At 42.0% G+C, this 72089-nt stretch overlaps 1 protein-coding gene across 3 annotated transcripts; it reads left to right on the top strand.

Moving 5' to 3' along the window:
- The first annotated feature begins 25265 nt into the window (after window positions 1–25265).
- Window positions 25266–54769, top strand: LOC142424799 (uncharacterized). 3 transcript variants are annotated; one of them, XM_075530133.1, is made up of 5 exons: window positions 25266–25330; window positions 25779–25956; window positions 40510–40704; window positions 48408–48534; window positions 49871–54769. In XM_075530133.1, the coding sequence occupies exons 3-5, from the start codon at window positions 40690–40692 to the stop codon at window positions 51829–51831; spliced, it is 2103 nt and encodes a 700-aa protein (XP_075386248.1). In that variant the 5' UTR covers window positions 25266–25330; window positions 25779–25956; window positions 40510–40689; the 3' UTR covers window positions 51832–54769. The 3 variants fall into 3 exon arrangements, with proteins under 3 accessions (XP_075386248.1, XP_075386250.1, XP_075386249.1); XM_075530135.1 differs by lacking the exon at window positions 25779–25956 and having other exon boundaries at window positions 25276–25330; XM_075530134.1 differs by lacking the exon at window positions 25266–25330 and having other exon boundaries at window positions 25421–25956.
- Window positions 54770–72089: the final 17320 nt, after the last annotated feature.

The following is a 72089-nucleotide window of genomic DNA, read 5'->3' as shown; positions in this document are numbered from 1 at the left end:
CCCATTTATGCATAGTAGAGTGTGGTAACTACAGAAACTTTCTATAGAGGTGGGCAACGAGACAGAGGGACACCAATAGGACATCCGAAATGTACCTTGGCCAAGACAGAGATATCCTAAATAAGAAAACAAGCCAGGAGAATCCTTATTTGCTCCTCTCTTAAGCTCTTGGATTTACAGTTGTCCAATTTTAAAGCCTTTGTGGAAGACTGCAGCCTATAGTCAAGGAATGACAAGGGGTAGGTAGGTGGGTGATGCCAAGAGCGAAGGTGAGGGCAGAAGCTTAAAAGTACAAGATGCATCCAGGAAAGAGATGAGTTATCAATGAGTTTGTCATCTTGGCCTAGATTCTGGATTCCAAGCTTTCTAGGTAATGCTGACAGATTGCAAACACCACAAACTGTAGGAGATGGGTTATTGGCTTGGGTTCAAGGATATCCAATACCAAGTTTTGGTCTGCTAGGGAGAAGGGCAAAAGCTAGTGCCTAGGGTTGAGCTTGTGAAACATGCTCTGCCAGGAACCTAATTTGGCAGGAAAACAAAATGAACGTGGTGGGAAGAGGCTGTGCTGTGATAAAGTAGGAGGCAGTAGTCTGAGTGGCTAGTTGGATATCATTGGCACTGCCCTTTTGCAACCCCCAGGGTGTCTCTGAAGGCAGGGGTGTGTGAGGTTGCAGTTGTAGGATCAAGGGTGCAGATTAGTGCTCCTCTAAAACTAATCAGCAAGTCAGGCTACTAGAGAAAAGCACAATTTGTTTAATGCCCAGTCATCAAGCATACTTTAAGGCTCACCATACCACCAAGTCTTAAGGACAGGCTTCAACTCAGGGGTCTTATATTGGTTGGTTGCAGAGAAAGGTTGCCTTCCAGGCCCCTCCGTGAGCAACATTCTTAATGTAAGCTTGACTAAGTTCTAACTCCTTCCAGAAAACTGAGAAGAAGAAGAAAAAAAGTAGAGGTGCAGTGAAACATAGGATTCACTCAACTAAATGGACTGACACAGTGATGGCAACAATGGCTTTATCCTAAAGTGTGCGTCTGGCAAAGGAGAAGGCAGTGTTTCCTTCTGTTGTGTACTGGGTCCCTATGATGTGGAATCAACTCAATGCCACCTAACAACGACAACCTCAGAAACCACTAATCAATACACAAGACAGGCACAAAATACCAGTATGTTAGTTATGTTTACAAAAGTTATTTCCATGGTACCGAATGCCAAACCTTTCATGTGACCTTTGCTGGAACATAAGCTCTCTTATTGAAAAGAAGGAATGGTCTTCCTTTGTTTAAAAAGAAAAATAGAACTAAGTGATGATAAAATCAAGAGGAATTCCTGTTCCTCATTGATTTACACCATTCTCCTGGAGGTGGGCTGAAGGACATTCTCTACAATCCACCCAGCATGTCTTATGACAGAGTATTTTCAAGTATGAGGGCAGCACTCAGTCACTCAGGTGTGAGCGACTATTTGTCTGTCAAAAGTAGTGTAAATCATTTATCCCTCTATTCCAGCCGTTCTCAACCTGTGGGTCGCAACCCCTTTGGGGGTCCAATGACCCTTTCACAGGGGTCACCTAAGACCATTGGAAAACACATATTTCTGATGGTTTTAGGAACCGAGACACTCTATCCATCTCCAGGCAGGTTTTCCAACATGCAGATATACCCACATATGAATATCTGATGCTACACCATGCTTCAAGATGAAAATTCATTTATTTGTACTTAGAAATAAAATATTTCACAATATATAATTACATATTGTTTTTGTGATTAATCACTATGCTTTAATTATGTTCAATTTGTAACAATGGAAAAACATCCTGCATATCAGATATTTACATTAAAATTCATAAGAGTAGCAAAATTACAGTTATGAAGTAGCAACAAAAATAATTTTATGGTTGGGCACCACCACAACATGAGGAACTGTATTAAAGGGTCACAGCATTAGGAAGGTTGAGAAACACTGCTCTACACTGAGTGGTCAGCTGCAAGACCTGAGGATCCAGCTAGAGCAAGTCATCTATGAGCTGAGTGGATTTCAGGATGCTCAGAAGGTCTACAATCAACTGAATCACAATTAAATTCCATGAGAAACTTCAAGGCTAACTGTATAACACATTAAAGATGAAAGGATTCACACAGTATGAATAAACATTTGCTTTTCTTGTTTAAGTTCAAGTTATTGGGTGAAAACATAACAATGGTTATGAGAATACACTTACTAATATTTTCTACAAGACCAGTAATAACTTGTTAACAAGGTCAGATAATGATACTTCAAGAAAATTGTAGACCAATATTTATAATGTATCTACATGAAAAAGTTCTTGAAAATATTGGGAACTGAGTCAGACAACACATTGAAATAATTATATACCATAATTAATTGAAATCTGTCCCAGAGTTGATTTAACATAAGAAAAGAAGCACCGTAATATAGCAATCAATGCAAAAGAGAATTAATTATCTAAATAGACAAATAAAACATACTAAACAAAGTCAAAGGTTTTTCATGTTAAAAAGATACCTCTACAAATCTAACATGAAATAATATTGTTCAATATGTGAATATGCTAATATACATTCCTATTTGTAAAAAGTCAAAATGTCATACTTTGAGGAAAGAGAAAAAAAACATCACCCCACCTTAGAAAAAGGACAACCATAAATGTCCACGTTCACTACTGATATTAAAAAATGACTGTATCTTCTAACTAGAGCAATCAAAATAAGATTTTTTAAGGAAAAAAAAGGCTTCCAAAAAGAAATAAAATTTCCTGTAATCATAAATTAATGATCATATCCATAAAATATTCAAAATATGGCACAAATAGCTAATAAATATAAAAACATTGTAGGCTACATTTCAACATGCAAAAATAACTTTTGATACTTAACCCACTAACTATTGATTGCTAATCAACAACTGCCAAACCATTAACCCTTACACCTTAACACACTGAGCATCCTTACAATACACTGATAATCTCCTAAAATGCTGAACCCCTAACTACCTGAAAAGCTCCTTACCATCCACAATGTCTATTAACACCCTGAGCACTCCCTGATACCCACAGTCAATTGAAGGAAAAAATGAGGACTTCTGTAACAAATCCTAATACCATACACACTCAAACTAGTCTAACTCATTTATCCCAATTTTTTGAATCAGGAACACAACTTTGACTATATTCTATAACCTTAATCCTAACTTTATGACACAATATCTCAAAATCAGAAACTATACTGTTTAAACCATAGCTCTACATCTTCTATACAATAACACATAAGCCCCTAAGCAACTCCAAACATAAGCTGGTAGGCAGGACACATTCTAAACATAAAGCCCTTTCATCTGTCCACCAACATCTGACTCTTAACTCCTGACACTTATGTTCTATCTCTATCCACTGACTCTTCTTCTTGAATGGGGAACATTAATCCCAGGACCTAGATTCCAATCATAAGTACAGACTCTGACTCTAGCACCCTACAACCCAAAACTGAACCCAAATCTAACCCATCAAGGAACTCATTGCTAATTATGTATGTGGAGCTGTCGTCTCTCGCAGACTTTACCTAAATGTAAGGAACTACAGTAGGTAGACAGCCACAACCAGGAATCACAAGCACATTTTCAGTAAAATTTTAAGGCATTTGCATCTGATTCATGGCAGGCGGTAAAATAAAGTGATTTAAAAATGTTTATAAATGATAAACAACAACAAATGAAAAACTCATTAGCAACAAGTATACATGGAAATTCCCACACTGGAAAAATAAATGGATCATGAAGAAGCACTAGCAAAACAGTAAAACAAAAGAGGCAATAGTTAGAAGAAATGCAAATGAGGACTCTCAAGTTTACGACCAATATGTGAAGAGCCCAAGTCACCATTCCAGTGCCCAAGGAAAAAGGTGACCAGATTGAACTCAGAACACACAGGTTTTGTTCTGTTGCATATTAGAAATTTAAAAAAAAATCACTGTCATTGAGTCAATTCTCACAGCATCCCTATAGGGCAGGGTACAACAGGCCCTGTTTGTTTCTGAAACTGCAACTCTTTAAGGAACTAGAAAGCATCACCAGTTAATGGTTTTGAATTGCTGAACGTGTGGTTAGCAATCCAACACATAACCCACTACATCCCCATGGGTGCATCGTGTCGTTCTAAAGTGGGGAAACTAGATGGCAGCTCACAACTAGAAAGCTATTCTTTTCACTGCCTCTAATGAATTCATCTAACTAGGACCCTGAGAAAACATCTGTCCTCAAAACCCTGAGAGTGACGCATAGGTACACACTCAGTTGATTTCTACTGTGAAATCATTCTATGAACTTGCCTATGGGACTGTTTTGTTTAGTGGTGGTTTTCATTCTATGCCCTTAGTAGTCTAAGTAATTGAATTCATTGAAAACAGTGATTTGAAGGATGTGATGGAATTAACTAAGAGACAGACCCAAAGAGTTTGTTCCAGGAGAAAATACCTTCTGAAGTTAGCCATTAAAAATCTTACGGAGTAAAGATTTACTCTGAAAACACATATGGTCACTGTACAGAATCAAATGGTGGGCCAAATGATCGCTATTTATCAAATTATTATCTAATTAAGATACAAGGAGCTCATTGGTAGCCAATCCTTCATGCCATGAATGCACAAGGGGGTTTCAAAAGTTCATGGAAAAATGGAATAAAAACAATGGAATTTATCCATGATCCTTTTGAAGCCCCTGCATATCTGTTCCTAATAGCTAATGCTAAACAGTGTAGTAGTCTTATGCTAAACAGAATAAAGTAAAAATCTTTTATAATTCCTCAAATATTATACTTCTTAAAAAATTTTAGGAAACCTGTCCATCTTCCATGGAAATTCAGAAATAATATTAAGAAATTTACATAGAGTACCTCTCTTGAAGATCTATTAAATTTGATATTAATTTTATTCTCTAGCTTTGGTAAAGAGACCAGTTATGTTACAGTATAGCTACACAATTCACAATAGAAACTTGTGAGAGCTGAAAATTAACAGAATGACTTTATTTTTCAGGGTCCTGCAAATTTTACATATTCAAAAAGGTTACAGTTAAAAATTCAACCTCATCGTATAGTTTTGAGTTTTCCTTCTTTGAAAGATTGCTAAGTTACATAGGTTCTGGCATGTGTGTACATGCATGCATGTGTACCTTGATTAGGTTGTGCTGTCCCTGAGCATTATAATGGTTAACAGGGATAGGTGTTCATGGAAAGTCTGGAAGTTTATGTCTATTCAGGATCTACAGGGAAGAAAGCCTGGGTGATACATTTTGAGAAACCAGTCACAGCAACCCCTCTGCAACATCACTGTGCTCTGACACACATGGAGTCTCCAGGCGTCGGTGTGGGTTTGATGGCATCTGTTTGACCTGGTTCATTTCTAGGGGGAAAAAGAGAATCCTGGCTTGATTTGCTACCCTCAAGCCTGGCAGCTCAACTGCACCAGCAGATCTGTAAAAGAAAAATGAAGCTGGTTGCTCCTGTATAGATTTTGAATCTCACACACCTATATAGGAACACTATGAGTCAGAACCGACTTTGTGGCAGTGAGTTTGCTCTTTAGGGTTAAGGACAATGAGGGTTTGCAGGTGGCACAAACAGTTTGAACTAGACTGTTCCACTGAGGGTTGACGGATTAAATTCAGCCAGCATTACTGTGGAAGACAGGACTGGAGATGTTTCCACAAATGATACTCCAGAAACGCTATGGAACTGTTCTGCTCTACAACACATGAAGTTGCCATGAGATGGAATTAACATGACATGGCACCTAACCAAAGGGAAAATTAAACATGATGAAAACATATGCATGTCTATGGATGCAAATTGGTTTTATGTTGAAAATATGACTAAATCATAAACACAAAAATAATTTTCATTAAGAATCATCATGCCCATAATGAAAAACATGTAAGCCTACTGGCATATCTAAATTACTTAGTGAGGAAGCCCTTCTGCTCCAGTAAGTGATTGGCAGCTCCATGAAATAAAAGCAGTTGTGTCCCATGATGTGGCAATTTGTTCACATATTGATTATAGCCTAGAAACCACAAGGAAGAGTTTAAGGTCCTATGGCATCACTAATGGAATGTACCTGAGAACAATAAACCAGTGAATAAGACAAGCCTTTTACCAACAATACTTGGATAAAAGCTTAGAACACTTTAGTATTACCATGCAGTGGGAGATAGAAAATGGTGACTTTATTTTAAATAAGACGATACCTTACTATATATATCTGGATGTTACCTTGTATTAGGAATAATTATGACCCAATTTTCTTAAATGAGGAGCTTACAAAAGTAGGAAAAAGTTCTCACACAGTAAAATCAAACAAATGGAAGAACAGTTAACTAATATAATAAATAAATCAAAAGGATTAAATGAATTTACACAATTAGAATTGGGTTCCATGAAATATCTTCTGTATCCCCAGGATAACTGATAAGTGAATGCTTTAAATACTATGTCACTGTGGAAATAACTAAAAACAACCCAAAAATGCTTACCTTGAAGGCATGTGTCACTAAAAGATAATATTAAAGCACAAAACCAAAACTCACTGCCATCGAGTCAATTCTGACTCATCGTGACGTTATAGGGCAATGTAGAACTGCCCTCTGGATTTCAAAAACTGAAACTCTTTAGTTAAAGAAAAGCTATTCTTTCTCCAGATTAATACACAAAAGGACCTGAAAACAAATAAAATAATTGCTGGATTCTGCAAATCAAAAGGATAATAAAGGAAACCAAAACTCCCTATTCAAAAAATGAGTGGGCATTAAATCTGGGCCAGCAATGATGAGGGGGTGGTGGCAGGGGTGGAAGAGCGCAGTGTTAAAGAGAGATGAGCCATTAACACAACCAATCTCTGAGCTGAGGTGCTCTTCACACTCCAAGTGGAAAGGTCAGCATCAGCAGAGACAAAACCCAGGAGCTGTATTAGAGCTTAAAGTCTTAGTGACCCAGTTACTAAAGGGCTGTGGATGGCAGTGCATGCTTAAAGTCCACTTGAACGTTATCCCCATAGATTAAATACGACACTGAATTCTTTCTGATCATTAATAAAGGTTCTCCTTCAATTTTATTCGAGATTGGAGTCCCTTTTGCAGTCTAAAACAGAGCGCAAGCTAGTTTCTGGTGGGCAGCAATGATTGAGGAAGCAGACTCAGTCAAGATCTGTTTTAGAGTAAAAAGGAGACCCCATTTTAAATATAGTTTAATGAGAACATTTGTTAAATCTTAAGAGACAAAGCAAAGACACAAACAAATCACCTATCTGGATGAGAGAAGCCACCAACAGGAGGTGGAAATGGCTTCCCAGGTTCATAATTGAGATGTAAATTAAAGAGGGCGTGGGGGAGGGGCAGGGCAAAGGAAACTGCCACAAAAGCATGATTGGTGGTCAGTACATCACAATGGCAGACACTTCCATCCTCAGATAGAGGGCTTAGGAGATGGGTCCAGGGCCTCCAGACCAATGCAGTCAGGGCAAGGCTGATGGCTAATGCCTCAGGTCTAGGAGACCCCCTGTACTGTCTCCAGCTTGGTGACCTTCATCAAGGACACACACGTAGGCAAACCTCCAAGAGAGACTGTTCTCCCTGGGCTGCCTGGAGAGGTGAATCTAATCCACACTCCAAAGTCCTCAGCCAGGGCAGAAAGCATTCAACAGAGGCTTATTCACTGCAATCCCAGTCAGGACCTAATCCGTGCGAGGATTTGGGGCTGTCACTGCTATTGTGCCCTCTTGCAAAGCACAGTGCTGAGAAGTTAAGCTCTAATGCAGACCTGGGTCATCAGTGGGGTGGCCTGATGACTGCAAGGCTGGCCTCTCCTTTCAGTAAAGGCCACCCTGGGGTCTCCTGCTCTCATGCTCGGGGGCCCCAGGCAAGAACCCACCCCCAATCGAGCCTTTCTGGCTTGAGGGGGTTAGGGTGCATGAGGGACTCTGGGCAGCATAAAGGAGGCAGAGTATCCCCATCCCTGAATGCACTGAGGCCTGTACCCAGCTCAGAAAGGATTTAAATGGAAATGTCTCAGAGGATCTTGGCGTCCTGGAACCGGGCGGACAGGGGGAGGGAACTGTAACATCCTCAAGAACCAAGACACAGCTGGGAAGTCACCCTGCAGGGGAATCTGCACATGGGATCGACATACAAACATAGAGACTCACCTGTCCTTGTGGGAAACTCAAGCTGAACCTTCTCAGGCGGAGGAAGTAGGTTCAACAAGAAATTGCATCATCTAGGTAGGGGGTGGGGAAGTGACTGTCCCAAGGGGTGTGGCCTGGAAGAGTTGAGGTTGTTCTGGAGGGAGGGGCAGGGAGGTGAGGTTCAGCAACTGGAGTGGCAACTGATTCATTCTTAGTTTCTTAGTCTGGAAGCCCTGCTGAAACCTGTTCATTTTGGGTGACCCTGCCTGCATTTGAAACACAACAACACACAAAGACAAACTGACAGAAAATGGTGGGTGGAGCTCATGCTTCCCAACTGGGAATTTTCCCAAGAGACACTCCAGTTGCATGGACTACAGAGTCACACTTGACAGCACTGAATGCCATCTGTTCCACTTGACTACGCCTCTGCTGCCCCATATGGCTTTCACATGAACTCCTCCAACCACGCACGTAAAAGAAGAGGCCTAAGCCTTGTAGAATCAAGAGCCACAATTGGAAGACCCTTCACAAAACTTCTTCACCCTCAAACACTGATTTCAGGCTCTGCTTCTTATGCTACACCACCCAGATTCCAGCCTCCTTTTTCCTGGTGCATGCTCAGGTGAGCGTCTAGATTAGAAATTCCTGAAAATGCCACAGTTGTCTTCTGCTCCTCCTCTTCTCCTTCCCGTCTCCATCTCCTCACTGTGATAGTTTATTGTCTCATTAGAGAACCCTGTCTAACACAGTTAAAGATTTATTCCCCCCATCTGTAGGTTCTGTATTACTCTTTTGATGAGACCTTTCTGTGTGCATAAGTGTCTTATTTTCAGCAAGTTCCAGTCAAATAATTGTCCTTCACTGACTGTTTCCTTTAATACATTTGTTGTGTTGAGGTCTCTCCCTTCCATTTCTATATTATTGAGTGTTTGTATCAGGTATGGTGTTGGATATTGTCATGTGTCTTTTCTGTATCTATTAATATGATCACAGGGTTCTTATTCCTTGTCCTGTTTATGTGGTTGGTTACATTAAGAGTTTTTCTAATGTTGAAACATCCTTGCATCCCTGGTAATAATCCCACTCAGTCAAGGTGAAATATGAACTCAAAGGCAGGGACAGGTGCACTGTAACTCAATCCATCCATTTCCACAAATCTGTTGATAAACTATGAGGGTGTTTGATGTAATCCTCCTTCTCAACTAATTAGTCATGAAATCATCAAATTTGTTACTGTGTTGTTAAAACACCACTATAATATATCCCGTTGTAGAGTGTATTTTATAAATACTTTTACCCCACATTCTCTGTAGTCTTAAAATTGTGTATTAAAGTTTCTCATGCATTAAGATTAAAAAATCATAAAGTCCCCATGCAAATCTACAGTTGTTCAATTTTGTCCTTGACTATTGATTCATCTTGCAGTTATATAATTTAAATCATAATTGCATGTTTTCAACAACTATTCTGGAATGATTATTACTTTACTGCTTATTAAAAAAACACTCTAACATTTTACTACTTATTGTACATAGAGTCAGTGTACAAGGGAGGTTGTTATTGTTCGGTTTCATTAAGTGAGTTCCAAATCATAGTGACCCTGTGTACCACAGGGAGAAACACTGGCCTGTCCTACAACATCCTCATAATTGTTCTTATATTTGAGCCCATTGTTTCAGTCTTTGTCAATCTAAAAAACTTTCCTCTTGTTGGGTGCCTCTCTACTTTACCAAGCACCACGGCTGAAATGATATATCTCTTTTATTTGCCTCCGGTTTGCAAATACACACTCTAAGGTTTTACTTATATGGAATAAGAAAATGCATTTAAAAGAAGATCAATAAAGTCAGAGGTGTCATGTGATTATGACTCATAGAACTATAGAGAGTAAAAGCTCCTTAGGCTTTTGTTTATTTCCATTTTATAGAACATAATATTTCATCTTTACCACAGCAGGTGGTGTCCTTATAAACAATAATCCAAAACTAGACAGGTGATGTAGTGGTTTATTTTCAGAGTTTCAGACATGGATTAGCACCACATGGAAGTTAAAGTATACTTGAGTATCCAAGTGATGAATAAAATATTGTTTGTTTTGTATAAAATTAAAATTGTGTTGATATGGGTGAAGTATATTGTTAATTATTTTATGTGGCCCTGAGGTCAGCTGTGAGATTCTGTTGTAAGAGAATGCTATCATGGGGCAAAGGGACACTTTCCAAACCACCTAGAAGATTCTCAGACTACTGAGGTGTCCCAACCTCCACTAATGCCCTGCTGCACTTATTTGGGTCAGATCTGAACTACGCAGGCCCCGTTTGGAGTAAGCTGAAGCAGGTCCAGGCCCTGCACGAGCTGCCTTGCACATCCCCAAGGTTAGCAGCGGCTGGCGCCAGATAAAATAACCAGTGAAACCAGATGTTAGGGGTTCAAAGAAAGCAGCAAGGAGTCGACCAGCAATTCTCCTGGTTTCCACGCCCCATATTCTAATTATCCTGCATTCCTCACCACCCCTTTATAGCCCTCGCCCCCAGCTGCTGAGCACGACTTCCCTGACCTGTTGGCCTAGGTCATAGAACTCGCCCGGGAGTTCCCCTCACTGAGTAAAGCTATTTCTGTTTCTGCTCTCTCTTGTCCTGTCATGTCCGTCTTCCTCCCTGTTCCTGAGTTTCTCTTTTACAGCACTAACATATACTCTCACGGACACTCAACCATTTACTGACTGTGGTGGGCTGGAAGGAATGACACACAGAGCTTGTTCTGAAAACCTTCCCAGGTAGTTCTCCTACTCCGTTTCTCAAAGTGACAATGAATTAATGATGCTTGTTTGATGATAATCAACAAAATTATTCTCTGTGAAAGATAAAAAAGAGAGAATGATATCCTGACCCACTATCAAAGTGATTCAGGCGTCACCGTTTATGATGTGGATATTCAGTGTCACATAGGTAGGTTGATGCCTTTAGCTCAGTCCTTGCTGTTTATAAGGTGTGACTTTGATCATGCATCTGCTAATAATCTAACCGTTTGTCAGGATAAGAATCTTTTTCCACTAAGACCTATACATTGTATTATTTCCAATTCATCAGAATTCCTTCCTGGATGGTCAGTGTTATGAAGAACAAACTTTCCAATATGTTGGTGGGAATTTAGGCACCAGGAACCCTGTTTATGACGTTATATTAATCTCTTCCACATCATGTAAGATCCATGTTTTCCTGAACGCCTATGCTTAATGAAGTCTTATCTCCGGATTGATTTTTCACCTACGTGTTTCCGGATCACACCCAGGACTATGCTCCTCCATTCTGAGTCTTGGTGAGATGGGGGCGGAAGTGGCGGTGTCCTAGCCAGAAGTGAGGATCAGAGCGCGAGTCTTACTTGCAGTGTTGGGGCGTGGTGCCAGAGAAGCGCCAGCAGCCTGAGCCGTGTGTCGTGGGTGCGCCCAGGTGGGGGTCGCTCCGGACCATTTGGGGTGACCCTGGTGCACACAGCAGCCTGGCTGGGGTGCAAGCGCCCTTCTCCTCCCTCCCCCTCCCCGAGCAGCGCCCCTGGCGTGTTGGGATGTGGGAGGGTGTCCCAGAGGCTAGTCCCTTTCCCCCCCACCCCCCACGCCCCTCTCGCCTCCCCCTTTTGGGAATTGGTTGGGGTTCGCAGGGAGAATCCCTGTTGGACAAAGGGGAATCCCAGACTGGGGCTTTGGTCGTACAGGTTCCTTATTCTTCGCTTTGCGGGTCTCCTAGCCCCCTCCCTTGTTTCCTTTCACACAGCGGTGCCTCCTCCCCGAGACTCTTTGGAACTTCTTTAGCTCAAAGGTGAGCCCCGGGGTCTGTTATTTCTCTCACCACGAGGAAATGGCTGCAGCTGGTGCACAAAACCTTAGAGCTTCCTCCGGAGGTTTGCCCAGTCTTGTCACCTGTGCGGTACCCTCTCCCTAGAGCGGGCGGAGATGAACCCAGTCCGGAAAGTCCCTGTGCGATAACTTCCCCCAGGAGCTGGGTGAACCTAAGTTACAGGTCTGGAAACGCCCTGGCTCCTTCATGCCGGCCGGTAGGGCGGCTGTGGGGAGCGCGCTCAGCCTTATGGTTGTTGAAGGGATATTCCAGGCACCCACCGCGCACTGAGACATGATAGGCATTCCCAGGTTGCTGGGGGTAAGTCTTTCAAGGACTAGGGGCCTCAAGAGAGGTGACCCAGTTTGGTGACTATCAACACTCTGGCAGGTGGAAAGTAAAAGGAGAAAGAGATGGGCCCAGCTGTACAAAGATGGGGTTCAGTGGGCAGGAACGCAGCCAAAGTGAAGGCCAGTCTTTCTCTAGGAAAGCATATAGGTCTCCATAGAAGGGCAAGACCCCTTAAGTAGGAAGATCCCTTTTCCCACATACACAAATCAAACGGAAGATCCCCCTTTCCCACATACTCTTAAAAAATTTTGCATGTTGTTTAATTTTTACAAAACCCAGTTTCTTTTAAACAGGAGAAAGAAGCTGGAGGAAAGCTTTCACAGTGGAGGACAGACAGCTGGAGGGAAGGTTTCTTTAAGAGGGACTGGAGAAAACTGCCCTCAATAGTAATTAATTGTCATGCAGAGAAAGTAGCCAGTAAGACACCCAGGGAATTGAACTGGATCCATTATTTCAGCAAATTTGCTAGTGTGGAAGCTGTGCCTGCTTATTGCCCAAAGGGATATTTCTGTTTTTGTTGCCTCTGAAGTGTCTAGTAGCTTGTCCTATGTTTAGAATTATGCCAACTCTATTTCAACTGTGTATTCCCACCTGGAATTGTTAGGTCTCTCTCTCTCTCTCCTGGCTAGATTTCAGCCTCGGTCCTTGGCTCTGCGCGAGAAAGATTTCACGCGAAGCCATGCTCGTGATCCAAGTGAATTTAATGAGAGTTAAAAAAAGCTTCAGGTTTTACGCGGCACCCATAGGATTCCTTTGACCATGCGGCCTGGCAGAGACTGCTCAGGGTTCCACAAGGATCTCTCTCCCAAGTTTCCTCCCACGAAGACAACCAGATAAGACCCCTCTCCCTTGCAGTCCCTGCCTTTTCAAAGGTTCCCTGGGAGGCGTGGTGAACGACCCCAGGTCGCTCCCATTGGCTGAACTGCAGTCACCTGGCCCAGATGGGCTGCTCCAGGTGTAACGCCCATCCGCGCCCACAGGTGGGAAAATCCAGCTTTGTCCTATGCTGGCTCTCCTGGGCATGCGTAAATGGGCTTCCCATCCCTGATGCTAGCTACCTAACAGAACCATTTTATCCCTTTTCTAATGAAAATTCCCTGAGTGTGTTGCTTGGTTTGGGTGGTTCTTTTCGGTTTGGTTTTGTTTTTGAATAAGAGATTTTAGAAAAAGTTCCAGGTTTAATGAAGCCATGAACCAGGAACTGAAGGAGGCCGTAGAGCTGCTCAAGGATATCATCCAGGTGGGTGTGGCTCTGACATTGAGGGACTGAGCGGCTGGCCTGGTGCTCCACATGATTCTTTGAACACGTGCTTGCATGATAAGTGGTAGTACTCCCCTCCAAACTTACTGCTGGTGATTCTAACCCAGAGACCATATGGACAGGGTCGAACTGACTCTGGGTTTCCCAGACTGTACCCACTCACAGGTGTAGAAAGCCTCATCTGTTTCCAGCCAGTGGTTTCCAGCTGATGGCTTTGTGGTTAGAAACCCAACATACAACCCACCAGACACCAGGACACCTGCTCTCTACTGTAGTCATAATTCTCCAACTCCCAATCTAACGGTTCTAGGAAAGCTCATCCCCACACCACATGGGACTTCCTACAGCCCCTCTGGCCAGAGGGAAGTTCTGCTCCAGTCCCTGCCTGAGTTTGGAGGGTGATTCATATCCAGAGACCTGCTCTTGTTCATTCCATGAAGGTTCACACTGTACTGTCTAGATGTCAGCTCCTGTGTAGAGACCAAAGCCCACAAACATGTCTGTGTAGGCTGAGAGGCCCTACAGTCAGAATTCTACAGACAGATCACATTCTAGTGCTTCTAATCATTAGCTGATTTCCTTGGGAAAGTCAGCCTCACTGGGCCTCTATTGGTTTGTGTCTCAAGTGGGCCAGATGTTTGCACTTGAGGGTTAAGTGACTCAGGGCAGGGTCTGCCAGGCAGTCAGTGGCTTCTGTGATCTGTGCCGCCGAGAGGCGTGCAAACACATCCTAATGATGGGCTGAGTGGAAATGAAGGTTATGGGAGATTTACACCTGAGCATGACGGTGCAGGAAAATTGCTTGAGCCTGTCCTCGGGGGCACGGGCATTTGAAAGGACAAGAAGGAGCTGGGCACAGGCCAGCCAGGACCTGGTGCTAACAAGCCTCAAAGAACTCATATTCGGCTTCTTAGTGAGGACAGGGAACCTTTGGAGGGAGTTGAGCAGAGCAGGGACATGGTCACGGCAGCATTAGGTTTATCACAGGGGCCATCCCTACAATTGTCTTTGAACCTATGTGGCAGCCATTGCCAATCCATGTTATTCAGGATCTTGTTCTTCTTCAGTGACCCTCCATTTTACTTAGTGTGATATCCTTTTCCAGTAACTGGTCTCTCCTGACGACTCGTGAGACTAAGGCTTACCATCGTCATGTCTTAGGAGCATTCTGGCTATTCTTCCTCCAAGACCAATTTGGTTTATGCTTCTGACAGGTCACTTCCAATATTCTCTCCAAGTAGAGTTGACCTTAATCTGGATGAAGCAAGTTTTCGGGACCTTCATTGGCTAATATGGCATAACTCAAACGGAGAAGAAACTGTTGAAACCGTGCATTAATCAGGATGTGGAATGTACAAAATATGCGTCTTGGAAAATTTGAAAGCATCAAAAATATTTACTATGCTGGGAATTAACAATTGAAGAGGAATGGGATTGCATTTATCTTCTCCCTGAACACTGCTGAAATTGTGTTGCAAATTATCATTTTAAATTTCTAAAAGTGCAGACACCACTTTGAAGACTAAGGTGCTCCTTACCCGAGCTGTTGTATATCCAGTGACCTCACCTAGATTTTTAAAATGAACAATCAATAAGGGATGCCTGAGAAGAAATGATGCTTCCGAACTAGGTGTTGGTAAGGATTATTGAAATTTCAATTGAGTGCCAGATGAATTAACATGCGTTTTGGAGTAAGTACAGCTGAATGGATGCCAAGACTTCTCTCATACTTTGAACACGTTATCAGAAGGATATGTTATAAGGCCTTGGAGAAGGACATTGTGCTTGGTAGAAGGATAACAAAGAAGACCCCCTACAGGATGAATTGATTCAGTGGCTGTAACAATGGGCTCTAACATAATAGTAATTGTGAGAATGGTGCAGGACCATGTACTCTATTATATATAGGGTCGCTATGAGTCTGAACTGATTGGATGGCATCTAACATCAACCACCTGGTGGTATGTTTACTATTTTGAGGAACTTCAAGAGTGTTTCCCAAAGAGGCTGTACCATCTTTCAGTCCATAAGGACACTGATTTTTCAACATCCTAGACAATTTTTGTTATCTGTTTCATTATAGCCTTCTTTTGTGTGTAAGTGGCATTTCATTTGCATTTGCCAAATGATGAATTCTTTTAATACTTTGTCTTCCTGAGCTGCCTTTTGAGATTTTCTGTTCAGTTCTTTGACTTCTTCATTTTTTCCATTTGTCTTAGCTACCCTACAATTTTGAACAATTTCAAAGTCTCTTCTGACATCCACTTTGATTTTTTTCTTGATTTCCTGTCTGTAATGATCTTTTGCTTCCTTCACATATAATGTTCTTGCTATCTCTCTCTCACACACACACCGCCCCATTTCATCAGGTCATTAAGTCTTTTCTTGAAATGTTCCCTTAAATCAGATCGGATAGCGTCAAAATATTATTTTGGCTGTCATGGACTTATTTTAATATTCTTCAGTTTCAAACTATTTACAGAAATTGTAGACTAAATCTATACTAGAGTTGTATAGTTTATGTTTAAAATACTTATAGCTTTAGAGTAGTAACTAACTTCTTGACTAATTTTTAATTTGTTGTCTTTTAGTTGTTGACTTGTAGCAGTTCTTCGTATTATCTGAATACTAGATTATTAGATATCGCACTTAGAAATAGTTACTAATGTAGGTTGCCTTTTTCAAATTCTTAAATGTGTCTTTCTAATTAGAAGGAATTTAAAGTTTGATGAAGTTCAAGTCATATACATTTTCCTTGGGTTGCTTATGCTTAAGATGTCATAATTGCTTACAATGGAAGATATCTTTTTTTTTTGAAGAGAATTCTTTTATTGTTTAATTAGGGGATCATACAATTCTTATCACAATCCATACATACATCAGTTGTTTAAAGCACATTTGTACACTCATTGCTCTCATTCTCAAACATTTGCTCTCCATGAATCCTTGGTAATTTACAAATTATTTGTAAATTCTCCCTCATGAATCCTTGGTAATTTGCAAATTATTTGTCATACCTTGACCTGTCCGACGTCTCCCTTCACCCACTTTTTTGTTGTCGGTTCCTCGGGGAGAAGGTCACTTGTAGATTCTTGTAGTCGGTTACCCCTTTGCAACCCACCCTCCCTCTACTCTCCCAGCATCACTATTCACAACACTGGCCCTGAAGGGATCATCCGCCCTGTATTCCCTGTTTCTAGTTCCTATCTTTCCCAGTATACATCCTCTAGTCTAGCCATATTTGTAAGGTAGAATTAGGATCATGATAGTGGTAGGGGAGGAAGCATTTAGGAACTATAGGAAAGTTGTATTTTTTTCATAGTTAAATCGCTTTTTACTTTTTTTATGCTTTTTTAAAAAAAACATTTTATTAGGGACTCATACAACTCATCACAATCCATACATACATCAATTGTGTAAAGCACATTGTTCATTCTTTGCCCTTCATTTTCAAAGCATTTGCTCCACTTAAGCCCTTTGAATCAGGTCCTTTTTTCCCCTTCGCTCCCCACTCCCCCCTCCCTCATGAGCCCTTGATAATTTATAAATTATTATTTTTTCATATCTTGCCTTGTGCAAAATCTCCCTTCACCCCATTTTCTGTTGTCCGTCCCCCAGGGAGGAGATCTCATGTAGATCCTTGTAATTGGTTCCCTCTTTCCAACCCACTAACCCTCTACCCTCCCAGTATCGTCCCTCACACCCCTGGTCCAGAAGGTATCATCGCCCTGGATTCCCTGTGCCTCCAGCTCCTATCTGCACCAGTGTACCTCTGCTCTATCCAGACTTGCAAGGTAGAATTCGGATCATGGTAGTTGGTGGGGAGGAAGCATTTAGGAACTGCAGGAAAGCTGTATTCTTCATCGGTGCTACATCGCACCCTGACTGAGTCATCCCCTCCCCTAGACCCCTCTGTGAGAGGATCTCCAGTGGCTGACAAATGGGCTTTGGGTCTCCACTCTGCACTTCCCCCTTCATTCACTATGGTAAGTTTTTTTTTTAATTTTTATGATGATGACTTATACTTGAACCCTTTAACACCTCATGATCACACAGGGTGGTATGCTTCTTCCAGGTGGACTTTGTTGCTTCTGAGCTAGATGGCCGCTTGTTTACCTTCGGGCCTTTAAGACCCCAGACACTATCTCTTTTGATAGCTGGGCACTATCAGCTTTCTTTGCCACCTTTGCTCATGCACCCGTTTGTCCTCAGTGATCATATCATGGAGCTGTGCACCCAATGATATGATTTTTTGTTCCTTGATGCCTGATAATGGATCCCTTTGGAACCACGTGATCACACAGGCTGGTGTGTTCTTCCATGTGGGCTTTGTTGCTTCTTAGCTAGATGGCCACTTTTTATCTTCAAGCTTTTAAGACTCCAGACGCTATATCTTTTGATAGCTGGGCACCATCCGCTTTCTTCACCACATTTTAAACAATACTGACATCTTAAGCCCAAGGAAAATGTGCATAAAGTTGAACTTCATCAAAATTAAAGTCCCTTACGATCGGAAAGAAACAATCAAGAATTTCATGAGATATCTAACAATCTAGCATTCAGAATATATAAATAAGTTTTACAAGTCAACAACTAAAAGACAGTAAATTAAAAATTATTCAAGAAGTTAGTCAGTAATCTAAAGATATAAGTATTTTAAACATAAATTATACAACTCTGGTATAGATTTAGCCTATAATTTTTGTACATTGTTTGACACTGAAGAAAATAAAAACAAGTCCACGAGAGCCAAAATAATATTTTGAGGCTATCCGATGTGAGTTTAGGGAACATTTTAAGAACAGACTTAATGCAATGAACACTAATGACCTGATGAGCTGGGGTGGGTAGCGGGGCCGATATCAAGAACATCGTATGTGAAGGAAGCAAAGGCCATTAAAGACAGAAAATGAAGAAAAAAATGAAAGTGGGTATCAGAAGAGACTTTGAAATTGCTCATAATTTCTTAGAGGAGCTAAGGCAAATGGAAGAAATTATGAAGTTAAAGAGCTGAACAGATAATCCGAAGCACAGCTCAGGATGACAAAGTATTTAAGATTTGGCAAATGCAATCAAAATCAAAATGATATGCCTGTGGTAGTATGGGTACTTTAGAGAAACAAATCCACAGAAACGCATGTATAAGAGAGTGTTATACAACCTTTAATATTAAGTGTACTTCAAGAAAACATCCCAACCCAGTGCTGCCTAAGCCCACAAGTCCAACATTAACCCATTAACCAACATGTCCAGCACCAATTCACAAACTCCTCCTCCATCTCGCAAAACTGACACAATGACACCGACTGCAGGAGGAAAGCTGAGTCGGTGAATGTGAAAACATCTAAGCTCTGGCAGCAGTCTCCACATGGGTGCTCTAGCACCCAGGGCTGCATTGGGGTAGGTCCATGTGGCTTCTCAGGGATATCTTGCAGAAAGTGAGCCTGGCCAGCTGAAGCAGGGAACTGGTTAAGGCAGTGGCACCCTGGTCTGACCATCAGAAAGCAAGAGACCCGAGAACTAGAAAGTCGATGCTCACTGAGCCATTTATCCCTCTACCCTCCAATTAACTCCACATGTGTTTATCAGCCAGGTTGGCACAATAAACTACCTCAATGACACAGACACAAGAAGGCTATAATAAAACAAATAACAAAAATTGTCTAGGATGTTGAAAATCAAGTGTCCTCATGCACTGAAAGAAGATAGTCGGTTTGGCAAACAGTCTGGAAGTTCCTCAAAATAGTAAACATCCCACCACGTGGATGTTGTTAGATGCCATCCAATCAGTTCAGACTCATAGCGACCCTATGTATAATAGAAAGAAACACTGCATGATCCTGCCCCGTCCTCACAAGTACATTAGAGCCCATTGTCACAGCCACTGAACCATTTCATCTTGTTGGGGGTATTCTTTGTTATCCTTCTAGAAAGCACGATGTCCTTCTCCAAGGACTAATAACGTATCTTTCTGATAACATCTACAAAGTATGAGAGAAGTGTTCGCATCCTCGCTTCCAAGGGCCATTTAGCTGTACTTACTACAAGACACACGTTAGTTCATCCGACATGCTATTGTAATTCCAATATTCCTCACCAACACTTAGTTCAGATGCAGCATTTCTTCTCCGGTCTCCCTTATACATTGTCCATTTTAAACATCCATGAGGTCACTCTAAATACAACAGCTAGGGTAAGGAGCACCTTAGTCTTCAAAGTGGTGTCTGCACTTTTAACACTTAAAAAGATAATTTGCAACACAATTCCAGGCAGCAGTGTTCAGGCAGAAGATAAATGCAATTTCATTCATCTTCAATATTTAATTCCCAGCATAGTAAACCAGAACCTGGCGTGCTGTGCCCAGCTCCTTCTTCTTGTCCTTTCAAATGCCTGTTCCCTAAGGACAGTCCCAAGCAACTTTTCTGCACCTTCACCCTCAGCTGTAAGTCTCCCATGACCTTCATTTCCACTCAGCACAACATCATTAGGATGTGTTTGCACGCCTCTCGGCGGCATAGATCACAGGAGCAGCCACTGACTGCCTGGTAGACCCTGCACTGAGTCACTTAACCCTCAGTTGGAAACATCTGGCCCACTTGAGAGACAAACCAAAAGAGGCCCAGTGAGGCTCAAAGACTTTCCCAAGGAAATCAGCTAATGAATACAAGCAGTAGAATTTGCTACTTTGATTACTGGAATTTTGTTACCTTCAATAAGTTTTATAGCATTTTGAAAATTAGCTGCTTGATTGTGTACAAACTCTAGCCAAATGTTTGAAGAATCTTCTTCAAAAAACTCTTCTAAACTTCTAGGACATTTATTCTGTGATAGAAAGTAGGATTTCATAGGATCGTATATTTTCAAATTTCTTTCAACAGCTGGCAAAAGAGCTAACCAGCGCGTTTTACTGTATTCAAGTATGTTCTGATATTCGACTTCTGCAGTTTCACAATAGTCTTTAAGCATTTCAACACACAGTGTATATATAGAAATAAGAATGTATTTTAATAACAATATTTTCCACATCTACAGGCAACAAATCAGCAACTGTTTGAATGGCGCTATGTATGGTGTGCGCTGCACAACCAACACAAATAATGTTTTGATTAAGGTTTTTGTTTAACTTATGAAAAATATTATTTGTACCTCTTCTCGCTTTTCCTCCAAAGTTTGCGTTCATGTTGTATGCACAATATGCAATCATGCCATGTTTTAAGATGTTTTTTCCAAAATATTAATAATGGAACTGAAAATTATTTCAGAAGTTTCGGGGGACACAGAAATGAAATCTAAAATTCTAATTTTTATTCCAGTTTCCAAATCAAAAAATCTAATAATGGTTGGAAATAACTTTATATCCTATGATTAGAAGTGTCAGAATATATGGATATAAAATTAATGTTTTCTAGATTTTTGTTAAATTCTAAAAATGCATATAGGAAAAGCATATTACACACAATTGCCTCAGATTTTGTTCTAGCACAGGCAAATTTCTGGTTGATTAACTTTTTGAAAACTTGTGATATACAGTCTATAGATCTGAAGGAATGATTGTGACTAATAGCATGAAAAGACATAAGTCCTTCTGCTAATGCTAATTTCTTTTCTTTGTTTCCATAAGTTGTTTTCCAAAAAATTTCCTATATTTTGGAGGAAGAGGCATTAATATGTTTTATGTTTCTATCTCCAAGTGCTTTGAAATATCATTCTTTCCACCGTGCAAAATAGAAAATTCATCATTACATTTTTCATATTTTACCATGTAATCACTTGTTTCTTTTAATAAAAGGAAATCCACTCGGATCTAATTTACATCTTTTTTTCTTACTCATTATGTTAAAAATCTAAAAAAAAATAACTTAAAATTATATAATTATATACCTATTGCTTAAAAGCACAGCAAGTAGGTACACAATTACATGAACATATTTTATTGTTAGTTTATAAATTACATTAATTGATGGTTATAAAGTAACTACATTTTAAAAATTATTTTAAATTTGATCCTATATTTCTTTCTAAATAAGAATACTCACTTGTATTAGTTTTTCCCTTAATTTGCTGTAACCTAAGTCTTACGTGTCACTTTCAAGGCCGGCGCTAGACATTTTTGTCGCCAGTATAAAATATAAATAATATGAGTACTGTCTGCTAAATTCAAGAAAATTTATGTATTTATGAAATAAATTACTTAGCTAAATTATCTGAATGGCTGATTTGTTGACATCACTTGTTTAGCACGCAGTACGATTGTATCGTCTAAGAAGAGACAGTTACAAAATGTTTTCCTCGTTGCCAACGCCCTAAAATGCCATTGTTCATTAAACCCAAACAATGGTGGCGAATTCCAACAATGCGAACTTTGATAAGCAGTTCTCGATAATCAGTGCTCAACAATTATTTGTTATTATTAAATTTTAACGTTATAAAATTAACAAAAATAATATAAAACTCATATCCTGGCGAAATAGCCACATGGCAGCCGAAAACAGTATATTCCAATTTTCCCGCCTTTCCCTCGTTTGTCTGCATTCTTTCCAAAAATCGGGACTTTTTTAAAACGCTGCGGGGCGCGGGGCGATTTGTTAAAAATCGGGGCTGTCCCGCCAAAAGCAGGGCGTCTGGTCACCTTAGCGTTGGGCTCCAGCTGCAGCCACTCGCTTCCTGACCGCATTCATCCTTCGTGGTGAGAGAAGCACCTGTGAGCTGCAGACGTGCAGAGACTCCGGGAGGGGGCGCCGCTGTGCGAGAGGAAACAAGGAGGGGGGTGAGGGGAGACCTGCAAGGCGATGAGGGAACCCCGACGCCCAAAGCGCCAGTCTGGGATCCCTCTTTCTCCAGCAGGGAGTCTCCCCACAAAGCCCTACCAATCCCAACACTGAGGGATGGGACCAGTCTCTGGGACACCCCACCACATCCCAACACACTGCTGCTCGGGGAGGGGGGGAAGGGCGCTTGCACCCCAGCCAGGCTGCTGTGTGCACCAGGGTCACCCCAAATGGTCCGGAGCGACCCCCACCTGGGCGCGCCCACTACACACGGCTCCAGCTGAGGGCGCTTCTCTGGCACCACGCCCCGAGAATGGCAAGTAAGACTCCCACTCCGACCCTCACTTCCTGCTAGGACACCGCCACTTCCTGCCCATCTCAGCGTGACCCGGAATGGGAGGAGCACAGTCATGAAACCGTGTAAGTGAAAAATCAGTGCGAAGATAAGACTTCATTAAGCATAGGCATTTAGGAAAACACGTATCGTACGTGATGTGGAAGAGATTAATATCACACAAACGGCAGTGCCTAAATTGCCACCACCATATTTGAAAGTTTGTTCTTCATAATACTGACCATCCAGGAAGGGATTCCAATGAATTGTAAATAATACAATGTGTAGGTCTTAGAAAAAACAAACACCCAGATTCTTATCCTGACAAACAGTTAGATTATTATCAGATGTATGATCAAAGTCACATACCCCAGTGACTGAGCTAAAGGCATCAGCCTCCCTATGCGACACTGAATATCCATGTCATAAAAGGTGACACCGGAGTCACTTTGATCATGGATCAGGATATCATTCTCTTACAACCAGAATCTGACAGCTGTGCTCAGGGTCACGCAAAAACAATTGACAATGTACTTCTACCATATCAACACAATTTTAATGTTACACAAAACAAACAGTATTTTCTTCATCTCTGGGATATTCAAGTAAGCTTTAACTTCCATGTGGTGTTTATCCATGTCTGAGAGTGAGAAAATAAACCACTACATCACCTGTCTAGTTCTTGACTATTGCTTAAGGACACTACCTGCTATGCTAAAGATGAAACCGTATGTTCTATAAAATGGAAAAAACAAAAGCCTAAGGAGCTTTTACTCTGCTCTCTATGGTTCTATGAGTCAGAAATCATACAAAAGTTCTGACTTTATTGTTCTTCTTTTAAATATATTTTCTTATTCCATATAAGTAAAACCTTAGAGTGTTTGTGTATTTGCAAACCAGAGGCAAATACAAGAGATACATCGCTTCAACCATGCTGCTTGGTAACAAACAAGAGGAAAACTTTTTAGATGCACAAAGGCTGAAACAATGGGCTCAAATATAAGAACAATTATGAGGATGGTGTAGGACAGGCCAGTGTTTCTCCCTGTGGTAACAGGAAGAAACATGATTTGGAGATAGCTTAGTGACACCTAACAACCACCTCCCTTGTACAGGGACTCTATGTACAATAAGTACTGAAATATTAGAGTTTCTTTTTAAAATAAGCAGTAAAGTAATAATCATTCCAGAATCATTGTCAAAAATATATATTCATGGTTTTAATATATATACCTGCACGATGAATCAATAGTCAAGGACAAAATTGAACAATGGTAGATTTGTATTAGAAACTATATTTATTACGTTAATGCATGAGAAACTTCATAAGAAAATTTTAAGACTACAGGGAATATGGGGTAAAATCATTTATAAAATACACCACAACAGGATATATACTGGTGTTTTAACAGTAAAGTAACATATTTGATGATTACATAACTATTGGTTTAGGAGAGTGATTAGATCATACATCCGAGCAGTTTATCTTTAGATTTGTGGAAATGGATGGATTGAGTTAGAGAGCACCTATCTCCACCTTTGAGTTCATACTTTAACTTGACTAAGAAGGATTATTACCAGGGATGCAAGTATCTTTCATTAGAAAAACCAACCACATAAATAGGACAAAGAATAAGAACCATATGATCATATTCATAGATGCAGAAGAGGCATTTGATAATATCTAACACCCATTCCTGATTAAAAAAATACTCAATTACATAGAAACAGAAAGGAGAGACGTCAACACGTGAAATGTATTAAAGGAAACACAGTCTGCAAAGGACAATTAGTTGACTGGAACTTGCTGAAAAGACAGTTATTCTCATAGAAAGGTTTCATCAAAATAGCAATACAGAACCCACAGATTGGGAGGAAATAAATCTTTAGCTGTGAGGAGAGAGGGCGAGAGCAGGGGAGGAGAGGAGGAGATGGCAACTGAAGGACGGTGGCGTTTTCAGGAATTCCCCATCTCCATGCTCACCTGCGCATGCACAAGGGAAAGGAGCCTTGAGTCTGGGTGCTGAGGCACAGGGAGCAGAGCCTGAAATCCGTGTCTGAGGATGAAGCAGGTTGTGAAGGGTCTTCCTATTGTGGCTCTTGAATCTACAAGGCTCGGGCCTCTTCGAGTTGGGTGGTTGAGGAGCGTTCAGGGGGAACCCAGGAAAGACATGGTCAAGGGGAGCAGATGGCATCAGACGCCTTTAGTGTGGGTCTGTGGTCCTAGCAGCTGGAGTTGTCTCTTGCGGAAGTTCTCACTTGGGAAGCATGCCTTCCACCCCCCCCCGCTGTCTGGGCTTGTGTGTTGTTGTGATTCAAATGTTAACGCATTTCAAATGCAAGCAGACCCACCCAAAGAGCACAGGTTTCAGCAGGGTTTCCAGACTAACAATGAAGGAATCCATTGCCACCCAGGGCCCTGAGCCTCACCTCCAGGCCCCGCCCTCCCCAACTCTCCCATTATCTCCAGGCCCCGCCCCTTCGCACAGGCACCGCCCCTCTATTCCCACGTGATGCAATTTCCTGCGGACCCCACTTCCTCCGCCTGAGAAGATCCGAGTGAGCGTCCCACGTGTTTCTACGGGTGAGTGGGTTTCGTGTTTCTGTGCTGGGCCCAGGTGCGGAGTCCCCGCAGGCCTGGCTCCCCAGCTGTGTCCGGGTTCCTGCGGACGTTACGCTTCCCGCACCCCGTCCGCCAGTGTTCCAGGTCGCCGCCAGCCCCTGGGACATTTCCAGTGAAATCCTTTCGGAGCTGGCTACAGGCCTCTGCCCTGGGCCCGGGAGTCCTCTGGCCGCTTTTCTTGCTCAGAGCTCCGCCTGCACCCTCACCCCTCCCTCCCGAAAGGCGTGGGTTCTTCCTGGGGCCGGTCCTTTCCGTGTCAGGTCACGGGCCTGAGAGCATGGGGACCCCAGAGTGGCCTTACTAAGAGTTTAACTTCTCAGCACCTTGCTTTGCAAAATGGTACCATCGCAGCACGGTCCCAAATCCCCGCATAGTTTAAGTCCTCACAGAGATTGCAATCTCCCCACAGAGTAAACCTCCATTGAGTGCTTTGTGCCCGGGAAGCAAGATCGTAGCTAATATGACCGCCAGGCAGAGGGGGCTTTGGAGTGCGGCCAGCTCCAGGAAAGGTTTTCATTTGGACCTTTTCGGTGTGGACCTGAGTAATCTTGAGACCTGCATAGAAGTTTCTTGGAACCAAATTCTAAGTATGTAAATTCTTTTTTCCCTTTTGAATTATTTTTTTCATATGTTAACTGTTTCTCCAATTTGTTTCAATTTACTGGGTAAGAACTGTGTCCTAATACTAGCTCCTCATTTTAAATATGTGTCATAATTATTTCTAATACAAGATAACTTCCAGATATATAACTCTTACATATCGTAAGAGAGGATCTTATTAAAATAAGCTACCATTTTCTCTATGCCCCCACTGCATGGTAATGCTGGAATGCGCTAGCCTTTTATCAAAGTGTTCTTGATAGAGGCTTGTGTGACCCTCTGCACTGCAGTGGATTCTGGGAGTGATGCCATAGCACCTTAAACTCCTCCTTATTGTTTCTAGAATATAATCCACGTGGTACCAGATGGCCACCTCATGGGACACAACTGCTTTCATTTCAAGGAGCTGCCAGTCCTGTAACCACTGGAGCAGTAGGGCTTCTTCACAGACTAATTTAGATAGGCCACGCTGACATGTTTTTCATTATGGACATGGTGATTCTTTATGGGAATTGTTTTTGTTATTTTGATTTGGTCATATTTTCAACATGACATCCATGTGCATACTTAGACATGCATATGTGATCATGTTCAATTTCCCCTTTGGTTAGGTGTCATGGAGGTAAATCCATCTTGTGGCTACGTCATGTGTTACAGAGTAGAACAGTTCCATTGTGTTCTGGAGCATCATATTGGTGGAAGCAGATCTCCTGTTCTTCCACAGTAATGCAGGCTGTTTACCCCTTGAAGCCTCAGGGGGGCAGTCTAGTGCAAGCTGTTTGTGCCACCTGGAAAAGTTCATTGTCCCTGACCCACCAAAACAAACTCACTGCCACAAAGTCAATTCTGACTCATAGTGTTCCTCTGTAGGTGTCTGAGATCAAAATCTACACAGGAGCAACCAGCCTCGTTTTCCTCTTGCAGATGTGCTGGTGGGGTTGAACTGCCAGCCTTGAGGGTAGCAAATGATGCCAGAATCCATTTCTTTCCCCTTAGAAATGAACCAAATCAAGCAGATGCCATCAAATCCGCACCAACTCCTGCAGACTCCATGTGTGTCAGAGCGCAGCACTGTTGCAGAGGGGTTTCAGTGACTGGTTTCTCAAAGTGCATCACCCAGACTTTCTTCCCTGGAGACTCTGAGTAGACACAAACTTCCAATCGCTCCATGAACACTTATCCATGGTAACCATCTGTAATGCTCAGGGACATCAAAAACAAAGCAAGATACCCATGTGTGCGCATACACACAATTAGAAAAGCCAGAACCTGTATCAGTTGGAAATATTTCAGAGAAGGAAAACTCAAAACTAAAGTGAAGTTGAGTTTCGAACTATAACATGAGAAACCACACAGTTGAATTTGTAAAATTTGCAGTGCCCAGAAAAATAAAGTCATTCTGTTAATTTTCAGCTATCAAGTTTTTATATGAATCATACAGATATACTGTAACTGAACTGGACTTTTTACAGTAGCTACAGCATAAAATTAATATCAACTTTAATAGATCTTCAATAGAGATGTTATATGTAAATAGCTTAATGTTCTTTCTGAGTTTTCATGGAAGATAAATCCTAAAGATTTTTAAGATGTACAGTATTTGAGGAATTAAAAAAGATTTATTACATTATTCTCTTTAGCATAATATTGTACTGTTAGAATAATCTCTTAGGAACAGATCTGCAGCGGCTTGAAAAGGTTCATGGATAAATTGCATCATCTTTATTCCATTTTTCCATGACCTTTTTGAAAGCCCCTTGTGCATTCATGGCATGAATGATTGGCTAACAATGAGCTCCTGTATCTCAATTCGATAACAGTTGGATAAATAGCAGTTATTTTTCCTAACATATGATTCCCTATGGTGCCCATATGTGGTTTCAGAGAAAACTCATCGTAATATTTTCAGTGGCTAACGTCAGAAGTTGGGTGATTTCTTCTAAGGTACTGCTACTTTGCCTTCAGTCTCCAGTCTTTTGTTTGATAGCTGAGCACTCAGTTGGTTGCATTACTCGGCACTCCACGTAAGGACCTACATCTTGAAGTGTGAGTGCTTAATGTCAGAGCCCTGTATTTCCTGATGTGTCATGAATTAGCTTCCCTTACAAATCGGTGAGTGTTTTCTCTGGGGCAGCTTTTCTTTTTCTGTTGGTCTTTCATGTGTTACTAGAATGGTACTTTATTGTATGTGGAATATATCAACAAAAGCACCCCTTTGTCACAGTGGGTTAAACATTGGCCTGCTACCGCAAGGGCAGCTGTGCAAACTTGGCAGACATGCGCAGAAGATGAGTCTGCCTGCTCCAGTAAAGATGTACAGGCGTGGGAGTCCCATAGGGAGTTCTACTCTGATAGCTCTGCTGTGAGTTGGACCAGATGTGGTGGCAGGCAGTCCTGTGTGGACAAGTCAATGGCTTATTCTTGACCACTTATTGGCTATTTGACACTAAATGCAGTTAGATTCACATTTTTGTGCACTCTTGTGAAGTGCAAAAAAAAATTGCAACAGTTTTGGGAACTGATCTATTTGTGGAGGAGAGTTGTTTTGGAAATGCTACCTTTTTATTGACTTCAGTCTTTTTGTATATCTTCATTGATGAGTCAATGACACACCTTTCTGACATCTTTTATCCTTATTAAAATTCATTTGGTCAACCTGGGGCTTAACTATTAAGACATGTGAAGTACACTCCTTCCAGATGCCCTGTGGTCTGGTATTTTCTCCTCCAGGAACAAACTCTTGGTTAATTCCTTAGTTAATTCCATCAACAAACTGTTGGTTAATCCCTTGGTTAATTCCATCACATCCTTCAAATCACTGTTATCAGTGAGTTCAATTAATTCGACTATTAAGCACAGAGGACGAAGACCTCCCCTAAACAAAAGTGTCCCATAAGCAGACACGAAGAATGGTTTCACTGTAGAAGTCAGCTGAGAGAGTACCTGTGTGTCCTTCCCCCTGTTTTGAGGACAGAAGTTTGCTCTGGGTCCTAATTAGATGAATTCATTAGAGGCAGTGAAAAGAATAGCTTTCTGGTTGTTAGCTGCCATCTAGTTTCCCCACTTTAGAACGACACGATGCACCCATGCAGTGGGTTATGCGTTGGGTTGCTAAGCACACATCTCAGCAATTCAAAACCACTTACTGGTCCCCAGGAGAAAGAGGAGGCTTGCTACTCCTTTAAAGAGTTGCGGTTTCAGAAACCCACAGGGCCTGTGCTACTTTGCCCTACAGAGATGTTTTGAGTCAGAATTGACTCAATGACAGTGATTTTTTTTTAATATACAACAGAACGAAACCGTGCCTTGTTCTTTAAGAATGGAATGGTGAATTTGGGCTCTTCACATCTTGATCATTAACCTGAAAGCTCCCATTTGCATTTCTTATTAACTGTTGCTTGTTTTGTTTTATTTTCTTGCTAGTGTGTCTTCATGCTCTTTTTATTTTTCCAGTGTGGGCATTTCCATGTATTCTTACTGCTAATGAGCTTTTCATTTGGTGAGTGAACATGGAGCTTCCCTTTCCTGGCCATGAAGACCTGAGTGCTCTTTGACTCCTTTAGCCTGTACATTGAGAGTTCAAGTCTTTGAGCAACTGAAATCTGAGCATTTGCAAACTCATCACAGGACCCTCCCATGTTGTTAAAATCTTGATCGTGCCAGGGTTTGCTGTTCCCTAAAGTGATCATTTTTGTTTCTCCCTACGCTAGCTCACGACATGTAAACATGATTGTGTTACTGCATAGATTCCACCTCTGTTGCATTTCTCATAAAAGTTAAGACCATTTGACCTTGTGTTTTTGTTCTTGTTAGTTGCTGTGGATTCATTTTCAACTCATAGCCACCTCATGTGTCCAGGGTAGAACTCTTGGTTTTGGAATGGTGTGTCCTCTCAGAACATATTTGCCTTGTTTTGTTTTGATGTGTTCAATGTTGTATCTGTTTGCTTGGTGTTTATATTATCTCAATCAATCTAATAAATGAAAGAGCCGGATATATGGGCCTGAGGTAAGCAGTCTTTGTCTGACACTCATGGCTTTCTGGGGAAAATGAGTTCCAGTTATCTGAATTCAATAGTTTGTTTTTTCCATCTCCTGTTCGTACTACACAGAAGCTCTCCAGATCACCTCTGTAACTGATGACTGACAGACTAACAAACTCATGGCATATGAACGGAAATGTAGCTGCCAGGCATTTAGCTGTACACTCATGGACCTGCATGCCGACCTGTTTCAACAACTCCCCATTTGAGCAACACGGAAATGTACTTACTGGTTGGGGACTTTCTTCAGCTGTATCCTATTGAAAAGAACATCTGCTTAAAAGAGACAAGAGGACTAAATGAGCCAATGTGAACAAATCTTTTTGGAAATTGTTTCAAAATTGTGGTTGTGGGGTAAATGCACTGTGTTACCATGAACATGCTGTGTGAGAGACCCTAGTGGTCATTGGTGTAAATGATTGGTTGCTGACCATGGCCTCTGTGGTTCAAGCAAACCGGGCACATCAAGGGAGGTCGATGAGGCTGTTTGCGCCCATAAAGAATGAGTCTTGGAAACACTACTGAGCAGTTTCACTCACTGTTTTATATTCAGAATGGGTTAGAATTGACCCAAAAGCACTGCATGTGTCTTGTTCATCATAAAGGAATGGAACTTAGACTTGTGAAGGCTTTAAAATACGTCACTTGGTGCACTGTGCGGATGAGACTTTTGAGAGGTTAATTGGATTGACATTTACATTCCACTGTCAGAGCAGAATTGTAGAGTGACCGTGGCCACTCGTGTCACTGTACATTATAGCTGTGCTGTGAAATTTTAGCATCAAAGTACAGCCTTTTCTATGCTGTTGTTAGGTGTCATCGTGTCCACTCCAACACCTAAAACACTATCTGTAGCAGAACGAAGCACTGCCCTGCACCATCCTCACAAATGTCCCCATGTTTGAGCCCACTGTGACAGCCCCTGGGTCGGTCCATTTTGTTGAAGGCCTTTCTATTTTTTGCTTCTCTTTTCCATTACGAAGCATGATGGCCTTCTCCAGGGACTGGTCTCTCCTGAAAAAAGTGGGAACAAAAGTATGACTAGTCATAGAGGCCAGCCTCACGGCTGAGAGAACGCTAGCGGTCATCATGTTCAGCTAGTCTGCTTTCCATGATCTGTAAATGTGAAAAATCTTGGAGTGGCCCATCTCAAAGCCTGGTGTGTAAGTCCTTGCACAGTTTAACAGTTAAATACAGTGAAATTCAGTCAAAGTAAAAGAAAATTGAAATCTTAACTACTTTTTGCCAATCAGCCAAAAGAAGGGTATGTTATACAGAGTTCTCTAGAGAAACAAAACCAGGACACTTAGGATTTTATGTATATTTATATAGGTAGATAACTTAAGAAATAAACAACTAATTAATCTACACAGCAATACAAATGGCTCCATGCAACTCACTTCCAATAGACAGTTAGTGCACTGGCAGTCCTTTCAGTCTTGAGGGCCACCGGGTGCAAGTCAAGGAAGCACACAGCTGAGTCCCATGTAGAACAATTCAGACTGTCCAGCCACAGGCAGCAAACAGCAAGGCAGGTCACCAACAGCCAGATGACAGGGTCCAACAGTCTCCAGCCCAAACGATGTGCACTCCAGTAGTGTGGCGAAGCAAGTCTTGAAGATGCCTCAAACTACAGCGACACATTCCACAGGTTAGGTGTCCCACAGGTAGTGTAGCTTGCAAATTGAGGCAGAGAACCAGCTAAGGCAGCCACACACTGGTCCGATCATCACATAGCAAGAGACAAGAAAGGCAAGGCTTGCAAAACCATTTATCTCTGCCCTTCAATTACTCCCACACGTTCATTTGCCAGGTTGGCACAATAAACCTACCTATCACAAAGGGCGTGCTATTATGATACTTCACATATTGTGCTCTTTTGTCAGTATATCCTGTGAGCTTAGTGTGGATTTATGTGTGGATCCAGGTCGTTTTTGACGGGAGCAGTCCATAATAATTACATGACAGTAGCTTTACGTCTCAGAGTGGGAGAAGTTTTGCGAATACCTATGTTTTATTGTTACCTTTCACTCTCGCCCTATTTCCCTTTTCAATAGCCTAGTCTCTCCATGAAGGTACAAAATACACAAATGTGCAACCATAGAGTGAATGAAAAGTAGGGGAGTAACATGGAAACACTATAGAAAATGTCATAATTTCCCCAAATAATGCTGTTTCAGTAGGTAATATGCCAGCTCTTCATCCAAGAGAATACCATGAATTCAGGGCTTTGGGTTGCTACTTTGTTGGTTCACATCAGTAGCTCTCCAGTGGCTAATGAAGGGCTACAGGAAAAAATTTAAATTCTGCAGTGTTTTCCTGTTGTTACCTTGCTTTCACCCTGTGCTTCATGTTCTGATAAATATTCTAGGTGGTCCTGTGCAAGGAGGTGAATTTCTCCCTCCTTCCAGTGGAAGAGGGGATATAAATCTCGAGGCTTATGTTTCTGATCATTTGTCTGGTTTATGTGATCTGACTGTTCTCTTCCTGAACCGTAAAAAGAGAGAGGAATAAGCTTGCACTTGGTCACAGACAAACTGTCCGGAGATAAGCTCATTGTGCTAGAAGAATGCAGTCGTTGGGATAGCATGTCATTAGTGAGGAAGTGAGTGTAGTGAGTGAAGGGATGAGGCTGCCAGCTAAACCCTGATGGTGATCCTTAATAGAACAAGACCCCTGTGTCTAATCGCCATGTGAAGTCCCAGTTTCCCAGGACTGTCCTCTTCTCCCTTTTCACATATTGCAGTGAATGGTACCTTGCTGAACCAGATAGATGGGATGTTTTTGGACACCGTGACGGTTGAACAGGTGGCCGTGGACTTCTAGGGAGAATAGGCATTGCTGGATCTTTCTTAGAGGAAACTTCTGTAGACATATGATGAAGGAAACTTTTAGAAACCTGGCCTCAGTAGGCATGAGTATTTTCATTGAAAAGACAAATGTCTTACTCAGTGATGCTACTCTATATATGGACTGAGTCATGGGAATACCTGGTTAAATGAACTGGTGTAGTAATCTCTTCTCAGGAGCATGCAGGTCATGCTTCCCCCATGAATATAAGGCTCTTTGTATCATACTAGTGACATCGAGTGTCACTGAGTCTACTAAGTGTCCTTACATGTTAGAAATGTGAGTGTTGACTTTTGGTGCAGAGAGAATATGTGTGTTGTTCCATGCAAGTGCTCTATGTTTTTTACAAGGTGACCATGATTCTTTTATTAGAAATAGAATTACACCCACCTAAAACCCACAGACCTAGAGGAACAGAGCATTGACGCGGTGTCAGGGAAGTGTTGGTTATCTTTTCAGATTTTCCTTGTGATGTGCCTTTCTCCAAGAGCAGCTTGTCAGATTCACATTTTCGCCATCATGACACAGTGTGGTGGGGGGACCTTAGTTAGCTTAGCTTGTCTAGGACAATAAAACTATAGACACTGACATATGCATAAGGAAGAGCTTTACATTAAGAAGTAAACTCCCCCACCCCCATCATGATCCGAATTCTACTTTGCAGGTCTGACTAGAGAGGATGTACACTGGTACAGATAGGAGTGGAGGCACAGGGAATCCAGGGCGGATGATACCTTCAGGACCAGGGGTGTGAGTGGCGATACGTGGAAGGTAGAGGGAGAGTGGTTTGGAAAGAGGGAACCAATTACAAGGATCTACGTGGGACCTCCTCCCTGGGGGACAGACAACAGGAAATGGGGTGAAGGGACACGTCGGACAGATCAAGATGTGACAAAATAATAATTTATAAATTAGCAAGGGCTCATGAGGGAGAGGGAACGGGGAGGGATGGGGAAAAAAAGAGGACCTGATGCCAAGGGCTTAAGTGGAGAGTAAATGCTTTGAGAATGATGAGGCCAATGAATGTACAGATGTGCTTTACACAATTGATGTATGTATGGATTGTGATGAGTTGTATGAGCCCCTAATAAAACATTTTTAAAAAAGGTAAACTTTATCAAGAGAATATTCCAACCCAGACGCCATGGGTCCAATGCTAACTGGAGCATCCATGGCTCGGTGTGTTCCAGTCCCTAAACTTTAGTTTTGCAGTGTGCATCAACCCTTTCTGCTGTCCAGTTCAATACATGTGTATGTATCATATACATATATGTGTCTATATATGTAACTATGTAGTCACTATGTGCACAGAAATTCCTTGTTTTAGTTCACAAATTCATCAGTATATAAGTAGCTTCAACACTACAGAAAAATATAGGACTCTAAATCCATGATTCATCATAAAATGGGTGGAAAGAAATTCCTTGTTTCAGGGTCCTAATCTCAATAATTTTGTACGTCCTTTTCTGTAAGTTAAATGCTGTAATCTTTATCATGCTGTATTTTCTTCAATCATGTTTAAAAGACTTGTTTTATTCTGAAAGGCAACTCGCTTGCAATTGTGTGCCCGTCTCTTCGGTATGGGTTTAGAGTACAGCTTGATTATTGCAATTTCATTGTCTATCAGTCAGTACACATACGTCTTCACTGTTTGAAGGGTGTTCACAGCTGTTAGGGAACCTTCATAGAGCTGGAGTAGATCTTGTGGCCTTGCTGTAGGACAGTAACATTTCCCTATTGCACATGTTATATTCACAGCTATCAGAGATAGGCGCAGAATTACAAGACACGTTCAGCACTCCTCTAAGGCAGCTGCTTTTCTAGGGTTTGTTTACAACCTAAGGGAGATCCCTCCCTTCAGACCTGCAGTTAACACCTTCTTTTCTGGTCATCGATTTCTATACTTTCTCTTAAATGAAAACTGGCTCTGACCGAAGTGATGATCTCTAAAGACAAATAGTTCACATACAGATTATTTTAACTTCTAAGGAAGCCCGATAGATGAATTCATAGATCTCAGGGCTTTGCAACATAGTCATACAGATAGAGATGTTTTCTTGGGGAAACTGAGAATTCCAAGACTACAACAGGAAACCCACCCTGACAACCCATCTCTCCCTGCCTCAGAGCCTAGTTCTTGTGCTCACTTGATCATAAACATCCCTGTAGCCCATTCCTGAAGGTGAGGTTTGTCCCTGGGTTCACACTGACTTCCCTCACTGTGTCTCACACAGTGCTAGCTGGCCATGTCCCACATTCCAGCTATGGATTTTCAGTTATAGCTCATCCTTGACACCTCTGTAACTGGTCAGTCAGCTCTTCCTGGAGCCTGCATATTCTTAGCACAAGCATCAGGTTATATTGGGCAATCCACTGCAAGCCTTGCCGTGGAGCCTGACACACCCAGGACATCAGTGATTACTGAAGAGGAATGCAGAGGGGGCACAGCTCTGAGGCTGCCCCAAGTCTCCCCTAGGCTCCTCCAGAGTCATGAGTATACACTTATTTGATGTTAAATAGTTTCCATGGTCTCTTACTTTCACTCGGCTTCGCTTAGGTGTAGTTCGTATCTGCTACCTGTTTAGTGTTTCCTGTGTGTGTCTGCGATCAAAGGTGTTCCCAATGCTGCCCAGTGTTCTCTAAGAACACCCCCCAGAAGCAACCTACCGTCATCAACCTTGGGTCTACTCTAGCTTCATCTGGACTAACCCAAGCATGGCTGTTCCAATAAGCAAGGTACTGGAGAATAAATTATATTGATTTGTTGATCATGCTGACGTAATTTCTGGGTAATCACCATTTAATCTGTCCCTCACCACCCCTTTACTTCCCAGTTTGTGCTCGGAACCCAGGTGAGCCTGGAGACAGATAATTCGAGGTGCTGAAATGGGGGCAGATGTGGGTCTTAGATCAGGCTATGATGTGTGAGAAGGTAATAGATCGTTCTTGGTTATATATTTTGTGCTGCCTGGAAGGTAACAGATCCTGGAACCTGGGCAGAGGGCCTTATCCTAGGCCAGGTACCCTCAGCCAATAGGTATGTATGACAGGCTCAGGGAGGAACTCTGCCTTTTGCCTCTTGAAGCCTCTGGGAATGCGCTCAAAGGTACTCAGTCCTGTGCCATTATCCGGATTTTGAAACATCCACTAGTGACTTCTTATTTGCTGATTTGTCTACACCAAGGCCTCACTTTCACTGCAGAGTTTATTGAGATATCCATGTGCCCAGGGAGCCTGGTCAGCATTTCACAGGGAAGGTCAGAGAGGGGTTGGCCTGCTGCTGTTATCCTGAGACAGTCTTTGAGGACTTACTTCTCCATGAGTGAAGAACCCCAGTGTGCTCTGAGGGGGAGTTCCTGTCACTGGACACACAGGGTGTCCATAGGATTGACACGTTTCAAGTATGGGGGTGAAGATAGAGCCCCACTTGCAGTATGTCCTGTGTGGTTAAGTTATTGGCTCACACCAATCAAAAGGACGCAGGGAGCCAAATAGGTTAGGGCCATCAGCTAACGCTGGTAGAGGGGGTAAACAAAATCTTTCTCTGGACCTTTCCCTAGGTCTGGGCCAGTGTTAGTTTTGAAACATGGATACAGTGGTTTCAATGCATGCACCTTAAATTTTCTCCCTCCTACATCTCTTGTGACATGAGTGTCCACTGGGAGTGAGCAGCAGGAGGGGACGATGGCAGAATAACAAGTAATAAATATGCCTTATTTAACATGGGTTTTGAAACTGAGATTTACAAATTAGTAAATAAATACAACTGAACGCTCCAGTACCTTGCTTACTGGTTAACACATCCCTGCATTTGTGTAAGGGCAGAAAAGGCTGCTTGAGGCCAGGACACAGTAGAGGGGAGATCCACAAGAGACCTGTGATAGCCCTTGGACATACTATTTATCACATATAAACATTTATAAGCCACTTTATTTTGCCAACTACCGTGAATCAGACACAAATGATTTAAAAGTTTGCTGAAATTTGCTTGTGATTCCTGGTTAGTTCCTTACATGGACGTAAAATCTGAGAGAGAAGACTGTTCCACATACATAATTAGCAATGTGAGTTTCTTGATGGGTTAGATTTGGGTTCGGTGTAGGGTTGTAAAGTGCTAGAGGCAGAGTCTGTAGGTAAGATTGGATTCTAGATCCTGGGAATAATGTTCCCTGTTCAAAAACGCGAGTCAATGGATAGAAATAGAGCAAAAGTGTCATGAGGTAAGAGTCAGGTGTTAGTGGACAGTTTAAAGGGCTTTATGTTTAGGATTGTCCTGCCTAACAGCCTATATTTGGAGTTGAGTTGGGTTTATGTGTTTGTAAGTTTGGCTTGTGAATTTGAGACATTGGATCTTAAAGTTAGGATTCAGATAATAGAATATATTCAAAGCTGTGTTCCTGATTTTAAAAATGGGATTAAATGAATAAGGATAGTTTTAGAGTGTCTGGTGTTTTATTTTTTTTCATTGGATGTGGGTATCAATGAATGTTCAGAGTGTGATAGACATTCCGGATGGTAAGGAGCTTTTCCGGTAGTTAGGGGTTCAGTGTTTTAAAAGATTATCAGTGTGTTGTGAGGATGTTCAGCATGGTAAGGTGTAAGGTTTAATGGTTTGGGAGTTTTTGATTAGCACTTATTGGTTAGTGAGCAAAGTACCAAAAGTTATTTTTATGTGTTGAAATATATCTTACTATGTTTTTATATTTATTAGCTGTTGATGGCATATCTTGAATATTTTATGGATATGATCATTAATTTATGATTAGAGGAATTTTAATTTATTTTTGGAAACCCCTTTTCTTCCTTTAAAAAAATCTCATTGTGATTGCTCTAGTTAGAACATACAGTCATTTTTTAATATCAGTAATGAAATTGGATATCTATGTTTGTCCTTTTTCTGAGGTGGGGTTTTTCTCTTTCCTTTAAATGTGACATTTTGACTTTTCAAAAAATAAGAATGTATATTAGCATATTAACATATTGAACTATATCTGTTTTGTGTTAGATTTATAGAGTTGTGTTTTTTTAACATGAAAAGCCTTTGATTGGTATGTTTCATGTATCTATTTAGATCATTAATTTTTTGCATTATTTGCTATATCACAGTGCTTATTTTCTTATGTTAAATCAACTCTTGGACAGATTCCAATTAATCATGGTATATTAATTATTTTAATGTGTTGTCTCACTCAGTTCCCAATATTTTTAAGAACTTTTTCATGTAGATCCATTTTCAATCTTGGTCTACAGTTTTCTTAAAGTATTATTATCTGTCCTTGGTATCAGGTTATTACTGGTCTGATAGAAAATGTTAGTAATGTCCTCTCACAACCATTGTCATGTCTGCACCAATAACTTGAACTTAAACAAACAGAAAAAGTGAAGTGTTTATTCATACTGTGTGAATCCTTTGTTGTCTAGCTACCAGAACCTTCAACTTTAATCTGTCTTACAGTTAGCCTTGAAGTTTCCCATGAAGTTTCATCTTGATTCAATTGATCATAGACCTTCTTAGCATCTTGCAAGCCATTCAACTCTCACAGATCATTTGCTCTGCTTGGATCCTCTTTTCTTACAGTTGACCACTCAGTGTAGAGTGATAAATGATTTACACGAGTTTTGACAGGCACATCGTCACTCACACCTGAACAACTGTGTGCTGCCCTCACACTTGAGTCTGTTTGGGAAATACTGAGCCATAAGACATGCTGTGTGGATCTTAGAGAATTTCATTCAGCTTACCTCCAGGAGAATGGTGTAAATCAATGACACAGGAATTCCTCAGTGATTTTTGTCATCACTTTGTTCTGTCATTACTATTATTGTTTAAATCGTTTTATTGGGGGCTCTTACAACTCATCACAATCCATACGTCCATCCATGTGTCAAGCACATTTGTACATTTGTTGCCATCATCATTCTCAAAACATTTGCTCTCTACTCGAACCCCTGGTATCAGCTCCTCATTCCCCCCACCCCATGAACCCTTGATATGTATAAATTATTGTTATTTGGTCATGTCTTTCACTGTCTGACGTCTGCCTTCACCCACTTTTCTGTTGTCTGTTCCCAGAGAGGGGGTTACATGTAGATCCTTGTAATTGATTCTCCCTCTCTCCCTCCTTCCCTCCACCCTCCCCGTATCATCACTCTCACCAATGGTCCTGAAGTTTTCATCTGTCCTAGATTCCCTGTGTTTCTAGTTTCCATCTGTACCACTGTACATCCTCTGGTCTAGGCGGATTTGTAAGGTAGAATTGGGATGATGATAGTGGAGGAGAGGAAGCATTGAAGAACTAGAGGAAAATTATATGTTTCATTGTTGATACACTGTACTCTGACTGGCTCATCTCCTCCCTGTGACCCTTCTGTGACCCTTCTGTCCAGGTGCCTACAGATGCACTTTGGGTCTCCACTGTCCACCTTGCCCTCATTCACAATGAGGTGAAGTTTTTGTTCTTTGATGCCCGGCCCATCAACACCTTGTGATCTCAAGGCTGCTGTGCTTCTTCCATGGGGGTTTTGTTGCTTCTCAGGTAGATAGCTTCCTGTTTATCTTCAACCCTTTAAGACCCCAGACACTATATATTTTGATAGCGAGGCACCCTCATCTTTCTTTACCACATTTCCTTATGCACCCATTTTGTCTTCAGCGATCATGTCGGGAAGCTGAGCATCATGGAATGCCAGTTTTATAGAACAAAGTGTTCTTGCATTGAGGGAGTTATTGAGTGGCGGCCCAATGTCCATCTGCTACCCTAATACTAAACCTCTACATAAATGCATGTAGGTCTATTTCTCAATCATCATCTTATAAATATATTTACATATATACATTCTTGTATTTAGACCTCTATAAATGCCCTTTGCCTCCCAGTTCTTGCCTCTATTTCCTTTTATTTTACTCTTGTCCCACTATCATGCTAAGTCTTCATTTGAGTTTCAGTAATTCCTCTAGGTTACATTGCCCTTGATCAAGCCCTACCAGGCCTCTTACACCCTCCTCACCATGGATATGTGTTTACTATTAAGCCCTGGTGTTGACATGTGTTAAGAGTTGGACTGCTAACCTCATGGTCAGAAGTACAAACCCACTAACTGTCTGTCATGGCTTTAGAGTCTCTGAAACTCTGTAGAGCCGTTCTCCTGTGTCCCATTGCCTGCTTATCCATCTAACTCTACTTGTTGATGAGCTTTAAAGTGTCTCTAAAGTGATTGTACAATTTATATTTCCTCTAGAAAATAATCATCAGTTTATAATAGCTCTTTATACAACCCACTTAAAATGTTCCAGATGCTTTAATTAACATAATCATCTTGAAGGTTCATTAATTTTTTATTCTCCTTCAGAGTCACACAGTAAAGAATTGATAATTTTGTGTGTTGTGAGGTAGGGATCCAGCTTTTTTGTTTCTTCTTTTTGACATGTATATTTGATTGTGCAATCTATTTACTTAAAGTCATATTTTACTCACATGTCTGAAAAGTATGAATTTTAGATTTTATTGCTCATTGTGCACACGTGTTTTCTGTCACTCAATAAGGAACCGTTAACAGTATTGGGGACTTAGTGTAAGAAGAGAAACAGAACTGTAACAGCATCTGGACCTACGGGTTATGTATTACTCACATTGTATTCTCCCATCAGCCTTCAGGTTTTGAATCACCAGCAGCTGAAATGAAGGAGGAAGTCGTGCCTGGATTGGGTGTTACTATTTCTGGGATGTCCTCATGAGCGATTGAAGTTTGTGAACATCATTCGCGCTGATCGAGATAAGACAAACCTAGAGCTTCCCAGTTGCCGGCTGTGTCCTGAAGACCAAAGAAAATGACCAAGACTCAGGTGATCCTTTTCTGTATTTCCTCCTGGAAGTGTAGTAACCTGAATTATACTGATTCGGTTCTTTGGAAAAGTAGAAATGTGAAATAGTAGAAGTTAGAGATAAACTTTGACTCTGACTTCACCATTGGATTTGAGAAGATTAGGAATATATTCGTCATAGGATTAAAACTAAGGGAATCACATTGACTATAATACGTCACTAAGGTTTTTTGGATGTCATTATCTTTCAACTCATATTCATTGTTCTTTTTTTTTCTTTCATTTTATTGGGTTCTCATACAACTCTTATCTCAATCCATTCATTCATAAAAGCACATTTGTACATTTGTTGCTATCATCATTCTCAAAATATTTGCTTTCTACTTGAGCCCTTAGCATCAGTTCCTCATCCCCCCACTCCATGAACCCTTGATAGTTTATAAATTATTGTTATTTTGTCATGTCTTATACTGTCCGACATCTGCCGTCACCCTCTTTTCTGTTGTCCATCCCCAGGGAGGGAGTTACATGTAGATCCTTGTAATCTGTTTCCCCTTGCTCCCTCCTTTCCTCCACCTTCCCGGTATCACCACTCTCAGCACTGGTCCTGAAGAGTTCATCTGTCCTGGATTCCCTGTTTCTAGTTTCCATCTGTACCAGTGTACATCCTCTGGTCCAGGCGGATTTGTAAGGTAGAATTGGGATCATGATAGGGAGGGCAGAAAGCATTGAAGAACTAGAGAAAAGTTGCATGTTTCATCATTGCTACATTGTACCCTGACTGGCTCGTCTCCTCACGACCCTTCCGTAAGGGGATGTCCAGTTCCCTACAGATGGACTTTGGGTCCCCACACCGTACCCCTCCCCCCCATATTCACAATGATATGATTTTTTGTTCTTTGATGCTTGATAACTGATGCATCCAGACCTCGTGATCACACAGACTGCTGTGATTCTTCCGTGTGGGCTTTGTTGTTCTGAGCTAGGTTGCTGCTTATTTACCTTTAAGACTCCAGATGCTGTATCTTTCCATACCCAGGCATCATCAGCTTTCTTCACCACATTTGCTTAAGCACCCACTTTGTCTTCAGCAATCATGTTAGGAAGGTGAGCATCATGGAATGCCAGTTTAATAGAACAAACTGGTCTTGCATTAACGGAGTACTTGAGTGGAGGACCAATGTCCATCTGCTACCTTAATACTAAACCTATAAATAAATACACATAGGTCTATATCCCAATCCTATGTAAATATATTTACGTATATACATTCCTGTATTTAGACCTCTATAAATACCCTGTGCCTCCCAGTTCTTTCCTCTATTTCCTTTTACTTTCCTCTTGTCCCACTGTCATTTATTTTCCTTGATAATCCCCACCAGTCCTCTTACTGCTCTCCACTGATATTGGATCACTTGTTGATCCCTTGTCCCTGGTTTGTAACACTACTTCCTTTCCCCCAGCTTCCCTTCACCCATGTCTCCCCAGAACTGTAGGTCCCGTTGTTTTCTCCTCCAGCTAGTTTATCTAGCCCCTCTTATCTAAATAGACCTGCAGCAAAGCAACAGTGACGAAAAGAAAAGCTTGTAAATAGTTCAAGGTCTCTCTGTTGACCTTTAGGAGTGTTTTCCCCTCCCCACAGAAGAATTTTCTTCATAGGACAGCACTGAAGCTACAGTTCAGGGAGAGGGATATGTCTGATACAAGCACTTAGGAGCAAATGAAGGGGGAGGAAGAGAGAGTGGAGCTCATCGTGGCCCACCAAGCTTTAAGGACGATATTCCTGCTCAGAGCAGCCAATGGACAGAGAGGACCATATGGCCAAACCCACTATGAGACATGAGAAACGTCACTAACCCATAGCCCTACAGGGGACAACACTGGAGTCACTGGGAATTGCACCTGATCTGGCACCACGACACCGAGTCAAAACACTATGTGCATGCAACAGAACAGCAAGGAGAGCAGAGCAAAGATGTCCCAAGGGAGGACCCAAATAGACCTGACAACCCATCAGACTCAACGCTAATGCTTAGTTTTTTTTTGTTTTTAAACATTTTATTAGGGGCTCATACAACTCTTACCACAACCCATACATATACATACATAATTTGTGTAAAGCACATCTGTACATTCTTTGCCCTAATCATTTTCAAAGTATTTGCTCTCCACTTAAGCCCTTTGCATCAAGTCCTCTTTTTCCCACTCCCTCCTCGCCTCCCCCCTTCCCTCATAAGCCCTTGATAATTTATAAATTATTATTTTGTCATATCTTGCCCTGTCCGGCGTCTCCCTTCACCCCCTTTTCTGTTGTCCATCCCCCAGGGAGAAGGTCACATGTAGATTCTTGTAATCGTTTCCCCCTTTCCAACCCACTCACCTGCTACTTTCCCAGTATCGCCCCTCACACCACTGGTCCTAAAAGTATCATCCACCCTGGATTCCCTGTGCCTCCAGCTCCTATATGCACCAGTGTACAACCTCTGCTCTATCCAGACTTGCAAGGTAGAATTCGGATCATGGTAATTGGGGGGAAGGAAGCATTTAGGATCTGGGGGAAAGCTGTATTCTTCATTGGTGCTGCATCGCACCCTGACTGACTCATCTCCTTCTCTGGACCCCTCTGTGAGGGGATCTCCAGGTAAGGCCTAGTGTTTAAGGACAAATAAGATCACTTCTTTAGGAGAGTTTAGTATTCCATGGGATTTTTGTCTTTGTAAATTTCTTTCATGCTGTCTGAGGTGATGTGTTACATATTCTCCCAAACAGCAGCCTTCTCATTAATGCCTCTGAAATGGGCATTGTAGCAATAGGAGTTCTAAAATGGTTGACAGCTTCTCGCCTCCTCAAACTATAGTTGTAGGACAGAGTCAACCCTCAGCCTCAGCCCTGATTCATGCGAGGCAGAACTTAAATATACTGATACCCTCCAGTACTTTTGCACTTCTGACACCAGTTATCTCTCCCACAGTCCTCTCCTTCTCAGCTCATTAATTGTTGCAGTGGCCATGTACAAATTACATTCCTAGGTCACAGGTACAAGTTTTATTAAGTAGCAGAATATAACTTGGTATGAGAATCAATAAGGCTACATATTAGGATTCATATTGAAGAATCATGTAGGCAAATCTGCTCTTCTTCAGGGCAGGCCTGTTCTGTCTGTCCCTCTCAGACATTTTGCCCTAAAGGTAGGCTCATTTCTCAGTTCTATCTGTGTAGGCTCCTCTCATCCCCTTGGGGATCTCCTTCTCTTGATCTTACCTGCCTGTCCCACTATCTTGCCTTAAAAGCGCTTTCTGGACCTGTCATCTTTGGCTCTGTCACTATGTCCCTCTGCCCTGGTCATTATCTCCATTGATACAACTCTTGACCCCTGATTATTACAGTTCATTGTGCAGGAGCAGCAGTAGACCAGTCCCTATGAGGTAGAGGTTCAAGATATTCTATGATTTGCCCTCCAGCATCTCACAAAACCAAATAGCCGTCAAGTAAATAAGTCTGCAGGATGTGGAGACTGGTGAGTCTCAAATCTATAAGTGAGGTGTCAGCCTGGAGGTTTGTCCTCATGGATGTGTTTCCAAAGGCTGATGAACCAGATCATTAGGTCAGACAACAGTCCACTTCACTACAAGGTGAAGTTGTAGTATCCGGTCAGAGAATAGGTTGCAGGGGCTGAGGGACCCACATTGAAAGGTCCCCCAGCAGGCTGTTGGTTCCTATAGTGGTAGAAACTCTCAAATCAGGTCACATGGGTGCCTCCTAGTTGCAGGGATATCAAGGACATGGCTCATGCATTTCTGGAAGCTAGCAACCCATGGATTCATTCTGAACTCTGGCTCCATGGCAACAAAACCAAATCAACAGGTCAGGTGACAGGCCAATGTCTCACTGTTTCTTCTCAACCATGCTGGCAGGCAGTTCTCTCTCTCCCTCCCTCTCGCTCTTGATATGATGGCTTCTTTGGCCAACCTTGCACCTTCTGTGCCCAGGCAAGACTAGGAGGGCTCCAGAGGTCGAGCCAATGGCAACAGAACTAGGAGGGGCCCATTGGAGAGCATGTGATGAAATATGGCAGGTCAAAGATTTTGTCTATGAGCTTTCTGATCTTGGTCCTGATCTATTGCTTCTTGGTCCTGATCCTGAATTGTCCTATTTCATCAATGAACCACTTTCATCTATGAGCTTTGTGTGGCCATAGAAACGGATTATCACATCCAGAAGAGAGACAAAGAGTGGTGTAGGTGGAATGACTTGTGTAAGAAGATCTGAGGTATGTTTGACCTCCCACCTATAAACTAAGCCTGATAGCTATTGCCACGGAAGGTTCAGAGCCTTGCATAATGGTAACAATGCTAAGACTCCTGATTCCATTTCCCAGCGTACTGCAAACTTGTTTGTCAATATAAACTGGTGTCATTTTATGTATTGAGTACTACTTCTAGCTCTTTCAGATCCTTTCACTGCTACTCAAAATTCTAATTGTATGAGTAGGTACATTATTATTGGGGTATGAGTGTCCCCAGCACTCAGCGGTCCACAGGAGTGACAATGATTGTGGGAAATATTAAATAGACACTGACAGCAGTGCACAGGACTTGAGAGAGTGAATATATATTTCTTTTTTTTTATAACAATTTATTGGGGCTCATACAATTCTTTTCACAGTTCATACATATACATACATCAGTTGTATAAAGCACATCTGCACAGTCTTTGCCCTAATCATTTTTTTCTCTTTTCTTCTTTTACATTTTATTAGGGACTCATACAACTCTTACCACAATCCATACATATACATACATCAATTGTATAAAGCACATCCATACATTCCCTGCCCCAATCATTCTCAAGGCATTTGCTCTCCACTTAAGCCCCTTGCATCAGGTCCTATTCCCCCCCCCCTCCCTCCCCATTCCCCACTCCCTCATGTGCCCTTGGTAATTTATACATCGTTATTTTGTCATATCTTGCCCTATCCGGAGTCTCCCTTCCCCCCTTCTCTGCTGTCCCTCTCCCAGGGAAGAGGTCACATGTGGATCCTTGTAATCAGTTCCCCCTTTCCAACCCACTCACCCTACACTCTCCCAGCATCGTCCCTCACACCCTTGGTCCTGAAGGTATCATCCACCCTGGATTCCCTGTACCTCCAGCCCTCATATGTACCAGTGTACAGCCTCTGTCCTATCCAGCCCTGCAAGGTAGAATTCGGATCATGGTAGTTGCGGGGAAGAAGCATCCAGGATCTGGGGGAAAGCTGTGTTCTTCATCGATACTACCTCACACCCTAATTAACCCATCTCCTCTCCTAAACCCCTCTATGAGGGGATCTCCATTGGCGGACACTTGGGCCTTGGGTCTCCACTCTGCGCTTCCCCAGTCATTTAATATGATATATTTATATATATATATATACATATACATATACACATATATACACATACATACACACACTTATATCTTTTTTTTTTACATGATGCCTTATACCTGGTCCCTTGGGCACCTTGTGATCGCACTGGCCGGTGTGCTTCTTCCATGTGGGCTTATTTGCTTCTGAGCTAGATGGCCGCTTGTTCACTTTCAAGCCTTTAAGACCCCAGACACTATCTCTTTTGATAGCCGGGAACCATAAGCTTTCTTCACCACATTTGCTTGCAATATCCCGGCGTGGAGGAGGGAGCCGGTGGAGAGGTCTGGGAGGCTGGCCCCAGCACCATAAATTAAGTGGATTCCTGCCCCTCCCCCGAAAAGAATTTGTTCCAAAGGACGACATTGACTCTGCAGCTCAGGGAGATGGACATATTTGATCAGAGCACACGGGAGCAGATGAAGGGGCAGGAGGAGAGAGTGGAGCACAGCCTGGCCCACCAGGCCGTGAGGATGATGTTCCTGAGTAGAGCAGCCAGTCCACAGAGAGAACAACATGGCTGGCCCCACTATGAGACATGATGCCCCTCAGTGACTAAGGGCGATACAGGGGACAGCACCGGAGACACAGTGTGGGAATTGCACCTGACCTGATCCCAGCACACCGAGGCAAATCACTGGGGGAGTGCAGCAGAACAGCAAGGGAATGGAGTGGCAAGGTCCCCAGGGAATGCTGAAAGTGGACTTTGGGGCCAGGGCGTGGTGCCCCAACAGACTGGACTGGAAAACGCTCCTAAGGGCCAGCAAACGATCCCTGAACTAACTACAAGCTTTTCTCTTGTGAACTGTTTTGTTCTGTTCTTTGTCAGTGGTTTGTTTTTGTTGTTTTGTTGTCTGGTTGTATACTGTTGCTTTGATTTCCTCTGTCTAGTTTTCGTGCATGTTAGTGACTCAACAGGTCTGTCTGAATAGGACAGGCTGGATGAACTATCTGGAGGAAAAACAACGGGACCGACAGTTCTGGGGGGACATGGGGTGGGGGGGTAGTGGGGGTAAGGAAGTGGTGTTAACAAACCCAGGGACAAGGGAAAAACATGGGACCCCAAATGGTAGAGAAGGGGGAGTGGCAGGCCTGGTAGGAAATGATCAAGGGTAAGGTTGCTTAGAGAAGAGGTATACTCTAGCCCAGGTGGCGATGAAGCATGGTAGTAGGGCAGGAGGAAAGTCAAGGGAGATGGAGGAAAGAGCTAGGAGTCAAAGGGCATTCATGGAGGTCTAGACAAAGACATGTACATGCAAATATTTATAGGAGGATGGGGAAATAGATCTATGTGTCTATATTTATTGGTCAAGTATTAAGGTGGCGGAAGGACCTGGGGCCTCTACTCAAACACTCCCTCAATGCATGAATACCTTCTTTTATTAAATTGGAACTCTATGATGCTCACTCTCCCGACACAACGGCTGGAGCCAAAGTGGGTGAACAAGTAAATGTGGTGAAGAAAGCTGATGGTGCCTGGCTATCAAAAGAGATAGTGTCTGGGGTCTTAAAGGCTTGAAGATAAACAAGCGGCCATCTAGCTCCGAAGCAACAAAGTCCACATGGAAGAACACACCAGCCTGTGTGATCGAGTGTTCCCAAAGGGATCAGTTACCAGGCATCAAAGAACAAAAAAACATATCATTGACTGCACACCTCCATGATAGGATCGCTGAAGACAAATGGGTGTATATTTTTCAATGGATATATATAATGTAGCTTAGAAATCATTGATAAGGCATACATGTCACACAGTTAAACATATACATAGTTGATGGATAATGTCATAAGCAGGTAATATAGTAAACAAGGAGGCAAGTCACCATCTGGACCTAGTGTTAGTTGACCTCAAACCCCCTATCCCCACCCTGAGCCATGCCCAGGAGTTTACTATGTTTATGGTGGCTTGACTAGTACCTCATTGCTCTCATCTACAGATAACCTTCAGGCATAGTGAAGTAGCCAGACCCAGAAATGATTCTTCTACTGTGATAGCTTCTTTAAGGCTGCTCCTTAATGGAGTGTGTTTGGGCTAGGAGGGGGCGTTTAGGGTGGGAAACACACACCCACATTATTTGGCCTGGAGAAAATGTATTTCAAAACATTTGTATCTCAGAACCATGGAGATCTTTCTCTAAATAAGGCTTGTTTTCCATGCTATAGTTGAAATTTAAAAATAAAGTCAAATACTCTGTATCAAATCTTCAGTTTACCACACATTGTTGAATGCACTGTCATAGAATAGTTTTTATTACTGTAAGATATGTTTTTAAATCTTCAACCAGAAAATACTGTATTAAACAGACTACTCTAACTACAGGAATCGCTGACATTCAATGATGTGGCTGTAAAGTTCACCTTGGAGGAATGGCAGCTCCTGAACCCTGCTCAGAAGACATTATATCAGGAAGTGATGTTGGAGAACTATCGCAACCTGGTTTCCATTGGTGAGGAGAATACTACCTTAAGTGTTAAAATCTTTGCATATAATTTGGTTTTCTCAAAGAGGGCGATTCTCATTGCATTCTTGTTATGGTGCTAGGTTAGTGGTACAGTCTTCTACCCTTGAGAGAACACCCTATACTTTGTTGCTTTGAGCATTATTATCCCATAAATAAAACATTTTGCAGACTTCACAAACTTAAGCTTAATTTTGGTGTCTGAGGTTCTGTAATTTCTCATCAGCTGGTTATCTAGTTGTCTCCACAGAAGCTTTCTCCCAATTAGAACAAGGAGAAAACTGTGGTCTGTACTAGAAAAAAGCCATAGTGCAGTTTTTCAGGTGCGTGAGCAAAAAACCTTATCACATCCACAGTAAGTGTCAGATAGTACATTAAAGTGTGTACTTCTTTGAATGTGAGACCTTACTTTGCCTAGAAGTTTTGCGAAATACTCCTAAGTCTTTTGAGATTAGATTTCCATTTATTTAATTTACACTATTGGTTCCAAATTTTTCTTGATAGTAGTTCGTACACTCCATCTGTCAATTATTAGTGGATGCTTGCAGCTATTCTCATTTTCAGTCATGCCTGTCACACACTGAAGGTCCCAGAGCATTGCTGCATTCACATCATTGCTGCTGTCTGTACGTAAGGAAGTTAAAACCTGAGGTGCTCTTGTTCCAAAAGTAGATCAACAGGTTCTCTTCCCAGTCTGAATTTCTGGAGATTCCACTAATCCCTGTGCACCATGGGTGACCCTGCTTGTATTTGAAATACCGGATGGCATTGCGTCCGTAATCACAACAGCATGAAAGCCACCACAGGACTATACTAGAATACAGGCTCCATAAGCATAAGGAATATGTTTGTGTACCATAACGCCTTTCATAAATAGCTGTAAAAATGGAGCATTCTGCATTTTTCACGTTCCCAACGTTGTGTAGTACTGAGTTGTCTTTCATTGAAGATTGATAGAATACAACTGACCTCTAGCAGTTGAAATTAGTAGGTCTTATTATCCCTGTCGTCTTTGGGTCTCAGTGTCTTGCATATATTTACATTCTTAGTATATTTTCATGGTCCTATTTAAGCAATTACCAAATCAATGTTCATTCATTATTTTCACATTCAATCTGGTTTCTACAGTCATTGCTTTTACCATTTGTATTGTTTACACAATTTTATTTCCACCATTGTCCAAGAAACATTAAGCATAGTGTTTTATTTGCATTCATTAAGAGTGCTGTCACTAAAGAGCTACCTTGTATCAATCAAGGGGTGTTTTCAAGGTTGCATTGTAAATGAAAATAATGAAGAGTTTCAATGTTCTGTTCTTTTATAGAGATCCCAAAAGTTGATGATCATTTGCTGGATCAGTCACAACATGGAAGGAACATCGACAGAACCAAACAGTTCTATACATTTAATACGTTGGAAAATATTCTTCATCAGCACAAAAACAATTTTCCTCTAAAGGAAAATTATGAGATATTTGGCATACATGAAAAATCAGTCAAACCAGATTTAATCATTCCAGTCTTAAATCAAAAGAGTAGTAGCCAAATTAAGAAGTTAATTGTGCTCAATGGAGATGAAAAAACTTTTTTGATTGTTGAAGAAGACCAATTTGGCACTGAAGTGAAATTCTCTGTGTGTGAAAAATCCAGTAGGATGAAGTCACAAAGCATTCAGCATCAGGAACCTGACAAAGTTGAGAAACCAGGCATAGGTAATAAATGTGGGAAAAACTTCATCAAGGAGTGGTTCCTCTGTGAGGTTGTACAAGATAAGACCTATGAATGCAGTCAGTGTGGGCAGGAATTCGACAAAGTGTTCAAACTCACTGCACATTGTCGACAGTTCATAAAGGACAAAAACCATATACATGCTTGGAATGCGGCAAAGCTTGTCACAGTAAATCATACCTCCAGGAACATCAGAAAACTCATGTGGCAGGGATGCCCTGTGTATGCAGTGAATGTGGGAAAGGCTTCACCAGGAACAGTGATCTCAGTGCTCATCAGCGAACTCATAGTGGAGAGAAAGCCCATGTACGTGGTAATTGTGGTAAAGCTTTCAGCCGGAAGCAATGCCTTACAGCACAGCAGACATTTCACACAAGAAAGAAACCCCATGTATGCGGTGAATGTGGGAAAGCCTTTATCAAGAAGCATGCTCTCACTATTCATCAGCGAACTCATACTGGAGAGAAACCCCATATATGTGGTGAATGTGGAAAAGCCTTTAGCTGGAAGATTGCTCTCACTGTTCATCAGCGAATTCATACTGGAGAGAAACCCCATGTATGTGCTGAGTGTGGTAAAGCCTTTAGCAGAAAGGATGGTCTCACTGCTCATCATCAAAGTCATACTGGAGAAAAAACGTTATGTATGCGGTGTGTGTGGTAAAGCCTTAAGCTGTAAAAAATCCCTTATAGCACATCAGACATTTCACACAGGAATGAAACCCCACGTATGTGTTGAATGTGGAAAAGCCTTTAGCTGGAAGACTGTTCTCACTGCTCATCAGCGAACTCATACTGGAGAGAAACCCCATGTATGTGGTGAATGTGGAAAAGCCTTTATCACAAAGAAGGAACTCACTACTCATCAGCGAAATCATACTGGAGAAAAACCTTATGTATGCAGTGAGTGTGGTAAAGCTTTCAGCTCAAAGAGATCCCTTATAGCACATCAGGCATTTCACACAGGAAAGAAACCCCATGTATGTGGTGAATGTGGAAAAGCCTTTATCTCAAAGACTGACCTCACTGTTTATAAGCGAACTCATACTGGGGAGAAACCCCATGTATGTGGTGAATGTGGAAAAGCCTTTAGCAGAAAGAATAACCTCACTGTTCACCAGCGAACTCATACTGGGGATAAACCCCATGTATGTGGTGAATGTGGAAAAGCTTTTATCACAAAGAATGAACTCATTTTTCATCGACGAATTCATACTGGAGAGAAACCCTATGTATGCGGTGACTGTGGAAAAGCTTTATCAGGAAGAATAGTCTCACTGCTCATCAGCGAATTCATACTGGAGAGAAACCCCACGTATGTGCTGAGTGTGGTAAAGCCTTTATCAGGAAGGATGTTCTCACTGCTCATCAGCGAATTCATACTGGAGAGAAACCCCATGTATGTTCTGAGTGTGGTAAAGCCTTTATCAGGAAGGATGTTCTCACTGTTCATCAGAAAATTCATACCGGAGAATAACCTTGAAAAAGGGGTGAGTGTGGTAAAGCTTTCAGCTGAGACAGATCCCTTACGGCGCATCAGAATTTTCACACAGGAATGAAACCCCATATATATGGTTAATGTGGGAACACCTTTATCTTGAAGAATGAACTCACTATTCATCAGCCAACTCATACTGGGGCAAAAGCACATGTGTGTGGTAAACGTGGTAAAGCTTTCAGCCAGAAACTATGCTTCACAGCACATCAGACATTTCACACAGGAAAGATGCCTTTTGCACTACATAAATGTGGGAAATCATATCTGGAATTCAGGTATCATTTAACATGAGAAAATTCTTAATGAGAAAACCTTTCAATGGTGTAAGTGTAACAAAGCTTTCAGCACAGGAAAAGGCAATATGGTTTGGCCCTGGCTTTAGTGGGGGACCAAACGATTGTGACTTAAAATGTGGCTACTCAGTTTCTGAATTGCTGTCCTTCTATTGACGACCCACCATTGTGGTGAGGGGGAGAGGAGCATCCAGACCTTCCCAGGGCACATAGGCACCTCATTTCTCTTCCAGCTTCCAGTGCCTGAAAGAGCTCGATCTCCTGTTTCTGGATCACAGCTATACCAAGCAGTAGAGTGCCCACCCAGATGTCCACCTTAATGCTCTTTTTAACCCCCCATCCCCCAGACAGAACAATAGTAACAGAAAATAAGAATGAAGGAAGTAGACGATTGAGAACAATTAGTCCAGATGAATGGACCACAGCAAACCTCAGCCTCCACAATCTTGAGACCAGGAGAACTAGATGGTGCCCAGCTACCACTAATTACTTGAAAAGGATCACAAAAGAGGGACCTGAGGAGAGAGGGAGCGCAAAGTGGAACAAAACCCCAAATCATAGACTAGGCTTACTGCTCTGATGGACACTTGCAATCCCCACAATGGCCTTTAGCAGCTTCACTCCTGGAATTGGACTTCCTCCTCTGACTCTCCTTTCAGCCAAAAAACATACAGGCATGGAGGGGAAGAATAACAATCGAGGGGTACACCACAAAATTACCAAGTGTACAAATTCAAAAGGACAGCATTTGCTAATGGATAAAACTCTTGAAAGCAAGAAGGGACAGGAAAGGATGAATAATTATGAGGGGAAAACGGAGAGGCGGAAGTGGGAAGAGTGCTGGTATATCTTGGGAACTGCAATCAATGTATGAATTGTTGAATGTAAAATCAATTTACTCTAAAATTTTAAATTATAATTTATTAAAAAACAGAGCTCAGGTGTCATCGATTATATGTAGGACAGTTACAATGTAACTCTAATGATTTTTACCTGTGTTTCTAAGTTTTCTTGACAAAAAGAAATACAGAAAAATGAAAAAGTTCTAAATTCCATCAAGGTGGGAAAGCTGTCTCTAGGGAGTTATGTCACATACCAGTGATCTCCTGCAGATGGAAAGCTCTGTGTATATAGTGACTTTGTATAGGCCTTCTCTGGCTTCTCGTGTCATTAAACACCACTGGGATTCTAACTAATATAGTTGTGGTGGGACGGCCTTTAGCCAGAAGGGAGTCAAGTGACAATAGATAATAGAGTACAACAGAGAAACCATGAGTACAGTGGTTGTGGAGATACATATGCATTTAGTGACTTCTGGCATCGAATTGTGTTTTGTTTTACAAAGCCCATAAGTTAAGCAGTGATTCACTAATTGGATATGAGGGTTGGGTTGAACAAAATGTCTTCCTCATTGTATGACTACACTGGGTATCCTGCAGGAAATCATGAATATAGAGCCTAGGAAATCTTGATAAGACTCATCCTGTGTGTGTATACACATTGATATCAAGACAAATCTGATTTTACATTTGATGTCCCTTTTGATCCATGTTAATGTACTTTAACTCTTAAAGGAACTGAAGAAAATCTACTCTCACTCTAGACCAAGAATGTGAATGTCTTTGCTGTATCATGTAGAATGCACTGGAAAGTGAATTGTTTTAGATGCCGTTAGATTAAGTTATAACCCTTTACCCTCTGAGTTCCTTTTTGACTCATTTTAAATCTATTGTACTTTCTAATCTTTTTTATATTGAATTTTATCTTTTAATTTGTTATTGATATATATATACACACACATATATAATCCATGAAGCCTAATAGTGGTATTGTTGGATCATATGGAATTTCAATTTCTGGTTATTTACGTAACCCCATATCGTTTTCCACAGTGGCTTTGTGTATTTATAAGTCCGACAGCAGTTCATACGTGTTCCCATCGCTCCATGTCTTCCCCATTATTTGTTTTCTGTTTCTTTGATTTGGGCTGGCACTGTGGGAGTAAGGTGCTATTGTGTTCTAATTTGCATCTCCCTGAAGGCTAAAGATTGTGAGCATTTTATCTTGTGTTACTCAACTGTTTTGGTGAATTGTCTGTTTATACCTTTTTTCCCATTTCTTGATGGGGTCTCATTATTGAGATGCACAGTTTTTATATTTTCATAATTAGACCTTTGTCCAATGTGTCATTGATAAAAATTGTTTCCCAAATTGTGGTCTTGCTCCTGATGCAGTGTTTTTGTTTTGTTTTTTAATGATTTTATTAGGTGCTCATACAACTCTTATCACAATCCATACATAGACATCAATTGTGTAAGGCACATTTGTACATTCATTGCCCTCATCATTCTCAAAACATTTGCTCTACCTAAGCCCCTCATTTTCCCTCCTCTTCACTCCCTGCTCCCTCATGCACCCTTGATAATATATAAATTATTTTGTCATATCTCGCCCTGGCCAATGTATCCCTTCACCCACTTTTCTGTTGTCCGTCCCCCAGTGGAACAAGCATGTAGATGCTTATCATTGTTTCTCCCTTTTTAACCCATCCTCCCTCTACTCTCCCAGGATCGCCACTCACACCACTGGGCCTGAAGGGATCATGGGCCCTGGATTCCCTGTGTTTCCAGTTCCCATCTGTACCAGTGTACATCCTCTCGTCTAGCCAGACTTGCAAGGTAGAATTGGCAACATGACAGTGTGGGAGTGGGGCGGGGGAGGAATGATTTAGGAACTAGAGGGAAGTTGTATTTTTAATCATAGCTACATCACACCCTGACTGGGACGTCTCCTCCAAGAGACCCTTCTATAAGGGGATGTCCAATGGCCTACAAATGGGCTTTGGGTCTCCACTGCGCACTCTTCTCATTCACTATGGTAAGATTTTTTTGTTGTGATGAGGCCTGATACCTGATCCCTTTGACACCTCATGGTCACACCGGCTGGTGTGCTTCTTCCATGTGGGCTTTGTTGCTTCTGAGCTAGAAGGCCGCTTGTTTACCTTCAAGCCTTTAAGACCCCAGACACTATCTCTTTTGATAGCCGGGCACCATCAGCTTTCTTCACCACACTTGCTTAGTCACCCACTTGGTCTTCAGCATTTGTGTCGGGAACGTGAACATTATAGAATACCAATTTAATAGAAGAAAGTATTGCATTGAGGGAGTACTTGAGTGGAGGCCCATTATCCGTCTGTTACCTTAATACTAAACCTATAAATGTATGCACATAGATCTATTTCCCCATCCTCATATGTAAATATATTTGCATATATACATGTCCTTATCTAGACCTCTATAAATTCACTTTTCCTCCCTGCTCTTTTATCTCTTTCCTTTGAATTTCCTCCTGTCTCACTATCATGTTCAGTCCCCACCAGTGTTTCAGCAATTCCTCTTGGTTACATTACCCTTGATCATGCCCTACCAGGCCTCCCATACCCTCCCAACCACTGATTTTTATCACTTGTTCCCTTCTCCCTGGGTTTGTTAACACCACTACCTTTCCTCCCACCTCCTCCTCTCCCATGTCCCCCGGAACTGTTGGTCCCATTGTTTTCTCCCCCAGATTGTTCTCCCACCCTATCTTACTTAGACCTGCAGAGATAATAACATGCACAAAAACAAGACAGAGCAAAACCAAGCAACAATACACATAACAAGAAACCAATGACAAAAAAACAAACAAAACAAAACACAAGAAAGAAAAGCTTGTAGTTCAAGAATTATTTGAGCACTACACCCTGGCCCCAAAGTCCACCTTCAGCATTCCCTGCGGATCTTGCCACGCCATTTCCTTGCTGTTCTGTTGCACCCCCTTAGTGTTTTGTGTGGTGTGGTGGGATCCTATTGGGTGCAGTTCCCACATTGTGTCTCTGGTGTTGTTCCGTGTTGCGCTATGGGTCATGAGGGGTGTCATGTGTCATAGTGGGGCTGGTCTTGTGGTCTTTTCTGTGCTCTGGCTGCTCTATTTAGGAACATTGTCCTCACGGCCTGGTTAGTTGGTGCAGTGTTTTGATGTGCATAAGTGATGTCATTTAAGCATGTACAAGTGGTCTATCTTTTCTTTGCTGAATGTACCTCTTCCTCCATTATACTTGGTAGTCGATGCATGCCCTGCAGTAAGATTGTTCTGTGGCGTGCAGTGTCGATATGGGTCGTTGCAAACAAACAGAACTAATTTGGAAAAAAATGCTTCTTTGAGGAAAGGGGGCAAGGCTTGTCTTGCATATTTTGGATATATTGCATTGTGTGTCATCAGAAATTAATAGCCACTATAATGCCATTTATGTACAAATTGGGCGTCTTCATTCTACCTGGGGGCCTTTGGGAGGTTTCAAGTCTCAGAAACTCCCAGAGGCCCAAAATGATACTTAGGCTGAGTTTATAAGGACAAAACTGAAGCTGGTTTGGCAGTAAGGAGGGTATTACATTATTTTCAGTGGGTAAGCAGGGAGGGGTTGAGGCCTCAGCATTCCTTTTAGGGAGTGGTTTACAGAGGGTGAGATAAGCATTCATCTTTTCCTAACTTTGGGAGGCAGGAGAGAATGGAGTAAGGGACAAAACTACAAAGGATTGGTCTTATGGGTCACTGTTAGTGCCTCTTTCAAGACCAAAAGGGATGTTCTGAGGATTTTCGCTATGGGTGTGTAGAGGAGACAAAGCCTGGTTCTTTTGATTCTGCAGGTGTTAATCGGTCACTTGCTTCCTGCAAGGGTTTGACAGGTAGGGGAAGGTCTGACTCCTTGGGAAGTGCAGGGTAGACTGCCTTGGAAGACTGGCTTCTGAGGGCCTGGGCTAGGTGGTGCACTACCCTTAGTTTTCAACAAAGACCCTGAGTGTGGATTTTGTAACAGCCTGGAGACGTGCCTTCTTGGCACTTTTTTAACCATACAAGGTGTTCTAAAGATTTAGATTGGGGCAAGGAACAAAGGGCACTTTCTGAGAAGAGGATATTGGCATTGGATAACACACTGAAGGGGCAAAATCAACTGTGGGGTAGAAAGAGGTTACATACTTCTAGCATGAAAGAGACTTGGACAACATTTTTAAAGTTCTAAAATGGGGTCACAGGAGTCAAGGTTGGGAGAGGTTCTTACAGCACTGAACTGCTAATCAAATGACTGGTTATTCACACTCACCCAGGATGCCTTGGAATTCAGGTTTAGTGAATTCTCAGAGGTCTCAACCTTTAAAATAGTAACTCAGTTCTACCTTGTTTACAATGGATCACAGCGAAGCAGAATCACCCTCATGGAATCTCAAACAATACTAGAATGCTTTGGTTTTGTTTCATTTCTATGAGCATATTGAAACCTTGGTAGCATGGTGAGTAGGGTATTGACCACCTGAAACACAGCTTCTATTGGAATTGACTTGGTGACTGTGTTTATGGCCTAATTGTAAGATTTGAGTCGGAGCATGTACCTCCTATTTTGTGGAGCTGGTTTAACAGCCCCCAACTGAAAATATTTCACAAGAAGTGAAATATTACTTTTTTTATCTCTGCCTTTCAATTAACCCCACATGTTTATTGGCCAGGTTGGCACAATAAGCTTTAACTGTGTCAATAGATTTAGTATTAAGGTAGCAGTTGGACATTGGGCCTCCACTCAAGTACTCCCTCAATGCAAGAATACTTTGTTCTATTAAATTGGCATTCCATGATGCTCACCTTCCCGACATGATTGCTGAAGACAGAGGATGCAGTCCCCACTCCAGTCACTGAAACTTCTCACCACTGTTGGCTACAAAGCCATTGACTAATTCTGTGTACACGGCAGTCTAAACCATCACTGTAGTAAGTCATATGAAGCCCCCTGAAAGCATCCTTAAAAGTAACGCAGAGAAGGATCCCCTGGTATCCTACAAAAGAATCAAGGAAAAATCATCAGACCACATCACTCCCAACAACAACAACAACAAAAAAAAAACAGACAAGCACAGTAGCCTACCTAATGTCTCTCATAGAAGAATCAGACAGATCTGTCACAGAAGGAAATCTTCCGAAGTCTAATCCCAGTAATACAGGAGCGGAGGGAAGCAACGCACAATAAGGATGTAATGGTAGAAGAGATGAAGTCCACAATAGAGGGGAAGAAGTTCACAATAGAGGGGATGAAGTCCACACCAAAGGTAATTACAGGAGGTAGAAGAAGCCACACACAAGCTCACCGAATTTACCATTAGGCTTTAGGAGGCAGAGTACTGTATCAGTGATCTCAAGGACACTCAAACCGACCTAAGCAAGTGAGAAAGACAGGAAAATTAAAGAAGCATAAGATAACCTGAGATCAATGACAGATGCTATGAAGAATAATACTCCATGAATTGGTCCACCTGATCACAACACACTACACAAGTCAACAGCCAAGATAGTGAAGGAGTTTCTGGAATAAAACTTTCTCACCCTAATGAGTGAGAACCAGGCCCTCACACATGAAGCAGAAAGGACCCCAGCTAGATTAGACCCCAAGAAGAACACGCCAAGACATATAATAGCAAAAATATCCAATATCGAGGAGAAAGAACATTTTTAGAGCCGCAGGAGAAAGGAAGACAGTCACATACAAAGGAGCTCAGTTAGAATGTGCTCAAACCTATCAGCAGATACCATGAAGAGGAAAGAGTGGAGCAGCATCTTCAAAAAGCTGAAAGAAAAAAACACCTCCCCCAAATCCTTTACCCTGCTAAGTTAACCATTAAGATAAGGGTCTTCCAGAACAAGGAAAGACTCAAAGAATATGCTGCAAGACACATGACCCTGAGGAAGATACTGGCTGACATTATGGCCCGAGGATTAACCTCCACCAAGAACAAACAGGAGACAACCATGTAGCCCATCTCCATCTAGAAGCCAACGCCTCAGCAACAATTACCAGGACAACAGGGCCTCAGAGGTAAAAGAAGACAAAATAGAAACTACACACACAAACACAGCACACTAATATGAAGAGAGAGAGATAGGAGAACACCCAAAACACAAGATAGGGTATGACAACTATGAATCCACACTTAAATCCAATGGACTCAATTCACACATTAAGATAAAAAAGCTGGAGGACTGGCTTGGAAAACAATCCATCAGTCTGATGCCTTCAAGGCACAGTTTAAGCACGCAGACAAAATTAAGCTAAGAATAAAAAACTAACCGGGAAGATGGCGAGAGAGTAACACATACCAGAGGGACTCCGCAGAATCCAGCCCAGGAGAGTTGTTCAGAGGGAAATTCAACGCCACTGGATCGCAGGAGGCGCATCATAAAGATAAGTAGGCTCAGATCCACGGGGTTTTGAGAGACTGAGGGCTTTTGGCTTACCTCAGTGGAAGCCGGCTGGGGCTCGACCCTAGCCTAGCCGCTGTGTCTGCCCAAGCCAGGACCATTTGGAGCCTGTAGCAGGGCTTGGCCTCCGCGCAGCCACAGTTTTCCCCTGCCTGCCTCAGGGCAGGGACAGGGCCCTTGAGGCTCCACCAGCAGGGATTGGTGTTCAGCTGCATTGTTGCTTCTGTTTGTGTCTCTGCTCTATATTCCCATGCAGGCTTGGAGGGCTGCGCAGGGGCTTTTTCGGGGCACAGCCACAGCTTGCTGTGCCGCCTGGGCTGAGCAGGGACTGAACCCAAACCCCCACATCTCCATAGGCAGGGATCAAGCTTCAGCTACATTGCGGTGCCAGTTAACATCTCCGCTCTCTGTACCCCCACTTCTCTGGGGGCTGCTCAGCAGCTTTCTTGTGAATCTTCTTGGGGCTCAGCTGCGGATTGCCGCTGGGGCTTGGGGCAGGGAGTGGGCCCTAGCAGGTCCACAGGCAGGGAGTGGGACTCAGCTGCATAGTTGCTTTTCCTTCCCTCGCTTCCCTGTACCCCGGCACAGTCCGGTCTCACTGTTTAATTTTGCTCCCCCTCTTGTTCCTGAACTGCTCTCTCACACTCCATTGCAGACTTACGGGACACTCCCATTGCCCTAGGGTATTTGCGCCTGGGCCACACCCAGCTAGGTGAGCTCCACCCTCCATAGATAGCCCAAGGCTAGGGAAAGGCCTGCTTGCTCTCCAGGGGATACTCCTCTGGCTCCTCACCAGGGAGTTCCTGCCTGTGTACCTCGGGACATAAGGCAGCTCAGCCAACACTTATCAATATTCAAACCAACAGCAGGAACTTCAGCCCAGGCCCTGCAACACTGGGGCAGGCAGCCGACCTGCCATCTGGGGCATTCCCCTGATAGGGAAGCCACAGGAAGATAAAGTGGTAGGTTAATAACCTAGCAAAATCAGCTGTAGGCAGTTCAAGAAGCATTCCTATAAGTCCTCCAGAGAGAGACTAGAAAATGGCACCTGGTCCCTCAAAAACAACTCAACGTAAACAGCCATCAGCCCCAACGACTTCAATGAAAAAAAAAGGAGAAACAAAAGACAAAGGCAGAAGATGTGCTGAACATAGCAACATACATAGAAGAAGCAGACATTGAGAAGCCATACAAAGAAACTCTCAGAATGCTGCTTGGAGTCATGCAGGAATATGAAGGAAACAATACAGAAAAAGGATGAAACGATAGAGGAGATAAAAGCCATACACCAAAGAGAAATACAGGAGCTTAGGGAGGAAATAACGAAAAACAATAGCAAAATCATGTTCCTTGAAATTCGACTGGAGGAATCAGAGAACCGCATCAGTGTCTTGGAAGACAACCAAGCAGACTTTAATAAACATGAACAAAAATCTAATAAGAGCATCAGAGAAGCCGAAGAAAATCTAAGAGCTATGTCTGATGCTATGAAGAGGAACAACATTAGAATTATTGGTCTACCGGAGGAAGACACAACAAAGAAGTCATCTGCAACAGTAGCGAGAGAATTCTTGGAGGAAAACTTCCCCAGCCTAATGAATGAAAACCAAGCAACCATCCAGGAGGCTGAAAGAACACCAGCACGACGGGACCCCAAGAAGAAATCACCAAGGCACATAATAGTTAAACTATCCAACTTTGAGGAAAAGGAGAAAATCATGAGAGCAGCTAGGGCAAAAAAGCAATCACATATAAAGGTCACCACATAAGGATATGTTCAGACCTATCAGCAGAAACTATGAAAAAAAGGAGAGAGTGGAGTAACATATTCCAAAAGTTGAAGGAAAACAACGCAAATCCAAGAATACTCTACCCAGCCAAATTATCGATCAAGATCGATGGAGAAGTAAAAGTCTTCCCAGACAAGGAAAACTCCAAAAATACGTTACAACAAACCCAGCCTTACAAAAGATCCTCGCCGACTCAGTATGGGCAGAAGAACAACACTCACCAAGCACAAATAAGAGACCAACACATAGAACAACTTCACCCAGACCACAACAAAGAGAAAAGAGGCCCCAAGATAGCAATGGCTTAAGGATGGAAAGAAGTCAAGAATGAAACACACACAAAACACATACTAATGATAAAAGGAAGTAGGAAAACTCCCAACACAAAAGGTATAAAATGGCATCACAGAGTCCGCACATTGAGATAATAACCCTGAATATCAATGGCCTGAACTAAGGCATTAAAAGACTGAGACTAGCAGAAAGACTTAGAAAACACAACCCATCAATTTGCTGCCTACAGGAGACACATCTCAAGGCTACAGACAAAAATAGGCTGAGAATGAAAGGCTGGAGAAGGACCTACCAAGCAAACAGCAATACAAAAAAAGCTGGGGTTGCAATCCTTATCTCGGATAAAATTGACCTCAAAGTGCAAACCATAAAAAGAGATAAGGAGGGACACGATATAATGCTCAAGGGAATCATAGACAATGAACCACTATACATTGTAAACATATATTCCCCGAATGAGAGACCAGCTCAATACATCAACCAAACACTCCAAAAGATTAAGAAAGAAATCACAGACTCGACAATTATAGTGGGCGACTTCAACACACCACTCACTGAGAAAGATAGATCACAGGGAAAGAAACTCAACAAGGAGACTAGGGAGCTAATCTCCACAATTAGACAATTTGACCTAATAGATATTTACAGAGCTTTTCATCCAAATAAAAAAATTTTCACATTCTTTTCAAGTCCTCATGGCACATATTTGAAGATAGACCACATGCTGGGGCATAAGGCAAATCTACATAAATTTAAGCACATTGAAATAATACAGACCTCTCTCTCTGACCACTGTGCCATAAGACTGGAAATCAACAAAAAGAAGACAAAGAAAATAAGAGCAAATAATTGGAGAATGAATAATTCTCTACTGCAAAAGGAGTGCATACTGGTGCAGATCAGAGATGAAATCAGGAAATTTCTAGAAACCAACGAAAATGAGCACACGACGTACCAAAACTTATGGGACACAACAAAGGCAGTCATCAGAGGAAGGTTCATAGCAATACAAGCACACCTAAGAAAGGAAGAGAGAATCATGATGGATACACTGACACAAAATTTACAAAAACTAGAGCAGAGTCAGCAGGACAACCCTACTAATAGCAAAAGAAAAGAAATTATAAAAAATCAGGGCTGAGATTCAGGAGAGGGAAAATAAAAAAACTATGGAAAAAATTAATATCACTAAAAATTGGTTCTTTGAAAGAATAAACAGGATCGATAGACCATTGGCAAACCTAACCAAAGAAAGGAGGGAACAAATCTCAATAGCAAGAATAAGGGATGAAAGAGGAGTCATTACAACAGACCCTAATGAAATCAAAAAGATAGTTACACAGTACTATGAAGAATTGTACTCCAATGAATTCAACAATTTGGAAGACATGGACAAATTCCTGGAAAAACAATCCCTCCCTAGACTATCCTCGGTGGACATCAAGAATCTCAACAGACCCATAGCAATAGAAGAAATAGAAAAGGTTATCAAGGGATTACCAACAAAAAAATCCCCTGGACCAGATGGATACACTGGAGAATTCTACCAAGCATTCAGGGAAGAACTAATACCAATCCTACACAAACTTTTCCAGAACATAGAAAAAGATGGCAAACTCCCAAACTCCTTCTATGAAGCTAGTATAACTCTGATACCCAAACCGGGCAAGGATCCCACAAGAATCGAGAACTACAGACCAATATCCCTAATGAACATTGATGCAAAAATCCTTAGCAAAATACTAGCCAACAGAATACAAAAGTATATAAAACAAATAATTCACCATGACCAAGTGGGATTCATACCAGGGATGCAGGGATGGTTCAACATACGAAACAGCATTAGTATTATTCGTCACATTGACATGAAAAAGTATAAGAATCACATGATTATATCAATAGACGCAGAAAAAGCATTTGACAACATCCAACACCAATTCCTGTTTAAGACACTAGCGAAGATAGGAATGGAAGGAAAGTTCCTCAAGACAATACAAGCTATATATGAAAAACCAACAGCCAACGTGGTAGTCAATGGAGAAATGACTAACACAATCCCACTGAAAAAGGGGACCAGACAAAGATGCCCCTTGTCCCCACTCCTTTTTAATATCGTGCTGGAGGTTTTAGCTAACAGCATAAGGCAAAGAAGTGACATCAAAGGTATACGTCTGGGAAAGGAAGAGGTGAAACTATCGTTATTTGCAGATGATATGATTCTATATATGGAAAATCTCAAAAGTTCCACAATGGGAGTACTGGAAGCAATAGAGGAGTTTGGCAGAGTGGCAGGATACAAGATCAACAAACAGAAGTCCATCGGACTGTTATATACATCAGATAAGAGCACAGAAGAAGAGATCAAAAAGGTGGTACCCTTCACAATAGCCAAACACAAATTGAAATATTTAGGGATACACCTGACTAAAAAAACAAAAGATCTATATAGGGAAAACTATAAAACACTATTACAAGAAACCAAGAGCGACCTCAACAAATGGAAGAATATTCCATGCTCTTGGATTGGGAGACATAATATAGTTAAGATGTCAGTTCTGCCAAAAGCACTATATAAATTTAATGCCATCCCGATACAATTACCATCATCTTTCTTCAAAGAAATGGAAAAACTGATTACCAACTTCATATGGAGAGGGAAGAAACCCAGAATTAGCAGAGAACTCCTCAAGAAAAAGGACACCGTGGGAGGGCTTGCTTTACCTGGCTTTGGCACATACTATGCAGCCACAGTTCTCAAAACTGCATGGTATTGGTACAATGACAGATACTCAGACCATTGGAAGAGAACTGAAAACCCAGAAATAAAAGCATCAGCATACACACAGCTGATCTTTGATAAGGGCCCCAAATATATCAAATGGGAAGCCGATGCCCTCTTTAACAAGTGGTGCTGGAAAAAATGGATATCCACATGCAGAAAAATGAAGCAAGACCCTTATCTCACTCCATGCACAAGAATAAACTCAAGGTGGATCACAGACCTTGAAGTTAAACCCCAAACTATTAGGGCCATCAATGAGGGAATTGGGGCCAACTTGAGAACTTTGGCACAGGGAATACACAGGCTATCAGAAATAGGGAAGGACACAAACACAGAGGAGGCACAAATCGGCAAATGGGATATACTGAAGATAAAACACGTGTGTACATCTAAAGAATTCACCAAGAGAAAATAAGAGATTCCACAGACTGGGAAAACATCTTTAGCAATGACACATCAGACAAAGGTCTTATTACTAAAATCTACAATACTCTGATAGCATCCAAAAAGAAAAAAACCAATACCCACTTGAAAGGTGGGCAAAGGACTTGAACAGAAATTTTACAGGGACAGAAATCCGAATGGCCAACAAACATGAGAAAATGTTCCCGATCTTTAGCCATAAGAGAAATGCAAATTAAAACAACAATGAGGTACCACCTGACACCCTCAAAGGTAGCCCAATTCAAAAAATCAGAAAGCAACAAGTGTTGGAGGGGCTGTGGGGAGACAGGAACTCTCATCCACTGCTGGTGGGCCTGTAAGTATGTACAGCCACTATGGAAATCAATCTGGCGATACCTAAAACGGATGGAAATAGAGTTACCATATGACCCAGCAATTCCCCTACTGGGCATATACCCAGAAGAGGCAAGGAACAAACCAAGACCAGACATCTGTGCTCCAATGTTCATTGCGGCACAGTTCACAATTGCAAGGACTTGGAAGCAACCCATATTTCCATCAACTGACGATTGGATTAAAAAACTGTGGTATATACATACAATGGAGTACTGCGCATCACTAAAAAGCAGTGATGAACGTATGAGGCACATAGCGGCAAGGGAAGAATTGGAGGAAATCATGCTAAGCGAAGTAAGTCAGGACAAGTACAACATGAGCCCGCTGAGGTAAGTATTAAAAAAATTTTAATTAAAAAAAATTTTTTTTAATATTTTTAATGCAAAAGTGGCATAGGGGAAAAAACTGTATACAAACATTTCTGGGGTGAAGACTGTGTAGTATGGCAGAGACCAGATCAAAACCAGGGCTGCACATGGTAGATAACAGTGGAGAAGGTGGGGAAAGGAAAATAAAAGGATGAATAAAAGGAAGAAAAGGGAAGTGGGGGCATGGGGTACTAATCCACCCAAGGGGAGGGTATTGTTTATATCTCCACAGGGAAAGTGGGACCAAACTTCAACCCAGTGCCGCAAGGTGTGAATGCAATATCCCGGCGTGGAGTAGGGCCCAGCACCAAAAATTAAGTGGATTCCTGCCCCTCCCCCGAAAAGAATTTGTTTCAAAGGATGACACTTATTCTGCAGCTCCGGGAGATGGACATATCTGATCAAAGCACGCGGGAGCAGATGTAGGGGCAGGAGGAGACAGTGGAACACAGCCTGGCCCACAAGGCCGTGAGGATGATGTTCCTGAGTACAGCAGCCAGTCCACAGAGAGAACAACATGGCTGGCCCCACTATGAGACATGATGCCCCTCAGTGACTAAGGGTGATACAGGGGACAGCACCGGAGACACAGTGTGGGAATTGCACCTGACCTGATACCACCACACCGAGGCAAAGCACTGGGGGAGTGCAGTGGAACAGCAATGGAATGGAGTGGCAAGGTCCCCAGGGAATGCTGAAAGTCGACTTTGGGGCCAGTGCGTGGTGCCCCAACAGACTGGACTGGAAAACGCTCCTAAGGGCCAGCAAATGATCCTTGAACGAACTACAAGCCTTTCTTTTGTGAAGTGTTTTGTTCTTTGTCAGTGGTTTGTTTTTGTTGTTTTATTGTCTGGTTGCTTTGTTTTCCTCTGTCTTGTTTTCGTGCATGTTAGTGTCTCCACAGGTCTGTCTGAATAGGACAGGCTGGATGAACTATCTGGAGGAAAAACAATAGGACAGACAGTTCTGGGGGGACAGACAGATCCGGGTGGGGGAGGGGGAGGAGGGTAAGGAAGTGGTGTTAATAAACACAGGGACAAGGGAACCACATGGGACCCAAAATGGTAGTGAGGGGGGAGTGACAGGCCTGATGGGGAACGATCAAGGGTAAGGTTGCGTAGAGAAGAGGTATAGCTGTAGTCCAGGTGGGGATGGAGCATGGTGGTGGGGCAGGAGGAAAGTCAAGGGAGAGGAAGGAAGGAGCTGGGAGTCAAGGGGCATTTATGGAGGTCTAGACAAAGACGTGTACATGCAAACATATATATGAGGATGGGGAAATAGATCTAATTGTCTACATTTATAGGTCTAATATAAAGGTGGCGGAAGGACCTTGGGCCTCTACTCAAGCACTCCCTCAATGCATGAATACTTTCGTTTATTAAATTGGTACTCTATGATGCTCACTCTCCCGACAAAACTGCTGAAGCCAAAGTGAGTGAACAAGTAAATGTGGTGAAGAAAGCTGATGGTGCCGCCCGGCTATCAAAAGAGATAGTGACTGGGGTCTGAAAGGCTTGAAGATAAACAAGCGGCCATCTAGCTCAGAAGCAACAAAGTCCACATGGAAGAACACACCAGCCTGAGTGAGCAAGTGATCCCAAAGAGATCAGTTAGCAGGCATCAAAGAACAAAAAATCATCATATCATTGGCTGCACACCTCCATGATAGGATCGCTGAAGACAAATGGGTGCATAAGCAAATGTGGCGAAGAAAGCGGATGGTGCCTGGCTATCAAAAGAGATAGTGTCTGGGGTCTTAAAGGCTTGAAGATAAACAAGCGGCCATCTAGGTCAGAAGCAAAAAAGCCCACATGGAAGAAGCACACCAGCCAGTGCGATCATGAGGTGCCAAAGGGAACAGGTATAAGGCATCATGCAAAAAAAAAAAAGGATATGTGTGAGTGTGTGTGTGTGTGTGTGTGTATATATATATATATATATATATATATATATATATATATACCACATTGAATGAAGGGGAAAGTGCAGAGTGGAGACCCAAGGCCCAAGTGTCGGCCAATGGAGATCCCCTCATAGAGGGGCTTTGGAGAGGAGATGGGTCAGTCAGGGTGCAAGGTAGTACCGACGAAGAGCAAAGCTTTCTCCCAGATCCTGGATGCTTCCTCCCCCCAACTACCATGATCTGAATTCTACCTTGCAGGACTGGATAGGGCAGAGGTTGTACACTGGTACATATGAGGGCTGGAGAAACAGGGAATCCAGGGTGGATGATACCTTCAGGACCAAGGGTGTGAGGGGCGATGCTGAGAGAGTGTAGGGTGAGTGGGTTGGAAAGGGGGAACTGATTACAGGGATCCACATGTGACCTCCTCCCTGGGAGAGGGACGGCAGAGAAGGGGGGGAAGGGAGACTCCGGATAGAGCAAGATATGACAAAATAACGATGTACAAATTATAAAGGGCACATAAGGGAGGGGGGAGGGGGGAGGGAGGGGAAAAAAAGAGAACCTGATGCAAAGGACTTGAGTGGAGAGCAAATACTTTGAGAATGATTGGGGCGGGGAATGTATGGATGTGCTTTATACAATTGATGTATGTATATGTATGGATTGTGATAAGAGTTGTATGAGTCCCTAATAAAATGTAAAAAAAGAAAAGGGAAAAGAAAGAAAGAAAAGAAAATGATTAGGGCAAAGAATGTACAGATTTGCTTTATACAATTGATGTATGTATATGTATAGACAGTGAGAAGAGTTGTATGAGCCCCTAATAAAACGTTTAAAACAAAATGAAAAAAAAAAGAATAAAAAACTAGTGGAAAGTATGCCAAGAAAATGGCAACTTAAAAAAAAACAGGTGGCTAATTTAATCTCTCACAAAAACGACCTCAAGGTTCAGACCATAAAAAGAGACAAGGAGTAGAAGGCAAATGTGAAGGAGAATGATGGTGGCAACAACTACATATGTGCTTGACACAATGGATGTATGTATGGATTGTGATAAGAATTGTACAAGCCCCCAATAAAATTATTTTTTTTAAAAAAGAGACAAGGGGGGACACAGCATAATGCTCAATGGCTTAATAAACCAACAGTGAGTTGGTAATTAGGCAACTGGGCCTAATAGACGTTTATACAACTTTCCATCCAAACTCCCCCCAAAAAATTCATTCTTCTCAATCACACGTGAATTGTTTTCAATAATAGACCATCTGCTTGGACACAAGTCAAGTCTGAGTAAATTCAAACACATAGATACATAGAGATTACTCAGACATCTTTCTCAGATCACCATGCCATAGAACTGGACATTAATATGAGGACTTCCAGAAAAGCAAGGGCAACCAACTGGAGGATGAATAATGATTTTCTGCGACATGAATGGGTACAGGCCCGTATTAGAGAGGATATTGGGTAGTTTCTAGAAATTAATGACAACTAGAATACAATGTATCAAAACTTATGGGATACAGTGAAGGCAGTTATCACAGGTAGCTTGAAATCAAATGCATATGTGAAAAAAGAGGCTTATGATAGATAAATTAACACAAAACCTCCAACTGTTAGAACCCAGTCAGCAGAACAACCCCTCCAACAGAAAGAGCAAAGAAATAATAAAAATCAGAGTTAAGCCAGTTGGAAGACAAGAGAACGAAGAAAAGATAAATGCAGCTAAAAGCTGGTTCTATGAAAGGATCAACAAAATAGACGACTGGCACGTCTGACCAAAGATAGGGAGGAGCAAACATCAATAGCCAGGATGAGGGAGGAAACGTGCAATTTCAACAGAACCCAATGAGATTAAAGGGATAATCACAAAGTACTATGAAGGTCTATAGTCTAATGAACTCAGAAATGTGGAAGGCATGGATAAATACTTGGAAACACAGTCCCTCCCTGGATTATCTTACAGAGATCAAGAACCTCAACAACCCCCATACTGAAAGACGAACTAGAAAAGGTCATCAAGAACCTACCAACAACAACAAAAAAAACTAGGCCAGATGGCTTCACAGCAGAATTCTACCAAGCATTCAGGGAAGAGTTGACGCCGATCAATCGCAAAATATTCCATAGCATAGAAAAGGATGGCAAAAATAAATAAATAGATAAATAATAAAAAAGGAAATGATGGCAAACTCCCAAATTCATTGTATGAAGCCAGCATAACTTTGATACCCAAACAGGGCAAAGACCCCACAGGCATAGAGAATTACAGACCAATAACTCTAATGAACATAGATGCAAAAATATTTAACGGAATATTGGCCAATAGAATACGAAAGTATATAAAACATATCATCCGCCACGACCAGGTAGGTTTCATCCCAGTGATGCAGGAATGGTTTAATGTCCGAAAATCCATCAATATTATACACCACATCAAGAAGAAAAGGATAAAAACCATATGATCATATACATAGACACAGAAAAAGCATTTGAGAACATCCAACACCCATTCCTAATTAAGAACAAAGATAGGAATAGAAGGTAAATTACTGAACCTGATACAAGCTATCTACAAAAGGCCAATGGCCAACAGAATAGTTAATGGAGAAAAGACAAAAACAGTCCCACTGAAAAAGGATACAAGATAAAGATAACCTTTGTCCCAACTTCTATTCAATATTGTTCTCGAGGTTCTAGCTAACAACATAAAACAGCGGAAAGCCATCAAAGGGATCCACATAGGAGAGGAGGAGTGAAACTATCGCTATTTGCAAAAGACATGATCTTGTACTTTGAAAACCCCAAAAGCTCCACAACAAGCGTACTTAGAGTGGCAGGGTAAAAGATCTACAAAGAGAATTCGGTAGGTTTTCTGTACACATCAGACAGGGCCATGGAACAGGAGATCAAGAAGGAAGTATACTTCACAGTATCTAAGAACAAACTGAATTACCTAGGAATATATTTAACAATTTAAAAAAAAAAAAAACCCCTAAAGACCTATACAAGGAAAATACAAGACCCTACTACAGGAAACCAAAAGCGAACTGGCCCAGGGAAGTCATAGACTTATTGCAATAGGGAAGGGTACACACACAGGTGAACTGGAAATCGACAGATGGGATTTAATAAGAATAAAACGCCCGTGAACCTCGAAAAACTTCACCGAGAGGATGCCAAAAAAACCCAAAGAGTGGGAGTGGATTTTTAGTAATGACAAACCGGACAAAGGGCTCATTACTAAAATCTATAACATCCTCATTGATTTAGGTAGTTTATTGTGCCAACCTGGCAGATAAACATGTGGGATTAATTGAACGATGGGGGATAAATGGCTCAGTGAGCCTCGCCTTTCTAGTTCTCGGGTCTCTTGCTCTTCCATTATTGGACCAGTGTGCAGCTGCTTTGCTTGTTCTGTGCCTCAATTTACAAGCTACACTACCTGTGGGACACCTAACCCATGGACTGTCATGGTAATTTGAGGTTCCTTCAAGACCTAATTTGCCACACAATTGGAATTTACATTTCTTGAGCTGGGGACTGTCAGACCCTGTCATCTGGCTGACTGTTGGTACCCTGCCTTCCTGTTTGCTGCCTGTGCCTGGATAGCCTGAATTGCTCTACAGAGGACTGACTACCTGGCAGCCCTCAAGACTTGAAGGACTGCCAGTGTCTCACAACTGTCTCACGGGAGTGAGTTGCACTGAGCCATTTGTGCTGTTTTATTATTTAACTTTTATTCCTTGTGTTATATATCCATATATCTGTATATATATAAAATAATTAACCATCTGGTTTTGTCTCTAGAGAACCCTAACACACTCATGGCCTGCATAAAGAGGAAAACAGCCCCCTAAGGAAGTGGGCAAAAGAACTTTCACTAGGGAGGAGATCCATATGTCCAACAAGCATATGAGAAACTGTTCCGGTCATTAGCCATAAGAGAAATGCAAATAAAAGCAACCATGAGATACCACTTAACACCCCTGAGGCTAGCCCAAATCAGCACTTCAGAGAGCAACAAGTGTTGGAGGGCTTGTGGTGAAATAGGAACCCTCCTCCATTGCTGGTGGTCATGTAGATTTGTACGGCCACTGTAGAAAGCAATCTGAAGATACTTAATGAAAATTTAAATTGTTTTACCTATGACCCAGTCATCCCTCTACTGGGCATATACCCAGAGGAGGTTACAAATAATACATGACCAGTCATCTGCGCTCCAATGTTTATTGCAGCGCAATTCACAAACACAAAGACTTGGAAACAGCCTAAGTTTCCATCGATAGACGAATGAATTAGTAAACTCTGGCACATACACAATGGAGTACTATGCAAGACTGAAAAGCATGGATGATCACATGAAACACGTCGTTTCATGGAAAGAGTTGAAGGAATCATGTTAAGCGAGGTAAGCCCATCTCAAAGGGACAGGTATAACATGAGTCCCCCGAGGTAAGTACAATCATCAGGGCAGTAATAGAAGGATAATATTTATCTCACAATAAACGGATGGAAGCATAGATAGTTGGGTGGAGGCCAGACCACACCCAAGGAGGTGCATGTGAGTCCAACATAAAGGAGAAAGGGGGAATGAGGAGGGAGGCCCAGGATGGGGATAAATTGAGATGATGACATGGAGGGAACAGGACACTAACCCACCCAGGGGGAGAGTACTGGTTGTGTCTCCACAAAATTGGAATGTGCATACAGACCCCACCATGATGAGCCAAACCAGGAGGGCAACGTTCCACACAGAGGAATCCATAAAAAGACTGGACTATATTCCCGGCCCCAACCAGAA

Source organism: Tenrec ecaudatus, chromosome 13 (genome assembly GCF_050624435.1).
Source record: "Tenrec ecaudatus isolate mTenEca1 chromosome 13, mTenEca1.hap1, whole genome shotgun sequence".
In the NCBI taxonomy this organism is placed as follows: domain Eukaryota; kingdom Metazoa; phylum Chordata; class Mammalia; order Afrosoricida; family Tenrecidae; genus Tenrec; species Tenrec ecaudatus.
The sequence above is the reverse complement of the archived record's forward strand: the minus strand, read 5'-3'. Positions and strand labels throughout refer to the sequence as shown.

What these genes read in the sequence shown, in the direction of transcription:
- LOC142424799 (XM_075530133.1), top strand. An exon ending in TCGCAACCTGGTTTCCATTG is followed by an intron (nt 48,535 to 49,870) that starts GTGAGGAGAATA and finishes GTTCTTTTATAG; the next exon opens with AGATCCCAAAAGTTGATGAT.